Consider the following 72,089-nt stretch of genomic DNA (forward strand, 5'->3'; position numbering starts at 1 on the left):
CACCGGGACTTCCCGGGAGGTCACCCATCCCAGTACTACTCCAGCCTGAGCGCGCTTAACTACGGAGTTTCCTCCTTAGTTAAACCCAAAGCTTGCAACCCCATTTGCAAAACCTTCACCAAGTGTTGTGCCTTATGAACCATTCATTAGAAAGCCCCTTAAGCTCATCAATTGATAAGTAGGAGATAATTTCCACAGCTAGTCAAATTGTGATATGAATATCAGGATTTAACTGTGTGATTTTGAGTCAAACTCGATGACCCATATTTCATGAGTAGTGATTCAACATGAATCCATCTCTCATGAGAATAAATGGAACACTTAGCACTCATTGGATCTAGGTGATGCTCACAGGGGTGAAGCACCGGGACTTCCCGGGAGGTCACCCCTCCCAGTACTACTCCAGCCTGAGCGCGCTTAACTACGGAGTTTCCTCCTTAGTTAAACCCAAAGCTTGCAACCCCATTTGCAAAACCTTCACCAAGTGTTGTGCCTTATGAACCATTCATTAGAAAGCCCCTTAAGCTCATCAATTGATAAGTAGGAGATAATTTCCACAGCTAGTCAAATTGTGATATGAATATCAGGATTTAACTGTGTGATTTTGAGTCAAACTCGATGACCCATATTTCATGAGTAGTGATTCAACATGAATCCATCTCTCATGAGAATAAATGGAACACTTAGCACTCATTGGATCTAGGTGATGCTCACAGGGGTGAAGCACCGGGACTTCCTAATGAATGGTTCATAAGGCACAACACTTGGTGAAGGTTTTGCAAATGGGGTTGCAAGCTTTGGGTTTAACTAAGGAGGAAACTCCGTAGTTAAGCGCGCTCAGGCTGGAGTAGTACTGGGATGGGTGACCTCCCGGGAAGTCCCGGTGCTTCACCCCTGTGAGCATCACCTAGATCCAATGAGTGCTAAGTGTTCCATTTATTCTCATGAGAGATGGATTCATGTTGAATCACTACTCATGAAATATGGGTCATCGAGTTTGACTCAAAATCACACAGTTAAATCCTGATATTCATATCACAATTTGACTAGCTGTGGAAATTATCTCCTACTTATCAATTGATGAGCTTAAGGGGCTTTCTAATGAATGGTTCATAAGGCACAACACTTGGTGAAGGTTTTGCAAATGGGGTTGCAAGCTTTGGGTTTAACTAAGGAGGAAACTCCGTAGTTAAGCGCGCTCAGGCTGGAGTAGTACTGGGATGGGTGACCTCCCGGGAAGTCCCGGTGCTTCACCCCTGTGAGCATCACCTAGATCCAATGAGTGCTAAGTGTTCCATTTATTCTCATGAGAGATGGATTCATGTTGAATCACTACTCATGAAATATGGGTCATCGAGTTTGACTCAAAATCACACAGTTAAATCCTGATATTCATATCACAATTTGACTAGCTGTGGAAATTATCTCCTACTTATCAATTGATGAGCTTAAGGGGCTTTCTAATGAATGGTTCATAAGGCACAACACTTGGTGAAGGTTTTGCAAATGGGGTTGCAAGCTTTGGGTTTAACTAAGGAGGAAACTCCGTAGTTAAGCGCGCTCAGGCTGGAGTAGTACTGGGATGGGTGACCTCCCGGGAAGTCCCGGTGCTTCACCCCTGTGAGCATCACCTAGATCCAATGAGTGCTAAGTGTTCCATTTATTCTCATGAGAGATGGATTCATGTTGAATCACTACTCATGAAATATGGGTCATCGAGTTTGACTCAAAATCACACAGTTAAATCCTGATATTCATATCACAATTTGACTAGCTGTGGAAATTATCTCCTACTTATCAATCTCTAAACTTATTTTCCTATATTATTCAAAATATTTTGTTTTTCAAAAGTGGCGAACCATTTATTATTATTCAAAGTATAGTTGAAATAATTTTTTTATGAAAAGGTACAACGTTGAGAAAACCTTATAAATTCAACACACCTTTAAACTACTAATTTAATACTGTTAAATAAAAATTATATTTGATTGAGAATTTAAACTATTATAGAGAAATTATAATTAGTTGAATTTATTTCTTTTCGTAAACTATAAAATGTGTTATTAAAATATCAGTAGAAGCAGGCATACAGAAAGAAGCATGTGGACGGGGCTGATCTACCTATGTGACCGACCTCTCAAGTCACAGAAGCAAAACTCAATTTCAATTCGAAAATAAAAAACCCTCTGAAATATCCGGGCATCTTATACGAGTGACGTATATTGTGCTATGTGTTACAGCAGATCAATCTCCGTCACGGCTATATTGCGTCGGTGTATCGGAGGAAGGAAATAGTTTTAAACAGTCAATTGATGGCCAAGGAAAACATGGTCGATTCCAGCCGATCGGTACTGTAATGAGCGCAATAATAATAAGATAAAATAATGGCGATACGGCGAACCGTGTCCCTGGCAAGGGCCGTAGCAGAAAGGGTTGTAGAGGCCCCAGTCGTAAGAGCAAGGCGAGAGGCATTGACATTGACGGACACGGCAGCTAAAAGAATTCGTGAACTGCTCGAATTGCGACAGAAACCCTTCTTGAGATTGGGGGTCAAGGCTCGCGGATGCAATGGACTCTCCTATACCCTTAATTATGCAGGTAACCTGATAAAAATACGTTCCATTCATTTTAATTTTCTTTTTCTTTCATATAATTTTATGTTTTCCATGTAAATTTTGAGTTTTTCTATTGTTGTAAACAAACATGGGGTTGGGAATGCATTCTGTCAAGTTATATTGGTTTCTACCTGTGTACTTATGTACCCCATATTAGAGTTCAGCTCTCAAAAATCCCCCTGGCCTGTCAGTTTGATTACTACTCTGATTGGATGTTTTAATGAGAATTGTGCATGACCTTTTTTTTTATTGTCAACTTAATTTCGAAAGAAGACTCTGTAAGGCATCGGTCTGCAGTGCAGAGGTTGCTGCTTCTATTTGTAGCAGAGAGATCTTGTGTTCAGTTCCAGAAATGGGAGGTTAAATAAACTTAATATCATAAAAAGACTCTGTAACTGACTGAGTATGGTGGTTTTTAAAAAAAAGTACAGACTAGCCTATACCTTCTCCCGTGACAAATTTCTACCATTAAGCCTTTTAACAAACAAATTAGCAGGCAACCTGGGGAGCTACTGTCCTTTGGGTGATTTCCCAACTCTCTTCTAGGATCAAGTGATAGGCTTGCGGGGCGTCTCCATCTTGTTTGATGGTTGTCCATCTGCGCACGACCAGGGGCACAAGTCTGCACACCAGCGGCAACAAGATTGCCCAACAAGGTGGATCCTCCAATTTCCTATGAGCTTGTTAGAGGCTATATAGTCTACATACCACATGCAATTCAGATGATAAATGGTCACTATTTATTGCTGATACTTGACCTCATGGCATAAGAGGCAAAAAGCTTGCAATGCCTGTGCCGCTGCGTAGCCTGAAATATGTTTCTGTTGTTCACTCCATTTGTTTAGGATTCAGTAGTTGCAAGAAAATTTAGTACTTGATCATAGTTTCTAGAATAAATTGCTTATGGAGAATATAAAGGAGGTGGATGGATGGATCACCAAACTGTACAATACATTATGCAGAGAATTAAACACTACAAAAACATTATTTCCATTGATCACAAGACAAAATACGTTGATTTAGGGAGCTCTGCAGAGTTATCCTAATTTCTTACATATGAGATTAGACCGCACACCTTTTAGTAGTTGAGGTAAGGTAGTTTTGAGAGTTTCTAGAATAAATTGCTCATGGAAAATATAAAGGAGCTGGATGGATGGATCGCCAAACTGTACAATACATTATGCAGAGAATTAAACACTACAAAACATTATTTCCATTGATCACAAGACAAAATACGTTGATTTAGGGAGCTATGCAGAGTTATCCTGATTTCTTACATATGAGATTAGACCACACACCTTTTAGTAGTTGAGGTAAGGTAGTTTTGAGACGAATTTAATAGTCTAGATTGAAATTGTTATGAACATAATAAATGGATTGATTATTGCATTAACAATGAACTCTTAAATATTGTTTACCAGATGCTAATTATAACTTAGTCTAAAAATAGACTTTATGGAGAAAAATTAAAAAGAAAGACTATATGACCATTTACTGGAACTAGCTAAATATATTGAGATATTAAAAATATTTTAATACCCTCCCTTAATGGTAATTCTATCAGCTACCCTGCAAAACACATTACATGTCTTTCAGTCACAAATACTTCAGAACAATCTTATGTTGCTGAGACCCTCCCTAGATCTATAGAATGTTAATGACCAAGTGTAGCCAAAAAAACAGAGAAGGCTGTCACCTTCATCATAATGATTTGTTGGTGCAAGAGTAGAGCCTTCTATTGACACTTTCCACTGACCCTCCTAGAATCGGCAAAATTGCCGACCAAACATTATCACAGAAACATCCAACATCATGTTGAGTAATGAAACTGCCCTACCTTGGAAACAAAGATACATTGAGAACAATTGCATAACCCTCCAAACCAGTGTAGATGAGTAGAGTGACCCAAAATGGATTGTGCAAATTCCCATAATTTGATGAGTACAAATTATCATTTTTTGAAGAAAAGCAGTAAAAACCTTGAATGAACATCCCATGTGATCTTTGCTTATTACAGGAACCAGAAATGATTTTTGAGAAGAAAAATCGACCAAAACCAAACATGGTTTTAGGGGTGAAAAATTAATCAAAACCAAACAAAAGAAGATATACGGATCAAAGAATACAAAACTCCATTTTTGAGTAAAAGCAGTAAAACCCAACTGAATTCCTTCCCATAATATGAGCTGATCAGAAGGCATAGGAGTCAAACTTCTCATCTGAATGAGGAGTAGCTGGGTTCTTCTATTGAGACCAATCCTGTGAAGACTGCATGACTGCCAACTGCTTCCTGCAATCTTTCTTCATGTGACCCACTTGTGACAATTATTGCATTGGACACTGTTCTTCATGGAAAATGTCAAAGGTTCACCTGATTCTTTTTGCTGAGAGAACCAAGAGGTACCTGTGTTCTTAGTTGAGGTTTGCACTGGAAAGGTCACGTGCTCAGAAGTGGTCAACCTAGTGAGACACAAAAATTGAGGTAGATAGAATACTGGAAAAAAGATGTGGATGTACCTTACCTGCAAAAAAATCTTTGAGAACCCCTACAACAAGGAGTCCGCGTTGTTTACCACCAACAATTTTTAGGAGGATGCAATCCAGGTTTTTGGTGTTTCTTGATACCTCAACAGACTAGGACAAAATAGTTTTGTCTATTCTGACACTTTCTCAGGTACATTTTTTTGGCGGACAACAAAGATAGGCCTCTATCATGATGATGGACCATGGGGTGTGATCTGAAATGTTGATACTAAACCTCAAACACGGTCTAATCTAGAAACAAAAGCTATTAAAGATAAGGCTAATGGATGTATGAGTGAGGGATTGCATAAATGGCTTTATGATGGGTTGAGCTTCTAACCAATCCTTGTTTCCCCAAACTAACTAGGCATAGGAGGGTGCTATCCTCTATGGATGCATGAATGATTTTCATATTGTCAATGCTCATCCAAATACCCTATGAAGGCACAATCTAAATGAACATCTCCAACAGAAGTTAAAACTTTTCATTTAGGCCTAAACTGACCCTACACCTTTTCTTACAATCAACAAGTAACAAAAGCTATGAACATAGCTTCACCATTGATCACCATTCAACCATATCATCCATTCAATCTGATTTTACTGAGACATGAAATGAAATCTAAGTGAGGATTTTGAAGAAACCATGCAACACTTCAAAGCAACATTAAGTAATTCACCTTGAAGACCGACAATGAATCATCATTTACTTTGATAGCATTGTAGCAACAATTTGATCAAGTTTCTTGCTACTTTAGTACTAGCTAGCTAACTTCTCTCTAGTCTCCCAATCTCTTGAATTTAACTGTTACAAATGAGAAGGCCTTGGCCTTTTATAGCTGTTCAATTACAATGAAGAGCCAAGATCGATTCAAGATTAAGGGCCAAGATTATTCCCTGCAAACTCTAATTAGGGTTGCTAAACTGCCAGCCTTCACCTTGTGGGTCAATAAGAAAATTAAAATGCTTTTGCTAGGAAATGAGAGAATTTCACACTTGGCATGCTGTGATTGAATTTACTTGTAGCTGGAATTATTTTGATTGGAGAAGACAACTAGGTGCCACCTCATCATCTTCATCTTGTAGACCTCATCAATTCTTGGTGAAGAGAAAATATCTCTTGATACTCAAAATTGCCAAGTCTTTAATTGTGATGGATATTCCCAAATTGCGTCATCTTCTTGAATCTTCTTCCTTTTCATTCCTGGAAATTTTCTCATGGCTATGACATGAATCACCTTTATCTCGTACTTGTAAACTTGGTTTGAATTTTTCTTTTGATAGCCCTGCTGTTGAATTTTCTTCTCATTTGAAGCCTTTGAGCCTTGTGCCTGCCTTCTTGTGGCTTGCTCGGAGTTCTTGAGTTTGGTCTTCGCTACTTGAAGTTTTGAGCATCTCCTGGCCCCTTCTGAACGATCCACCTTGCAAAACAAAAGAGGGAAAACATTAATCTTATGGAATGATAAGCAAATGTAGAAGATATGTGAAATTTTAATGGAAATAACATTGAGTCATTATCAAAACAATAGACTATGGTAGCTCAAGATTAAATTCCTTTTGATTGATTTTCTTCAAGCTCTAGATTGATAAAACTTGGAATAAATTGGCTTTCAAAATCTGGAAAATGAATAATTTTCAGTTGATGTTTTGCCCGGATTCGCCCTCTTTGCAAGTTTTAAGTTATGATTTTTATAAAATGGCTTCACTATTTTGATTTGAAATGCATTTTCTTCAGGATTTTGGGATTTGGATGAGTTTGAGACACATTTATATGCCCAGATCCAACTTTCTTTCTGTACTTCATCTCAGATTTTAGAGAAAATCAGTGATACATTGTCTCCCCCAAAAATTCCCTCCTATGTCTTAAAATCTCAGCTAAAGATGAAAATACTGTCTTTTGGAAGAGGTAAGTCTGAGATTTTAGCCAATTCGCTGTAATTAGAGGAATTCATTTTTATCATCAAACCAGACCAATTACAGCTCTTCCTGTAATCAGATCAATTAATTTGGGCTGCCTAACCCTCTCTTTCACACAATTTAACTCCCTTTTACTTCCTGCACTGACTGACTTGATAAAGGGGCAAAATGCATCATTTTGGTTTATTTAAATTTTCATATTTGCATCCCCTATTGACTTGTTCTCTGCAGTCCAATTCTGGCCAGATATTTGAACTGTCAAGGGATTAAAATCCCAAGCAGAGGCTCGAATCTGCCCTCTCCTTAGGTTAAGTTCTATGTCTCCTATCAAACTTTAATCACTCCTTGGCCCTCTCCACTTCATTTCCCTTTGTTTCCTTCTTCGTTCTTGGATTCAAACTTGGATTTTTAAGGTCAGTTTGCTTCATTTTCCACTCTGATCTGGTTCACAATTTGACCTTTGCTTGTAAATTGCTGCCTCCATTTGCATTTATCACCGTTTTCACCCTTCTCTTTACACATTAGGAGCAAAAGATATGCTTCTAACACTCTCAGTTCATGATGAAAATTAGGGCTTGGTTGGGATTTTTCTCAAGAGACAGGTGGATTCCCCTTGTCATACTCCAAACTTCACTTTGCTTTGTAAATTGACCCACGTTCTTCCTGCTTAATTTGCCTTAGTTCTTGGACTCGAGCGCATCTTATGTGACATTTGATCTTGATTATACCCTTGCTTTGGGAGCCTTGATGGAGAAGGGGGAAATTAGATGGTTGTTGGGACTGAAATCCCAAGAAGAGGGTAGAATCTTTTCCTTGGGAATTTTTCCACTTCATTATTATGCCCTTACTTTGCCTTGAGCTCATTTGCCTTATTCGATACCCTCAATTTGGTTTGAAATGCAAGCTCCATCCTTGATCTGATCTGAATCACACATTTTGAAATCTGATTCCCCCATGTCCGCTTTCATTCTCCCAATCTGATTTTGAGTCTTTCACTTAGGATTCGATCTTCAAACCATACCAAGTTGCACCTCTATCATGCTAAAACATCTACACCTTGGCGGATTTTGAGGATGAGTTGGGATTTTGCATTAATTGAGGGGGTGAAAATCAAGGCCCTGCTGGGATTTCTTAAGAGGTGGATTCTGCCTTGCCCTTGGAATTCTACCCTGTGGTCTTCATCCCCAAATTTAGTCTTTTTTTTTTCTTCAAACCCCTCCTCAAGCTTGCCCAAATGGATTTGCTAGGAATATTTATTGTGTTCTCTCTCAACCAATTGGCCCAAGGGTCCAATCCAAATGTTGACACTACTTGCCTATCTCGCTTTCTCAACTTGCTTGAGAACTTATCCTTTTATCATAGAGACCTGACTGACTTCATGCTTTTTCTTACCCTTACCAACCTGGAAACTTGAAAAATGTTGCCAAATAAAACCACCTAAGACCACTACTCCTACTGCTAAAGCAAAGAGAGGGGGTTGCAATCGGACGATGGTGTGAAAACCCGACAAAAATGCTGTTGTCTTAATTTTACTATATTACTATATGCTCACTTTCATATGGATTGGTTAATTTTCTAATGGTTATCACTGTTCCATATATTTGTTTTCTGTTGTTCAGTCAATCTCAAGAGTTTTCCTGAAAATATTTCCTGGAAATATTTTACATAAGATGAAAAAGTAGCAAAACAAACTATTCCGTTTCTCCTTTCAAGACAATGTATCTTGTTTTTGCATTTTTGAGAGAAATTTACAGAAAATAATGAGATTTGTACCATATACAACATTCTAAATATATATATATATATATATATATATATATATATATATATATATATATATATATTTGCAAAAGGTTAGGAGCTTCTTGAAACCTGGCACAATTACTGTGGTTAAGACATTACACAAATTTTCCAAAAATAGGGAAAATTTCACAGGAAGAAAGAAAGAGATTATATGCATTAAAGTGTATTTGGTTTTGAATATATTAATTTTGGGTTTATCTCTTCTTCGGTCAAAGATGCTCTGTCACTAAGTTTGGCAAATCGCATTTGGGAGACTACCTTCACATTCTGGGTACAACTGTATCACACACAGGTATATTTTGGTGATGCAACATTTCAGTTTGTCAAACTTTTGCAAACTGAATTGGCCACTCAAACTTAATTATTTCTTTGTTGGAGGACGGTTACATTTTTATTAAAAAAACTTTCACATCTGTTTGCATTATGGGGAATATAAACATGAAGGAAAGATCAAGGAGTTTTAAGAATGGACACATAACAAAAGGAATTGAAAAAGAGAAATCAGTCAAGAGAAATATAGCATTGCAAAAAACTGAATACTTGAAATAAGAAGATTTAATTCTTCAGTGTAAGAATGATAGAACATCATCACTATTAGAGCACAACTTAAAACCTAACAAAGATTCATCTTGTCTATTTGCAAGGTCCAGTAAAAAGATAGATGAATTCTTTGATAATGCTAATGTTATTAAAACAGAAATGAAGATAAACAGCAAAGCACAAACAACAATGGACACAACAAATTATCCAGGGAAAACCCTTCTCCTCAAGAGAGAAAACCCAGGCACAAATTTATCATGTGTATTAATGAAAGATCAGAAAATCTGAACTACAATATTGCCAAAAAGTAGAGTGAACTGAAACAAAAATCAGCCCATCATGCGAATACCATCAAGACATATATATACTTGTCTTGACCCTTAATCATCTTGACAATGAAGGGTCAGGCACTTACAACAAAGAATGACCTTTTAGATATACAAGTCAAATGAAGAGACACCCACAAAAAGATAACGATGCTAAAACATCAACACTCCCTCTTAAGTAGGGAGCTATCTTTTCAGATATCCATGGCATGGAATCTCTCAACACGACACCCACAATGACTACACCCATTTTTAAGGAAAACAAAATTTATCGCGGAGTCTCTCAATGTGATAATGTCACAGAGTCACTCAACACGACGTTCACCATGGCTGCTTCCATGTGTGAAAAGGTTGAATGTGTACAAATGCTCATCGTGGAGTCACTCAATGTGCTGTCATCATGGAGTCTCTCAACATGATGTCCACCATGGCTATGCCCATGTATGGAAAGAAACACATTCAGTCTCAGAGATGAATGGGGGTTTGCACCTCATATTTCTCCATCTTAAAGAAATAGACACTACAAGGGCTTTCACCGTACATTTCTGTCACAGAGAAATATACATTACAAGGGATTTCACCTCATATTTCTGTGTCTCAAGGAAATATACATTACAAGGGATTTCACCTCATATTTTTGTGTCTCAAAGAAATATACACTACAAGTGCTTTCACCTCATATTTCTCTATCACAAAGAAATATACATTTCAAGGGCTTTCACCTTATATTTCTCTGTCTTAGAGAAACATACACTATAAGAGCTTTCACCTCATATTTCTCTATCATAACAAGAGATTTCACCTCATATTTCTTTGTCACAGAGAACTGAGAAATATACATTACAAGGGATTTCACCTTATATTTCTCCATCTCGGAAAAATATACATTGCAACAAATCTTCATGATGGTGTGACTCCCTCTAAAGATCCAAGTACTTGCATCAACCACTTGATCCCCTAGTCCAAGATTTCCTGTACTACTTGCCTTAGAGGAACGGTTTCCTACACATCTCTGAAACTTCTGACATGCTAGAGTTCAGAATTGTCCTCCACAACCTCATTCTAGATCACCCTATTCTAAATAGGTTTGGAGAGCTACCGATGTCATATCCAGATTGACTGCAATTCTGTTCTTTGCAACTAAAGAGGTTTTCCAAGGACTGTAGCACCTAGCCTTGCGAGACTGCAATCCACTTAGATGACACCTTCATTTCTTCACAAAACTCCCTCTTGATCCTTGCCTCAATATAGAAATTTTTGGAACCCTCCAATGCTGAAATTGACACAAGATTTCTTTTGATTTCTCCATTTAACTAGTAATCCAGTTTCCTCACTATCAGGCAATCTCCCAGTTACACTTTCTAGCACGAGAAAGCCAAAAGATTATACATTACTTGCATGACCAAAACACCCTTGTGCACAACCTCTAGATCTACATAGACACCCAATCTTCTCACTAGTTTCAGCTATGTCTTGCTATAACCGATTCCTTCCAAATACCCTTTATCTTTGCGGTACAATCTTCAATCCTCATCAAACACCATCAGCTTGATTATGATTAACATCTGCCAGTGACAAGTTCATCTCCTTGATCTATAAACTGAAGAGATCGTTTCAACAACGAGGGAACCAATGCAAAACCTTCTTTATGGAAAGATTGTTCAACTCAATTATCACCTCCAAAGTTTGAATCTGTATTCTCTATAGCTCCACAACACTATTAGTGATAAAGCTAGTAATTGACTAAGGTTATAATAATGGCTGCACATAATAATTTTCATTTTATTCGTCTAATGCCCCTTTCTCTGCTCAGACTATCAATGGTTTCATTCTTGTCCTACAGATAGAGACACAGCTTTCGGGTATTGAACAATCTCCAATGTTAAGCTGACTCCACAATGTTTTTCCTTGTTTTTGTCTAACGCCGCTCTCCCCGCTCAGACATTACTTAATGGTTTCATTCTCATCCTACAGTTAGAGACATATAGCTTTCGGGTATTGAACAATCTCCAATGTTAAGCTAACTCCACGACATTCTCTATGCTCCACGAATATGCTTTTGGCTTTTGTATATGACTCATAAGACCCTGTCTCCAATCCTGTTAGAAGCTGATGCGAAATCATGAAAAGATCCCTGTGGCATATCAAAGACTTACTCATGGTAAAATGGATATCTCAGCCATGAGCAAGATACACACAGTGTCTTCAAAAATCACTAATTACCTGAAACACCTCCCTTCCACTATGGCAAATCACAGTAGAAGTCGCTTAATGAACAAGAAAACTACCATATCATCTATAACAACACTAGAATAGCTACTCTTCTGGTCTTCAAACTTCACTCGGTAATATGTATGAGTATATTGGAATGACCAAGAAATATATCTGAATTACACTATGACTAATGAAACTTAACTTTACTCCTTTGACAACCATAGGATATTCAGACGATAAAATTGGTAACTGTCACTTTCCCTGCAAATATATTTTCGTTCCCAATGAATTTAAAATGGTAGTCGCAATTTTGAAAGATTTGAAAGTATTAAAAATAGAATGGTAATTATATTAACAATGAATTTTAAATAGAAATTAGAGATGCTTATAATAGTGTGAACAAAAAAAGAAAAGTTGTCTAAACAAAGACAACATCTAAACAAAGAATTTAATTAAGGCAACTAAAGAGAAAGTGTAAATGGCCATTAACTAAGATTCTAAGAGAGCTAGCTAAATATAGTGTTAGCTTTTAAAGCTCTACAATCATCACTTTATTTCATCAAAGTTGAGTGTGTGTATTGTGGCCTTGAGTCCTTTTTCATACAAAATCTTCAGCGAGTTTCAGAAAGTGACCGATATCTCAACTACACCTTAGAGAAGTTGCAAGTTTCTGAAAGTGGCTGATATCTCGACTACACGCTAGAGTCAATCGCTTGGTCGTAGGTATTAATAAATTTAGAAGTCACGACTACTAATTGTTAGTTTGTGTTTGTCAACGACTGAGTGATTAGTGCGTCCCATCCTAGTGCAACTTCGCTAGGGCAGTTGTATGAACTAATCTTGTTTCTTGTAAACAGATTTTGCGCGAGCTTTTCTCTATTTCCTAGGAGCTAATGAAGGCAACATTAGATGCACGCCTTGTCAAGTAAATATATAAGTGGAGTGGCAAATGTTTCACACATTGTTTTTTAGTTTCTTGCACACACTATCTATTTTGTTCTCTCCATCTTGAATTCATGCAGATGGTAATCTAAAATCAGTTGTTAGGGGTGAAAGACACCAAATTGAGTAGTGTGATTCTGGGGATTTCTTGGAGAACTTTGAGAAGACTAGCAGAACTCCTTGGCAAGAATTACTCTTTCAAAGCGGCCTAGTGCATGTAGGAGGTTTCCCATCCACCATTCATTGTCCAAAGTTAATATTTGCATGTTCACTCAGGTACAATTCTCAAGTGGGAGAGATTCAGATAGTTATTGGTAAAGTGATGACATGAATTGACTTGGAGAGCATTTCTCAAGCTCTGTGCATTCCAAGAAAAGTAGTGACGACAAAATTGTTTGTGAGTGCTGGAGAAGAATATTTCAAAACGCGTGAGGACTAGTGTAGAAATGCCATAGTCAAATCTTGTCAAAAATCTAAAATGCGTGGTAAGTCTCAATTACTCACCCAGCTCAAGAAAGTACATTTTAAAGACTAGATTGCACAGATAATCACCTTGTTGCACTGGGTAGTTGGTAATGCTCATTCCGAATCCTTCGAATTCTGAATGTGTAGGTTCATTTTAATGGTATGTGGTGAACAAGATATTATTGACTAGGCCAACATAATTAGTTTCCACATTATCAAGCATTTGAGGGATTTTTCAAAAACCATGGTGCTCAATTTGTACTCAGTTGTTTATATTTTAGCCAATCAAGAGAACTCATGGTATGGCTTGGTAACTCAAGAATTTCAAATCTCCCATGTACCTATCTATAAGAAGTTCCCTAGGTAACTGCAAGAAGAGGAATGCAAAATTATTTTCGCATCTATGTTTATTTCTAGATGAAAATTGTTAGAGAATTAAAGAGAAACTCCAACTTGAGAATTTCTCATGAAGCCGCTGACATGGTTAAAGATTTTGGTAGTTTTAACACTGAATTTGATAAATTTACTACTTGAGGATAGGAGGTTTTGAGAAGGGCCCTCTCAAGCTCCCTCGTTTGCCAATTGATTTATAGATATTTTTGGAGGTATGTCCTCAAATGGCCATGGTTAATGTTAAATATTTGAATATGGGTAAGAGAGGGTACTCTTTTCCCTTGTCTATGTCTTTCTTCACTTGCAAAACCCCCGCTGTTGTGAAGGGAATTGATAAGCTTTTGAGTAGCTTCCATTTTCAAAGTCTGTCTGAGAGAGTGAATTTTGATAGTAAGGGATATGCAAGGCAGAATTTATACGAGGCCAGAAACTATGTGCATGAACCTAATATTGTAGACTTATAGGAAGATTGTTCAGAGTAGATTGAGGTGTTTAAGAGAATCTACACGAGACTTACCCTGCAACAAATTGAGGCTTTCAGAGTCTCTTTCTACATCCCTAGTGATGCAGTAGAAGACAAAATTCTCATAGATTTTAATTATCACCATCTTCTGGACAAGACTCAGCCTAGGATTGATAGATCTGAGAAAGAAAGATTTGATTTGATGGCTTGTACAAACACCTGTGCTCATAAGAGCATTAGATTGGTTAAATGGGAAATGGAAACAAAGGGGTGATTCTGCTGGGAACTAGAAATCTTCAGGGACAGAAAGACAAGAAATAGGTTCTGCTACTACTAATACGCCTGTTAGCTTAGTGATTGATCAAATTGGTTAGAATTTACAAGCCCAGGGAGATGGAGATGAACTAGACAAGAGTAAGGCCAAACAAGATGACATGGCTACTCTTGTTAAAGAGAAAGAAACCCTGCCTGATTTTGCAACCATATATCAACATATAATGGTTGACACTCCATTTCCCTCATTTTTTGAAGATTATCTCTTCCCTTGTGCGAGACAGCCTTGTGTTAATAGTAAGAGGTGATGAAGATGCTGGTGAAAGTGCAAAGCCTGAGATAACCTCTTTTGCATAGCTGAAGTAGTAAATGGAAACGAAGAGAAGAAAATTCACCCCTTCAACTGGAGAAGTCGATACTGTTACTCTGATGTTCTAGAGTTCTCGTAAACCCAATAGGGCTAAGCGAATGTCAAGAATTATCATTGATCCCACTTTAGGGCACAATCTATTGGAGATAGGAGATTCCCAAAAGAGGTCAGCAAAAATGAAATAATTGAGGTTGACTATAAAATCAGTCACATCAACATGGGCCCATCCAATCTATAGAAGCATAACATGCTAACTTGTTTTCTAATGCATTAATTGAGAGAGCCAAAGAGACAAAGTAAAAGAACCATGATATGCGAGCCCAAATGCAGCCCCTCAGGGAGTTTGCCTCCACAATTGTCAGCTTTGCTACGGGGGAAGCTTTGAGTTTTAGTTAACCTAAGATTAATTCTGACATTCTCAAAAAGGTCAAAGGAAGCATAGAAAGCGCCAGACTGTCCACAAATGGGTGGATAAATTGTATCAAAGTGGCCTTGCTTACATTGCTAGGTTTAGTCAACTCTACATTGATATAGCTAGTAAAAGAAAATAGCTGGTTGAAAAACTGCAACAAATAAGGAAAGAACAAGAAAACACATAACTCTCGAAGGAAATTGCAAACCTACTAGCTATGCGCCCTATGGTGCTGGCAGTAGAAAAGATAGTGGAAGACAACAGGGAACTTGATGTGGCATGGCAGGACTCTGTAGATTGGAAGTTGTTCATCTACGATGATTACATAGGCTACATCAAAAAAATCTTGGAAAAGTATATTAGAAACCTGGTGGATATCAAGCATAATATCGATATTCTAGAGGTAGATTTAACAGACAGATTTGATGAAAACATTACAGTTTTCAGAGATAAAGAAACAGTTTGAAGTTTTTTCACGATGAAATAGGCAATCTGCAAGATTACCTCATACTTTTATAGGTTGAGTAATTTGCAGGTCCTCATGAAGACATTTAGGATGAATTTAGAAATATCACTCGAGATTTAAATGAAGTTGATTGAGAATTTGCTAAATGGAGGACTAGGTTATAAATCACCACAATACCAAGGAGTAAGGGCATCACTGCGGTGGTTACAAAGTACAAGGAGTATTACAAAAAAGCTCAAAGAGATGGAGGCTGCGAAGGATCAGGAAGTGGAGGAAGTTAAAGGACAAAAGGAAGCGATGAGATAAACTCGTTATGAGTTTGTTTTGTTTTTATTTAATTTTTCTCTAAGTTCATTTTAAAGACTCGGTTATAAAATGGTTGTTATCAAGAAACCATTTCTTTATTATTGTTTAAATAGTTGGACATGAGCTAGTTTTAGGATCATTTGGGTAAACTTCGATTTTCTCTCAAGTGTAAAAGTTTTTTGTTATTTTGTTTTGGAAAAAAAATTCAGTTTCAATAGAATATTTTTGCTGGCGGTTTCAGATATGCATCATCTTTGAATTGTATATGAATTCCTCCTTTACTTGGTGAAAAGTTGACAGTGAGTGTTGTCTATTGGAATGTTATATGTTTGGTTATCTCTTTGCTGTAAAAGAATTATTTGTGAATAAAGCTCTTGTGGCGATGATTCAAATTATAATGGTTTATCAATCCTTCTTCAGTTTTTTGACATTTCGTTGGTGCCTTCATAAGCTTTCTAGTTAAAAGACATCCTTATTTCGCTTTCTGGTTAAAAGAAATCATAAGTTGTTAGTAGTTTATAAAGAATCTAACGAAGGTATCTACCACCTTTTAAAATAAGTAGAGAATTGATCATGAAATGGTTGTCTTAAGATTGATTGAATAGTGGCTACATTTATCATCTCCATGGGTGTAAGATTATAGAGTTAGGTGACAAATTTGTTAACCAACATATAACAAGAACTTGAGATACTAAAATAATTTTAGTACCCTCCCTTAATGGTCATTCTCTACCTTGCAAAAAACAATACATGTCTTGTACTCACAAATACTTCAGAACATGTTTCTGCTGCTGAGACCCTCCCTGGATCTGCAGAATGTCAAGACCAAGAGTGGACTAGAAAAAAACAGAGGTGGTCCCTTCTACAAAATGATTTGCTAGAGTGGGAGTAGAGTTTGTTGTTGACTCTTCTATTGACTCTCTTGGAATTTGCAAAACCACTGACTATAAATCATCACAAAATCAGGGTAGGCTTTTCGACGTGATCACTACCATATCTTCTTCCTCTATCTTGGTAAGGCCACCTGTTCAAAAGATGAGGAACTTATGACTTTTAAATTGTTGTTTCCATCTATCTTACTACAAAAGATTAGTGTAGAGATCAGAGAATGTCAGAGCAACACTAGTAGAAGTGATATTGGGTCTATATGAACTGCTTGTAGGATCAAGGTAGGCTTCTTGACATGATCACTACTATATCTTCTTCCTCTATCTTGCAACCAATAGCTTCAAGTTGGTCATGCATGTCCTTCATTTTCATAAGATGTGCCTAGAAAGACAACATCTCATCCATCATGATAGAAAACAACATTTTTTTTCAGAAAGAAATCTTGATGTCTCAAGATTAGTGTAGAGATCAAAGATCGTTAGAGCAACACTAGTAGCAGCGATATTGGATCTCTATGAATTGCTCGTAGGATCAAGATAGGCCTTTCAACATGATCACTACCATATCTTCTTCCTCTATCTTGCAACCAATAGCCTCAAGTTGGTAATGTATGTCCTTGATTTTCATGAGATGTGCCTAGAGAGACAACTTCTCATCCATAATGATAGAAAACAACTTTTTTCAGAAAGAAAGCTTGACTTTTGTTGGATGTCTCATGAAGATCCTTTAAAATATCCTCGATTTCTTTAGTTTTTGTGCCGAAAGGCACCTGAGGTAGCTAATTGTTCGGAACTGAGATATTGATCAACTTGACATCTTCTCAATTACATTCATCCCATTTATGTTGATTTGTTTGAACTATCGTAGGATGTGGTTCCATATACCCAAAACAATCTGAGCAAGAAACAATATTCAAATATTGTCATCATCTGCCCTTCTATGTGTTGTAATTGTGGCCATTAAACCGTTAACTTCCTTCCAACATAATGTTGGTCAAAGATGCCATCACTGAAACAGAGGTTGCTGATCAACTTAGTGAAGACACAAAGATTGAAGAAAAGAACACATTAAAAAAATTGAAACTTGATAAGGAAATAAACTCGATGAACTTGTAAAAAAATTGTTACAAAATAGAACTTTGATTTTTTTTAAATACGAAAAAACCAGATTCCAAAAATATTAACACGAATCCCAAATATAGAACTCTGTAAAAATTCAGATTAGGGTTTGATCAAAAAATTTCCAAAAAATCCTCAAACAGTAACTCAAAAAGGCTCAAAATAAAAAATCCTGAATATTCCATTAGAAGAAAAAAACCAAAAATGCAGCCTTGGTAAGTTGCGCAAGTTTGATTGCTGCTGAAAATTCCCACAAGAATGCGTGCAGACCAGGGATATAAAAAGCATTGAAAAAAACCCAAAACCGGCATGGACTGACAAAAAATCCAAAATGCTGCTCATTACTGACAGAAGCTGGACCTGCTAAAAAAATCTCAAAAATTCTTGTTATTAGTGGTAGACAAGGCCCACAAAAATCACAGTATCAAAACCCATAACCGCATTAGATTATATACTGTAGGTCAAATGTTGTGTTGATTGGGCATAGGAATCGTGAGCCTTGGATGCTAAAAGAGTTCGAAACAGAAAATGCTTGTTGATATAGGACATGCGAGGTGCTTCTTTGTTGGTATTGGTGGAGATGTGGACAAAGTCCCTATTGTAGATGGGATTGAATTTTGAGCATGGGTGAATAAAACACTAACGAAAATCGTGAGCTGTAGACTGCTGAAAAATCCACAAAGCACTTGGTGTTTTAGATTGTCAAAAAACAAGGAAGACCAGACACTAAGATTGTAAGTTGGGAAAAATTTTCTGTGAAATCCTCATTTATCTGGACAAATAGGTGTGCTTTTGGCCAACAAAGAAATCCACAACTTTGCAGTAACTTTAGCTGGGTTTGAAAGAGAATGCAAAAGAAAAAATTCAAAATTTCACCACAGAAGTTTTTGCTAAAAAATTCTAACCATATTGATAGAGAAGTTTTAATTTATTTTTCCTCATGTGTTTTCCAAATACGAATTATAGGAAAAATATTCTCCCGGAAAACGTACTCTGATACCATGAAATTATTAAAAATAGAATGATAATTGTATTAACAATCAACTCTTAAATAGAGTTTACAAATGTGAATGATAGCATAAAGGAAAAAGAAAAGTTGTCTAAATAAAGACAACATCTAAATAAAGAACTGAATAAGGAAACTAAAAAAGAAAGCCTATACGGCCGTTAACTAAGGTTCTAGAAGAACTGGCTAAAAATAGCAAGAACCTAAAATACTCAAATAATCTTAATAAGATTAAAGGAGAAAAAAAGAAGTCTAGAAAATGACTGCAAATAATTTGATATACTACTCTTGAGCAACTATCCGCTCCTGTGCTGAGTAATGGACCCATTGTTGATTCCCATTATTAAAGTCAAACTTAGATTATTCCCTTGTGAATTATAATGTTACAATGATAATGTATATTCAATGCCCAACTTGAATTAATCTTAGGCACCAAGATTATAGTGTAGAGATTAATTAAATCATAGAAATATTAAGGGCTCCTCCAGCCAGTGGGTCATAATTATCTCCAGAATATATAAAGTCGCGGCAAAAGAAAGCACACCAATACATTGGAAATATTCATCCGAATAAGTGTGTTCAGCTTCACCCATGAAACACTAAATATTTTCTGAACAAAATTACAATATTTGAATCAAATATTAATGAAAAGCTGGAGTAATGTTTTCAACAAAAAAGAAATTGTGGCATTGTTCTTCCAGTCATATATAGATTCGTCAAACCTTAGATTATGGATAACCAAATCAACAGAATTAATATTGAGCTGTAACCAAATTCCGAGAGAAGAGTTGAATCCGAAAGCTTCAACAATCAGGCACTGTAATATTCATAAAATATTCTTATAGATACCAATTACCTCAAATCAGTAAATATCTAGTAATTTATCTTCGGAGAATTCCAATTGACCAAATCAACAAGGATTCCTCTTAACTAAGCATGTGAGTAGATTCTCCTCTGGATCCCTTGTCTTTGCACGATTATAATATTCCAGCAATTGCTCTCTAAAAGGAACACAAAAGTAGAGAGCCTGCCTGAAGAACTCTGCTTGGATGTATTTCTTGAGCTTGCCTAAACCCACTCTGATACCATGTTAACGTTTTAATACTAGAAATGAAGATGAGCAGAAAAACACATACAACAATGGACACAAGAAATTATTCTGGGAAAACCCTCCTTGAGGAAGAAAAACCCAGCCACAAATATATCACTTGTATTAAAGAAAGATCAGAAAATCTGATTTACAATATTGTGAAACACTTGACTGAACTGAAACAATAAGCAGCCCACCATGCAAATACCATCAAGACATATATACGACTGTCTTGACCTTTCATCATCTTGATAATGAAGGGTCAGGCAGTTACAACAAAGAATGACCTTTTAGATTTACAATCAAAATGAAGAGACAAGCAAATAGATAATATCAATAAATAATACTAACAAGAATCAACATCCAAATATTGGGTGACTAGAAAATTTTGTGGAAATTGACAAAATACTAAGCATTATTAAAATGTGATAGAGCCATAGACCTTGACAAATGTGATGCAGCACTACATGACAAAATGAAGTGTGTCGTGCAAAATTTGTGACAGGTACAATTTCTGAGGCTGATATTTGTGTACAACATGTTTACAATTGTGGTTTGAGTTTGCTGAAGAAAATGGCTTCTATAGTTGGTAACTTGGTAGATTAGGTGAAAAACAACAAGGTAGTTTTTAACTTTTGATTTGCATAATCAAGGATAACAAGGCACATGTTGGATGATATTGATAATAACTAAAGAGAAGTTGTCGTGATGAACAAGTGATTTCAAATGCCATATGGACAATGTTTATCACAAGTTCACAGGAAAAATCATTGGTATAATGAAGAAAAATGCTTTTATGATTTATCCTTGGGAATGTTGAAAGTACCACAAAAGATGTCAAAACTGATTCATTGCATGACAGACAACTATCAATCAAGAAACTATGAGACGCCCTCTTTGGGATTTAGTATGACTTAAAACACTAGTGAGGTTAGGTCTTATTGGTGGTTGCATACATGTGAATCATGAGTCAAGATATGATGCATTGGGATGTTCTATAATGGGTTTCTTTAATAATCCTGACTTAATATGATCAAAAGTTAAACCTTGGCTAGTGGTATTTTTGTCAAACAGTTGGTATGTAATCCTGGTATTAAGCTCTGATGTTGCTGTAAATAGTTCAACTCTAGAATGTATAACAATATAACCGTATGTTGCAGTTGCTAGCGGACTGTATTGCTCAACTACGACATGCTCCTCCAAATCTCCTTCAGAAGCCGTCAATGCCATACACTCCTCTGTCAGCACTGACTGGTGAAACCTACTGTGGCGTGAATGTCTTGAACCACGGTCTTTCTGATGCAATGTTTTTCCAGTTATGTGTGGTCGTCGGTTAGAAGAGAGGATACCTGTGTAGCTATGCCATGACCCCCTGTTAGGATATTAGACGTCTTAACTATCACCTCTAATCCCTGCATGCATACCCTGCTATTGTTTCCTACCATCACTACTGGAGTGAGGATATATAAGTGCAATGTTCACTGTGGAGGAAAGCTGAGCCGTCGTCCAACTATCCTCATTAATCTCGTGCTCTGCTACTGTTGTTTTGAAGCTAGTAAAATACCGAATGTATAACCGACACCAAAGGAAATGCAACTGACACAAGGTGTTCCTTTCTGCTGCGGTATGAATGAACTCACTGCCTTCTGTCCAAGTCTGTATCATGCCAACTGGTGTTCTGTGCGTTCAAGCACTCTGTACTTATTTTTCTGCCTAAAACTCCAGCTTTCTATCAGCCTTCCAAATCCTCAATTCAAACCTTAGCTCTGCAAATGCAATGTGAGATACTAGGTTTACGTTTAGTCTCTCTATTCCTCCTTAAGGGGTTTCATCCTTAGGAAGTATCCAGTCACAATAACTAACCTTTAGGACTCTTTTAATAACATATATTCATGGTGACAATCCCAAAACAACTGCCTTCTATTACAACCTCGAAATGAGGGGAGATGCGAATAACTTAGCAATGTGGAGATAAAAGCCTATTTCGTCTTTTAGTCACTTAAGTCCTTTTATTATAAAGTGACTTTAAATAATAAAGTACTTTATAAATCAACTTAATGAGAAAATGTCTCTTTAACTTTAGAAAACTCCCACTTAAAATCTCCTCTACTGAAACCTAAACTCCTTTGAGCAGCTGACATCCTAAGACAAATGCCGTTAGCATATCTAGATGGAAAGATACACCAACCAAGCGCCAATAGGTCTAGCGCAGAGAAGGGGACATTACATTTTCAGGACATCATAAATTCATCTCGTGAGTGTCAATGAGTGGGACACTACTATGCATCATAGCACCATTGAAAAGCATTCGAAGGATATGTCACCATGACCAGGATAGCTAGACTAGTATAATACCATGACTGTGAGATTCAAGTCCATTCTCAGTTAAGGAAATAGTTGTAGGCTCTAGAGATGCAAAGTCCTTGGGTTTATTGTATGTTTTTACCCACCAAATAAGCATTACGGTGAGATATATCATTTACTCAAGATACATGGATGTCATTTGCTTTATTTGAACTTACTAGAAAATATTATGGGTCATGTAGTAATGTTATTTTGCATATTTTAAAGCTAAACAATTATGAGATATGGGTTACTCTATCCAAATTGACTTATTGGGTGTAGGGGGTACATTAGCATGAGGACATATATGTCACTTTGCATCATACAATAAATTTGTTATGAAGGGATGTTAGCATGTACAAAATGAGTATTGGTGATCTTATGGTAGGTAGGAGTCTCATTATTTTGAAATGTATCAAAGATAGAATTTTTCCAACTTTGGTCTTGTATAGGAGCAACTAGAGTTTAGTAATTACATTTGTATTTACAAAGATGTATGAATACTCCAAGGTCTACAGTGAAACATTGAAATGGAACTTTAGTTCAAAACCCTATCCATATATTATGAGCATCTATTGATTATTCTGTGTGAAATAATGTGTAATGCTTAGATGGGAAATGTTTTAATTTTGATAGAAATCACTTTCTAATCTTTTGCTCAATGTAGCTTTAAAGAAATCAAACTTCACGATTTTGTCTATTTTGTCAACAACATTGAATTTCTACAGTCCATGTTATTTGCAAGTGCTGCTTTTGGCTTCAATAGTTTGAAAGATCTATCAACGTCTTAATTGCAAGTATGCTTTTTAGCATCAACGTTTTGGAACCCCCTCCATGATCCATCATCGGGATGATATAAGAGCGCTAAGAAGAAGAATGAAAGATAGAAGACCACAAGGATATAAAGAAAGTGAGGGAGGAAAGCTAGCAAGACAAAAGAAAAAGAACAAAAATGAGTAAAAGAAAGGGAAAAAAAGAAAAAAAGAAAAAAAGAAAAACAAAAAAATATCTGTTACCCCAGGTTTCCGGGACGGGGGGACGTGGGGACGGGGAAACGGGTTTTCAGGATGGTTTTTTTTTTCTCGGAGCAGGGGACGGTAGGGGACGGCAGTGGGAACAGCTATATAAAAAGTAGGGAAAATTTAAAATATACAGGGAAATTTTAAATATTCATATAAAAACATGGATAACGCATGCTTATATAAATTATAGAACCTTAACATACAATGCTTGTGTTAAATAAGTTAACTTTAGGATTCACATGAGAGTGGAAATCAAACAAATTATCAAAACTGAAACATTAATTTTATGGGACAGCCAGGGGAAAGGTTTTCAGAAGTTTCTGAGTTTCCGGGACGGGCGGACGGAGTCAATTTTTGCTAGAAACGCATCCCCGGTAACATATATATATATATATATATATATAGTGTATGAGTGTATAAGTATACATTTAAATATTTAGAAATATATAAAAAAGAATTATAAATATTTTATATAATAAAAATAAAAGGAAAATTAAGATAGAAAATAAATAAAAAGAAAACAAGTAAATAACTACATAAATAGTTATATATTTACATTTATATGTTAAAATTAACTATAAACAAAATTATAAATATTTAAAAGAAATACAAATACATACACCTTAGTTACCTGGGTTCGCTAGTTTGCCCTCAGAACCACATTTGAGTTTGAATCAGTTCAAAATATTGGTCCGGTTTGACCCAAATTTGAGCAGGGTTCCATTTGGAAGGGGGTGGTTTGAACCCACAATTTGGGAATTTGAACTTGGGCAAATTTTTGCCAACGAACGACTTTTTAAGTCATTTTTTATAACATATTTGATATTGTTTTGAGTTCCGCACCCCTAAAAAGTGAATGTAAATAGGTTATTTTGGCTTCTAACATTTTGATTCATAGATCATGATTTAATTTTAATGTTTTGAATCTTTGATTTTTAACTTGAAAATTGAACAATATGATGTTATGATCTTGATTCATGATGCTATGATTACAACTTACATGTTTAAAGTTTATGCCTATGGTGTTTTTGTTGTTTAAATGATTAAATCATATCATTTTTTTGATACTTTATGTTTCATAAATATTTATATATATAATTTTTACATGTTTTTGTATGAATGAACCCAAATCCCTTTCCAAACTTCTGCCGTACTAGTGAACCGGTTCTTCGATCCCGTATTTTGGAATCGAACTCGAACTAGTAACTAAGATATATACCATATACATGTACATACATACATGTAAATGATTACCAACAAAAATTGTACATTCACAAAGATATACACAAACATAAATACAAGAAAATAAAAATAAAAGTAAGTATAAGCATATAAATACTAAATACTAGAGATGGAAGCGTAGCTGAGGTCCGTCTTAGTTTTAGGCCTTAATTATATCGAGCTTAAATGTCCAGCTGTAATATGTTTCTTCCTTATTTTTATCTTGGGGCCTTGTGTAGCAGGAGTTTTAAAATGATCTTGTTCCTTAAGTTTGTTTTTTAATTTTCATAATATCTTTTATCATAATTGTTAAATCATCGATTAAGGACAATTATTTTGGACCTCTCTCAGGTATTTGTATCAATTCCATATCACATTTTTAGGGAAGTTAGTTCCTTAATTAGATCAGTTCATCATTCTCACCTTATTGCCACTTTTAGCAAGTTACCATTCAACACAGATCCTGGTAGATCTATTTTAAGGGTTGTTAGTAAAACCCTACTTTGCATTGTAGGAGTAATAATATAAAATACAGTGTATGGGAAGCTGCTATGGTATTGTATATTAATTTGCAGGAATGCTGTAGTTCATTTTTTATGTTGGATACTGTATAATACTTCTGTTATGTGTAATTTCTGTTGCAGACGAGAAAGGAAAATTTGATGAACTAGTGGAGGATAAAGGAGTCAAAGTTTTGATTGATCCAAGAGCACTTATGCATGTCATTGGGACTAAGATGGATTTCGTGGAGGATAGGCTGAAGTAAGAAAATGTTTCCGCCTAAATTGACTTTCAAAATGTCCATACAAGTCTATTTGTTTAGTAATAATGTTGAAGGATGTACCATATTGATTATCCTTGAAAGCAACAAAGTAAACTTCCTTTCAGAAAGAAATCCATGTTTATATAAATGATTTATTATTTATTTTCTTTACAGGTCAGAATTCATATTCATCAATCCAAATTCTAAAGGAGAATGTGGCTGTGGAGAATCATTTAAAACTTAAGCATGCATAAAGGGCTTAGATATCTTTCTTAACTATTATTTTGATGTACCCAAAAAGTTTTTGGGTGCCCAAACACAATATTTGTGAAAGTTGCTCTCATGAGAGGAAAGGAAAGATTTTATTCAGCAGGTTATTGTTTAGAGAGATATGTTACCTTCCCGAGCAGGTTTTGGCACGGTTTGAAGACTTTCTTAAATATCAAGATGAAAATTTGTCCAAATTCTGAAGAAAAGGTTATCTCATCTTCCCCCACAATAAATATAGATCTAATGTTTGTTTCTTCAATTCTGGACTTATGAACTAGACTTCTGAAATTGAGTTTGAAGAAATTCCCTAAACTTGATGGGCTTTTGTACAAAATTCTTTGAGAGGATTTGGAACAGGTAAAACAGACACACAGAGAGGCCCGTCTCTCTTGGCAATATTATGTAAAACAAAAATTTGAAGTGACAATTCTCAATTCAAAGCAAAATGAATGAAATGTAAGGTTAATTTTTTAAAATCATAATGATATATCTATAGAAGCTGTTATTATCATATCAATCTATATAGATGGTATCATTAATTGTATTATGTCTAGCTATGTAATCTAATGCTGTTGGTATCAAGTTTTAGGAACTTTCTTAATGTCGTTTTTGGTATTTTATGCCTAAAGGTTCACTTCATAAAACTAGTAGCCTGCTTTCATTTGGAAACGTGGAAATGGTTGTTCACATTACGAGCTGCATAAAACTAGTAGCTTGCTTTCACGTGGAAATGTTTGTTCACACTACGAGCTGTATAGAAGCGTAGCAGTTCAGTGATAAGATTCTCCTTTGTGCCTTGGGAGGTCCTTGGTTCAAAGTCCTAGCTGCAATAATATTCATTATGGTGCAAGCGCTAGACTAGCAGTATTGAACATAGATGTGACTTGATGGGAGTTGGATCTATTGACAGGTTTCCGTACTTATGGTTAATTGCTTATGGTTCACATGGAATTGTAGATTGATCTAGTTCGTAGTTTCTCTAATTGATGTCAGATAGTAGATAACGAGCCCAAACTTTTTTAATCATTCCGATTGTGCAAAATATTTCACTCATTTGCATAGTTACACCGCCCTAGGGGACAATAGAACATGTGGACAAGTTTTTGAGATAGGGGACAAAGGGGTCTTAATTTGGGGACGGTGAGTGGACAGTGGTGGGGGATTGGGGGTTGTATATACTATACATGCGATGTTGAGAGATTGTTGGAAGCATGAATGTTGATGATATTTCTATGGGGGAGTATTGTAGATATGTCACTATGATGATATATTACATTTATGATTGAGTTTGTCATTGATGTCAACATAACAGTCTTCTGTGGTATCTGACAAAAGAACATCGAAAAGGTCAAGTTGGTACGGATGGCTAGTTGAGTATTCTTACTATCGAAGGTTATGGGAGATACTTCTAAGTATCTAGTATATGCAGTTAACGTCGGAAGAAGAAATGTAGTTTTGGTGATGTTTGTTCTAAGATAGATTTTATAGAGGCATGTTCTGATAAACTTGTTATATCTCTTAGCAGAGTTGTTATTCTGAGAATCGAGGTTGAGGATGTGAAGAGGACATGTTGGTGATGACATGGCTAAGTTCGCTCGTCATAATATTACGTGTACAGAAAGTTATTCAGGTTGCAAGGCAGAAGATTAATGTTATCGCTAAGTGTAACGTGTTAATGTGGTCCTATAATGATTAAGTGAGAAGGTCTAATAGTTGACTCAAGGGATTATTTTATGGACTCGGTATAAAGGAAGGACATTTTCCTTTATCATGGAGTATGATATTGTATAGAATTGTAAGCAACAGAGAGAGTGGAGTGCGAAGTTGAGTAGAGCAGAGCGGAAGTGAAGGAAACTTCATTGTCGAGGTTTTCTTGAGTGATCCAAGTTTTGATATTTGGATCCAAGGTTTGTGACCTAGTCTACAAGGTTTGACAATGATTGGTTCGTTTGATAGAACAATGAAAGAATAACATAACAGTAAATTATTTGTTTGAGCAGTGATATCTTCTTGTAGTTGTATTGCATGTTTGGGAAGTGGACTCATCTTACTACAACTCCTAACAGGGATTCAAAGTCTCATAATAGGGACTCATATGAACTAAATGTTGTAATAGACTCCTAACAGGGTCCATCCTTTAACAAGAAATATTTATATTAGTACATTATCTTGTGGGCATCATTCCTACTAGGGTTTTCCTTCTGACCAAGGGTTTCCCTAGTCAACAAATTTGGTGTAATTGTTTATGTACATCTTTGTATGATTGTTGTTTACTTTGGTTGAATGGTTAAGTTTGTTTAAATAAGATAAATGTTTTAATTGTTGGATGACTGATTCACCCTCCACCCACCTCAGTTATTTTGGTGGACTATTGTTTCTAACAATTGCTATCAGAGCATCAGGGCCTTGAAGATAAAGTTTAACAACTTTGGGAGTCCATTGCGAGCTTGTTTAGGAAAGATAGTCCGAAGTTTGATGGAACAAATTATGATAGCTAGAAGGAAAAGATGAAGACAAATCTGTTGTGTATGGGTATGGGATATTGGATATTGATAAAAACAACGAAGACAATCATTGTTGAAAATGATTTGGAAACTTGTACTGAGGCAGAAAGAGATATTTTTATGTGCGACATGAGAGCTAGAGAAGCATTATTGATCGTATTTCCTAAAATTGAATAGAATCAGGTAAAGTCGCTACTTCTCATTTGAATTGGAAAGCTTTGGAAGCTAGTTTTGAAGGTGATGAACGTTCTAGGAAATTGAGGCTACAAAGTTGGATTTGTGCATTTCAAGATGCTAAAATGATGAAAGATGAATAAGTAAGAATACATGTAGGCAGGATATCAAAAATCACTACAGGTATTAGATCTCAAGGAGGAACCAAAGAAGATGATGAGGTTATATGGAAGATATTGAAGAGCTTAACACCATCATTTAAGCCACCAATTCAAATGATACAGTTGTTGATATCTTGTACTAAAGATGTCACAAAGGAGATATTGCTTGGAATACTTGAAGCAGTTGAGAATGAGCTTAGAGAGATTGGATAATTGACCAGAACAAAGAAAACTTTTAGTGCCTTGTATATTTGACCTAGTTAATGAAGAAGCACAAGTGCTAGAGGAGATTTTGCTAGCAACAATAGATCTAAAGGAAAAAGATTAAAGGAGTAGCCCTTCTTCTAAGAAGAGAAAAAGGAGGTAAGAAAATCTTTAAATGTTGGCCTTGTGATGACTATGGTCATTATGTATCCACGTGTCCTAAAAGAGAGAAAAAATATAAGGAAATTACAAACGTAGAAAAGATAGAGTGTTTGTATACAAATGAAGAAAATGATTTTAATGAACAAGCAATGAGTGCTAGTGATGATGAAATAGGATTTGTGGCAATTAAAGAAGAAAGTTCAGAAAGAGTAGCATTGGTGTCATAGGTTGAAAAGAAATGTGATTGGATAATTGATAGTGGATGTTCACATCATATGACTGGTGATATGAACAAGTTTGTTGACTTCAAAAGTCGGGATGAGGCATTGTCAGAGTTGGAAACAATGTAGCATGTCAAGTTAATGGTATTGGATCTATAACTCTTGATGGTAAAAGTAACATTGAGGATGTATATTTTGTTGATGGTTTGAAGCACAATATTTTGAGTGTTGGACAACTAGTGGACAAAGGTTATCAATTGCAGTTCACAAAAAAGACATGCATGATCAAAGACAAAGATGGAAAGGTAATTGCAATAGGAACTAGATCTAGAGGTAATGTATTTCAGTTGAATCCTACTGAAATTACATATTTGGTTGCAAAGGTACATGGTAGTTGGTTATGGCATAAAAGATTTTGTCATATAAACTTTGATAGTATTGTGAAGACTAGTAGTATGTTTGGAGTTAGAGATTTGCTTAAGATTGTAAAGCCTACTAACACAATTTGCAAAGAATGTGTGTTGGCAAAGCATAACATACCTTCTTTTCCCTGCAAGAAGTTTACCACTACAACAAAGTTGGAGATTGTACACACAGATTTCAGCAGTCCTACAGAGATTAAATGATTCTATGGTGAAAGATATTTTATGATTCTAGTTGACTTTTCTAGAATGATGTGGGTTGCATTTCTTAAAAAGAAATCAGAGACATTTGATAAGTTCAAGATATTCAAAATTAATGTTGAGAATGAATTTGGTATGAAGATTAAATGTTAAGATCAGATAGAGGAGGAGAATTTACTTCAAATGAGTTTAACATGTTTTGTGAAGAAAATGGAATCAAAAGATAGTTATTAGCTTTGAGAATCCCTGAACATAATGACATTGTAGAAAGAGGGAACAAGTCAGTTACAAAAATAGCAAGAGCTATGTTGGCTGACAATGATGTATCCAAGATGTTTTTGAGAGAAGCTATAAATAAAACAGTCTACACTATGAACAAAGTGCAAGTCAGAAAAGACACAAATAAGACCCCTTCTGAACCATGGTTTGGTCACTCACCTATAGTTAAGTATTTCTAAATTTTTGGGAGTAAGTGTTATATCAAAAGAGATGATGATGTTGGTAATTTTGATGCTAAAACTGATGAATGTGTGCTTATTGGTTATTCATTGAAAAGCAAGGCTTATAGATGTTATAATCCGAAAACTAAGACTATTATGGAAAGTGCAAATGTGAGAATTGATGAGAAATTCAGGATACAAGAGAGAATAGTTGATTATAATTCAGATGATGATGATGTTACTAAGCCAATGAATGATGAAGTATTTCTTGAGACTAACAATGATTTGTAGACTGAAGGAGAGCCAAGGCAGGAACAAAGCTCAGAACCTTTAGTAGAGCCAAGAGTTGAGATAACAACTCTTACTTCGGAAAAGAATATGTTAAAGAATCACCCATCCGAACAGATCATCACAAGTAGAGATAAAGGTGTGATGACAAGAAGCAGAGTCAATGAAGAACTATGTTTGATATCTCAAGTTGAACCTAAGAATGCAGATGAAGCATGTAGAGATGATTATTGGAAACAAGCTATGAAAGAAAAAATGGATTAGATAGTAAAGAATGAGACATGGGAATTGGTTCCCAGACCAACAGACAAGAATGTGGTAGGAACTAAATGGGTATTTAGGAACAAGATGAATGAATAAGGCGAAGTTGTAAGGAACAAGGCAAGATTGGTATGTAAAGGTTACTCACAACAAGAAGGAATAGACTAGGATGAGACTTCTGCTCCAATGGCTAGAATAGAAGCAGTAAGATTATTCTTAGCCTTAGCCTATGCAGCACTAAAGAAATTCAAAGTGTATCAGATGGATGTCAAGTTAGCATTTCTGAATGGAGAACTTGAAGAAGAAGTGTACATTGAACAGTGTGAAGATTGTCCTTTGATAGATGATAAGGACATAGTGTACAAACTAAAGAAAACATTGTATGACTTCAAGCAAGCACCTAGAACCTGGTATACACGATTAGACAAGCATTTGACAAAGCTTGGATATAGCAAAAGTATGCCAGATAGTAATCTGTATTGGAAAAAAATTGATAATGGTTTGATGATTTTGGTAATATTTGTTGATGACATTATATTTGGAAGAAATGATGAGGAAAGTGACAAATTTGCTAAAGAGATGAAGAAAGAATTTGAGATGATATGATAGGAGAAATAAAATATTTTCTAGGATTACAGATTGTACAAAATAAAGAAGAAATCTTTATTTCTCAGACTAAGTACTTGAAGGATTTAATGAAAAGGTTTGGTTTGGAAACATGCAAACCCATTGAAACACCTATGGTATTTGGACACAAGTTATCTACAAAGGATGAGATAAGTACTGTTGAGTAGAAAAAAGTACATATATATAATCAGAGGATTGCAATGTCTGACTCACACAAGGCTGGATATAGCAAATGCAGTTGGAACTGTTGCAAGATTCCAGGCTGATCCCAGAGAAGCACATTATGCAGCAGTCAAAAAATTATTTAGATATATGAAAGGAACATCTGAGTTTGGATTGTGGTATGAAAGATCTAATGATTTTAATCTAAGTGCTTATACTGATGTTGATTGGGCAAACAATATGGATGGAAAAAAGAGCACTGGCGGTGGAGCCTTCTTTCTTGGAGGAAGATTGGTTTCTTGACTAAGCAAGAAGCATGATTGTACATCACAAAGTACAGTGGAAGCATAATATGTTATAGCAGAAATCATTTGCAATCAAGTTATTTGGATGAAACAGGTGTTGAAGGATATAAGGATAGATATCAATGAACTTGTTGTCATACATTGTGACAACACAAGTACAGTAAATATGTCTAAGAATCTAGTGTTGCATTCAAAGACCAAGCACATTTCTATTAAGTATCACATGTTGAGAGAGTTGCAGAAAAAGAAATTAGATTGGAGTATGTGAGCACTAAAGAGAACATTGGAGATATATTCACTAAGCCTCTTCCCAAAGAGAATTTTGAGTATTTGCAAGGTATTCTAGGGGTTATGTCCCTTCCTACATCAAAGTAGATGCAAGAGTGCATTAGTCCAGTATAACAGAGCACCATTATTGTCTGGACTGAATGTTGATGCTTCCCGTATGAGGGAGTATCTGTGATGGACAGAGTCATCTAGAACTCTTGTTGGATGTTGTTTTGAACAGTGTCTTTGAACACTTGAGCTAGTAAGAATCAGTTGTGGCAAAGTTTGATGATTGTTGAAACCTTTGACATTGATGTCAATAGGGGAGAAGTTCGGTATGAAAAACATCATGAGAAGATCATGAGGAAGAATAGCATGTTCGGAAGATGTACAACATAGAATGACAGTTTGATAGAAAGCACATTGAGGTATATCAATGGGGGAGAATGATTGATGAAGAGGATTTGAAAAGAATATGAATAGTCTTTTGTTGGTATTCTTGGAACTAGAGGTTTTTCATCTATGTTGCCATCAATGCCAAAGGGGGAGATTGTTGGAAGAATGAATGCTCATGATATTCCTATGGGAGAGTATTGTAGATATGTTACTATGATGATATGTTACATTCATGATTGAGTTTGTCATTGATGTCAACATAACAGTTTTCTCTAGTATCTAACAGAAGAACAACGAAAAGATCAAGTTGGTACTAACAGCTAGTTTAGTATTCTCACTATCTGAGATTATGAGAGAGACTTATATCTAGTATATGCAGTTAATGTCGGAAGAAGAAATGATAAGTTTGGAAGAAGTTATGTAAGTTTTGGTGATGTTTGTTCTGATATAGAGTTTATAGAGGCATGCTCTGGTAAACTTGTTATATCTCTTAGTAGAGTTGTTATTTTGAGAATCGAGTTTGATGATGTGAAGAAGACATCTTGGTGATGACATGGCTAAGTTTGTGCATCATAATAGTGTGTGTACGAAAAGTTAAGAGTTGCAAGGTGGAAGATTAATGTTATCGCTGACTGTATCATATTCTTAGTGTGGTTCTATAATGATTAATTGAGGTCTAACAACCGACTCAGCGAATTGTTTTATGGACTCGATATAAAGGAAGAACATTTTTCTTTATCATAAAGTAGTGGTATTGTATGGAATTGTAAGCAGTAGAGAGAGCAGAATGAAAAGTTGAGCATAGTAGAGCAGAAGTGAATGAATCTTCTTTGACTAGGTTTTCCTGAGTGATCCGAGATTTGATATTTGGATCCGAGGTTCGTGACTTGGTCTACAAGGTTTAACAGTGATTGGTTCGGTTGATAGAACAAAGGAAAGAAGAACATAATAGTAAATTACTTATTTGAGCAGTGAGCTCTTCTTGTAGTTGAAATTGCATGTTAGGGTAGTGGGCTCATCTTACATACATTATACTACAACTCCTAACATGGTTGGAATCTCCTAATAGGGATTCAAAGTCTCCTAATAGGGACTCATATGTACTAAATGTTGTAATAGACTCCCTAACAAGGTCCATCCTTTAACAAGAAATATTTATATTAATATATCATTTTGTGGGCATCATTCCCACTAGGGTTTTTCCTCTGATCAAGGGTTCCCCTAGTCAAAAAATCTGGTATAATTGTCTATGTGCATCTTTGTATGGTGGTTGTTTACTTTGGTTGATTGGTTAAGTTTGTTTAAAGAAAAATGTTTTAATTATTGGATAATTGATTCAACCCGCCCCCCCCTCCCATCCCCCTCTCATTTATCTTGGTGGACTATTGTTTTTAACATACAACACTTAAAATGCTAGTTATGAAAAGATGTATTGCAATATAAGATATAAAGATGTAAAAGAGTAAATACATGAACATTGTATTGAATTGGAACACCGAACACCGAACATTGAATATAAATAGTTGAATAAGAAAATAGTCAACAACAAGACATCCACTAACTTTGATGGAGGTGGCAGAATCTAGTGGCACCACTAGGGACGGGAGAATGGAATCCCCAAGTCCCCGATGTGTCCTTGTCGTCGGGACGTGGGGCAAAAAGGGGGAGGGGATGTGTTCCCATGTTACTATGCTTATTTGCAACAAGGTGCACAGTTTATGGTAGTTGAGATGTGAACAATATTTAGTTACTATGTTCATAGAGGCGATAATGATTAATGCACTAGAAAAATTGGAAAATATTCAAATACCTAAAAGGGCTAGCTATAGTAGAATGATTATGCTAGAGTTAAGTCATATAGCTTCTCATTTGTTATTGTAATATCCCCATCATTAAACAAAATAAATTAATAACTTTATTTGGGGTCCTGGTTGATTTTTGTATATCTCGGTCCCATCTTTAATTTTCTGTAGGTGTAGGTGTTTGTCATGTCATGTGTCAGCACTTTGTTTCACCCTTGGGAGTTTTCCTCCGACAGGGTATATATGTTTGTCAAATTAGTTGTTGTAGGGATATGATTTGGGATTATTTCTTTGTATTTGTGAATTTTTGTTGGAGTTCTGGATTGTTTGCTAGTACAAAAGTGGAAGATCTTCCCTACTTGGTTTTCCAGTATCGATGGGATTCAACCTTCACCCTATTCCAATACTTATAATACTTTGCTCAGCAAATTGGAGCACCATCTTTTTCTGTATTCAATATCTATTCATGCTCGACATTTATTTGAAGAATTTGGGATTCTAATATTATTTGCATTTAAGTTTGTATTCTCTTTCCAATCTCTCTGCAACACCCTTTGTGCATCTTCAACCTTCCACTTCACCATCCTTAGTATGCCAACCTTCGTACCCCATCCCCAATACGCCAACCTTAGTATTCTATTTTTAGTACGCCAACCTTAGTACGCCAATTTCCCACCTGGATGGGAGCATTACAATTATGACCACTCATTTGCAACAAGATGCACAGTTTACAATTCATGCAAAGCTGAAACCTAAATATTCACTCCAGCATAAGGCCTTTGAGAGAAAAGCATGCAACTATCAAATGACTGAGTGCAAATCTTGGCCGTACACCATCTAATTTTATGTTGCGTTGCAAATGCAGATTCTCGAGGTGACATAGGATATTACTGAAGGATTTGACCATAAGCCTACCAAAATCCTTTAACAATAGCAAAGTAATTACTATTTGGCGACTCCAATTTACAAAATTATAAACCTATGTATAATACTTCTTGTGGAAGATTGTACAGAGCATCACATTAAAGTGTTAAAATATTTAATGCGTAGGTAGTTGCTCCTAGAGCCAAACACCCAACTACCACCCTGACGGCCTGCACAACAGTCAAAAACATTGAATGTGGGTAGGTGAGTTCAAATTCAAAATGAGAGGGAACACATTTTTTAAGGAAAACAAAAGGAAGGAATCCGATTCATTCAATCAGTAGAAGAGAGCAGAGTAGAAGGATTGGATCAATTGTAGAGCAAAGAAGGAAATTGATCAGTAGATCAAGTCAGAGTTCAGAAGACAGAAGGGTTTCAGTTTCGTGTTTGCACTTGCACGTGTTAGATCTTTTTTCATTCTGTAAGTTTTATTGATTCAACCTATGAAGTAGTGATTGCTCTAGGCATTGTTGTATGCAGCCATTAGAGCTATAAGTTTAAAGTTTAAAGTTTTATTAGTTTGAATATTTTTGAGTTTTTTTGGTTAAAGCTCAATGCTTCCAGATTTTGTAATAGTTTTGTTGAATAGAAAGCAAGCAAGCAAGCATACTAAATTGTGTTGTTCCCTTCTTCTATTCATCTTTGCATGATATTTTGCATTTAAGAACTTCATAGTTGAAAGCTTCATCATTCAACTCTCTGCATTTTAATGGTAGAAATATTCAAGTTATAAGTTTGGTCTACCGCTTACTTGGTTCAAGCTTTGATCGGGCTCTCTCTTTGTTGTTATTGCTGAGCTCACTTGGCATCCTCTTTTGCTAAGCATCACCTTGCAGTGGTGACCAAGCTCACGCAACATCCCTTGATGCCGAGCACACTTAGCATATATTGTGTTGAGCTGCCCTGAGTGTTGGGTTACTCGGCTCCTTCATGTGTCGAGCTTACTCGGCACCATCCTCCTATCACTTGGTACCCCCCTATGACGAGAAAGTTTGACACTCGACATTGGTTCTTGCCGAGAAAAATTATTTTAGTCTATGATCTATTTTTCACATGGTAGCTAAGCTTTGAGGCCCCACATCCACAATGAGTTAGGGCATTTGTTTTTCCTGGGATATTTGACATAGTAGGAAATGTAGGAAAGATATGGCAGTAGCCACCATCCTTTAATGGGCAAAATTATGATACATGGGAAAAGAAGATAAAAACTATAATGGTTTCAAATGATTTATGGGAGTTTATGGTTAATGAGTTCAATGATGTGACAGACCCAGCTCAGTATGTTTCCCTCAACAACAATCAAAAGACTCAGTTGAAAGAGTCAAGGAGAAAGGATGCTAAGTCATTAAGTCTAATTGAGGTAGCAATGACAGAGACTATTTTTCCCAAGATTGTAGCAACAAATTATGCAAAGGAAGCATGGCTCATCCTTGAGACGAATTTCAAGAGGACCGATAAGGTTAGATTAGTGAAGCTACAAATGATCAGAAGAGAGTTTGAGAACCTTCAGATGAAAGAAAATGAACCTATTACATAGTTCAACTCATGAATCTCCACTTTGATAAACCAACTCAAATCAAATGGAGAAGATTATGAAGAGTAGAGGATTGTAGAGAAGACACTGAGGAGTTTACCTAGAAATATGACAACCTTGTAATGACCATTGATGAAGCAAAGGACCTCACCATATTGACTATGGATGAGTTGATGGAAAATCTTCAAACCCATGAGCACCGGATAAAGAGATCAGCAAAAAATTCTCAAGAGTAGTCTTTCAAGGCTCAAGAGAATTCAAGAGGCAGGGGGAGAGGTAGAAATGGCTCCGGTAGAGGCTCAAGAAGTAGAGGTTGTAGAAGGAATGGTCAAAGAATGCTGGTGCAAAAAGCTCAGGAAGAGCAAGCAACCAAAACGGAGCAAACACCTTTCAAAACAACTCTAGAGGAGGTAAGAAAAATTATAGCTCCAACAAGAGCAATGTTGAATGCTACTATTGTCATAAGTATGGGCATTATGCAAATGAATGTTGAAAGAAACAGGGTGATTAGTCAAAGCATAATGCTAATGTGGCTAATGTGAACATGGGAAATGCAAACAATCCCACAACCTTCATCATGTGTAACATTGGTGAAGAAGGAAGCCCCAAGGTATGGCACCTGGACAGTAGTTGTAGCAACCTCATAAGTGGTAATGAAAATTTATTTTCTTTCAATGATAAGACTGTTAAGTCTGAAATTAAGATGAGAATAATGGAACCATTCCCATAGTGGGCAAAGGATCTATCATGGTCCGCACCAAACAAGGTGAGAAAGAGATACAAAATTGTATTTTGCCCCGGTATGAAGCACAATTTGATGAGTGTTGAACAACTCATTCAAAACGGATACAATGTGCTGATGGAAAATGACAAGTGTGTCATTCATGAGAAGGATGAGAGTAATAGATTACTTGTAGTAGTCTAAATGACAAAGAACAAGATGTTCCCATTGAGGATAGAGACACATTTCTCTTCTCAAGTCAGTGTTGCACCTCCCAAGCATGCATGTACAACAGTACATCAACAGTCAGCTCTTAGGAGCATGATTGAAGACCCCTATAAGATTTGATATCTTAGGTATGGACATCTTGACCTTACTGGTTTAAATTTGTTGTCTAAGAAAAGAATGGTCGATGGTTTGCCAAGTATAATAGATTCTTATGACAAGTGTGAGGCTTGCATTTTGGGTAAGCAACATAGGCTTCTTTTTAATTTTAGAAATTCTAGAAAGGTTAGAGCACTGTTAGAATTAGTGCATTCTGATTTGGTAGGCCTTATGCAAACTACTTCTATTGTGGGCAGTACTTATTTTATGACATTCATAGATGATTTCAATCGTAGGACATGTGTGTATTTTTTTAAGAACAAATATGAAGCATTTGATAAATTTGTTGAATTTAAAGCCCTCGTTGAAAAAGAATGTGGACACTATGTTAAGGTCCTTGGATCAGATAGAGAAGAGGAGTATACCTCCAATATGTTTGTAAATTTTTGCAAGAAAAATGACATAAGAAAAGAACTTACAACTAGTTACACTCTACAGCAAAATGGAGTGGCTGAGAGAAAGAACCAAACCATTGTTGAAATGGCTAGAAGCATGATGAAAGCAAAAGGGCACCCAACTGAATATTGGGAAGAAGCTATAGCAATAACAATATATCTGATTAACAGGTGTCCTACAAAATTAGTTCATGAAAAGATTCCTCTTGAGGCTTGGTCAAGGAACAAATGGACAGTTGACACTTGATAGTGTTAAGATGTGTAGCATATGCACATGTGCCTAAGGAACAAAGGCAAAACCTGAATGACAAAGGTGTGAATTGCATTTTCATAGGGTACAACTTGGAATCAAAGGCTTATAGACTATATGATACAATTGACAAGAAGATCATCATTTCAAGAGATGTGGAGTTTCTTTAAATTAGTCATGGGATGGATCAGTAGATGAATCCTCAAGCACTTCAAGTAAAGTGCCTACTATTGAAGAGGAAGAATATGACATTGGTGATCAACAAGAAGATGGAGTAGCAAACATATATTGCAGACAAAGGCAAAAAGACAAGTAACCCTTTATGTGCCAAGCAACAGCTCCAAGCACATCAAGACAGCCCGAGGTAGTATGCAAAACAGTAGCAACAACAATACTGAGAACTCAGATTCCACTCTTGCCTCTCTACTACCAAGAAAGACTAAAAGTCTAAGGGAGATATACAAAGATGTAAGGTATGAGGAAGATTATGATGAGAGTGTAAATTTTGCATTATTTTCTCATAGTGATTCAATTTATTTTGAGGAAACTATAAATGAAGAGAAATGGTGTAATGTCATGGATGAGGAGATAGATGCTATTGAAAGGAATGAGACATGAGAGCTAACTACTTTGCCTCCCAAGAAACAAGTAATTGGAGTGATGGGTTTACAAGACCAAGTGCAATGCTAGAGGAAATATATATAGGCATAAGACACTATTAGTGGTCAAGGGGTACAAGCAGCAATATGACAGAGATTATGATAAGACATATGCCCCGGTTGCAAGAATGGAAACCATGCGTGTTGTCATAGCAATTGCAGCCAACACAAATAAAAGGTATATCAAATGGATGTGAAGTCTACCTTCTTGAAATGGTGTATTGAAAGAAGTTTATGTGGAGCAGCCACTTGGTTATAAAATTGCAGGTGAAGAACACAAGGTGTATGGATTGAAGAGAGCTCTTTATGGGCTCAAACAAGCTCCAAGAGCATGGTATAGCAGGATTGGCTCATATTTAATGAGCAATGGCTTTAGTAAAAGAGATGGTGAGCCCACTATCCACATCAAGGCAGTAAGTGGTAATGTGTTGATTGTTGTCTTGTATGTAGATGATTTAATCTTCACTGGAAATGATAATTTCCTAATTGGTGAGTCCAAAGAGGCTATGAAAAATGAATGTGAAATGACAGACCTAAGTCTCTTGAAGTACTTTCTAGGCATACAAGTAAAACAAATGCATGATGACATCTTTATCTCTCAAGAAAATATGCAAGGTAGATCTTGGAGAGATTCAAAATGTAGAATAGTAAAGCAGCCCCAACACCAACAGTAGTAGGTCTGAAGTTGAGCAAGGAAGATTACAACAAAAGTGAATCCAACACTATACAAGAGCATGGTTGGAAGTTTGATGTATTTGACTGCAACTCAGCCAGACATAATGCATGTAGTAAGTTTAATTTCTAGATTTATGGAAACACTAAAGGATTTCTATTGGCAAGTGGGAAAGAGGATCCTAAGGTATGTGAATGGTACCGAGGGATTTGAGATTTTGTATACTATAGTAAATAATTTCAAGTTAGTTGGTTACATAGATAGTGATTGGGCTAGAAGCTTAGATGATAGAAAGAGCACTTCCAGATACATATTTCATATGGGATTGAGTGCAATTTGATGGGTATCCAATAAGTAACCTATTGTTGCTCAATCTATAAAAGAGGTTGAATACATAGCAGCGAATGCAGTAGCATGTCAAGCTACTTAGTTAAGGAAGATCTTGACAAATTTGAATGAAAGGAAAAAGGATGGAACCACAATTTACTGTGATGACATCTTTTCAATTGCATTGTCTAAGAATCCAGTCTTCCATGGGAGAAGAAACCATATAGAGATTAGATATCACTTTATTAGAGAGTTGGTGGAGAATGGAGATATCAAAATAGAATTTTGCAAGTCTGAGTAGCAGCTAGCAGACATTTTTACTAAGCCTTTAGGCATTGGAACTTTTGTACACCTAAGATGTAGTTGATTTAGATTAGGAGTAATCTTTATTTGATTTGGCTCGGGACAAAGGGGGAGTGTTGAAACATTTAATGCGTAGGTAGTTGTCGCTAGAGCCAACACCCACCTACCACCCTAACAGCCTGCATAACAATCAGAAACATTGAATGCGGGTAGGTGAGTTCAAATTCAAAATGAGAGAGAAAACATTTTTGAAGGAAGACAAAAGGAATGAATCTGATTCATTCGATCAGCAGAAGGATTGGATTAGTTGTAGAGCACAGAAGAAAATCGATCAGCAGATCAAGACAGAAGGGTTTTAGTTTCATGTTTGCAGTTGCACGTGTTGGATCTTTTGTCATTCTATAAGTTTTATTGATTCAACCTGTAAAGTAGTGATTGCTCTATGCATTGTTGTATGCAAGCATTAGAGCTGTAAGTTTAAAGTTTAATGTTTTATCAGTTTGAAGTTTGTAAGATTTTTCTGATTAAAGTTGAATGCTCCCAAATTTTGTAGCAGTTTTGTTGAATAGAAAGCAAGCAAACAAGCAAGCATACTAAACTGTGTTGTTCCCTTCTTCTATTCATGTTTGCATGATATTTTGTATCTAACAAGTTAATAGTTGAAAGCTTCATCCTTTAGCTCTGCATTTTAATTGTAGAAATATTCAAGTTATAAGTTTGGTCTACAACTCACTTGGTTCAGCCTCTTTTGTCAAACATCAGCTTGCAATGGTGAGCGAGATCACTCGACATCCCTTGCTGCCAAGCACACTTGGCATACACTACGTTGAGTTGCCCTAAGTGTCGAGTTACTTGGCTCCTTCATGTGTTGAGCTTACTTGGCACCGTACTATCACTCGGCACCCTCTTGTGCCGAGCAAGTCTGCCACTCAACATTAGTTCTTGCCAAGCAAAATTATTAAAGTCTATGATTTATTTTTCACATAAAGAATGTGTGTAATTGAAGTTTTAGCGAGTATTTCTCCAAATTCAGCTACAAAATATGAAGGTTAGTAAGCATATCAATTAATTGTGAAAGTTGCAGCATATATGCAAGCATATATGCAAGCTATATCAATTTTATTCATGCTCATAATGGGTTTTAGTAGTGATCCTAGAAGGATTTGTTCCCACTTCTACTCCCTGACTCGATTATTTATTTTTGAAAAGGTTCAATTCACAACAGTTACTAATTTAAACAACCAAACATCCTAAATCTAGGCTTTAGAAGTTCTAAACTTAATAACTTCGCCACTTACCATGGTGTTGACAACTCAATATCACCACTAACATGTTTAATATGTTTACAATTGTAAGTGAGCAGCTACCAATGACGTTCACGTCTGAACTTTGAGGATTCATTTGTGATAACGCTGTGTACGAATCCCTTTTGAAAAAAATAATAAGCTTTTCAGTTCATAGAGCTAGTTTTTATTTAAATGAATATTATTAAAGTCAATTGTGTGCTTTAGATTAGTTGAATTATGTTAAAATGATAACATATTCCGTGTAGGTTCCATAGCAATCGTTAGTATACAAACACACATACAGATAGACACTATACAGTTCCATAATTTTCAATTCACAAAATGGTTGACTGAAGTACACAATGAGTACTATACAGATGGACAGTGTACAATCCCATAATTTTCAATTCACAAAATGGTTGACTCAAGTACACAACGACTAATTAATATATACATAGCGCCTGTTTGAGACTTGCCCTTTTTGGATGTCATAGCTTGGAAAGGAATGCCAATGCGTTCCATACTACACCATCTTTCCCAACATTTTTCTTAGATCTTCTAAGCTAGTCGTGATGATGGCAACTATCTCATACTACGTGTAATTATTAACAAATTCATGAAAAGATGCTATTAAGATTTTCGCAAACCACCAAACCCACTAATTCATTGAGGGCCCGTTTGGTTGCTGGAATATGGATGGAATTAGCATATGGAATTCCTGGAAATTTTTAATTCGCTATTTGGGTCGGCTAAATCGGAATGGGAATTGAAAAAAACAAGAATCCGGTATGCCCATTAACCCCCCAAAATCTGGATTTGGTATTCCACCTAAATAGGTGGAATTGGTCTTATGCTCGTTTTAATTCCAATTTGTACAAAAATGAGCATTGTATATTATTGGAAATGAATTTTTTTTGAGGTCCACTTGACCTAGGATTTTCCCGCTTGTTCTATCCTATTTTTACTTGTGTGTGGTTCTCCTCAATTATTTTGCCGCTTCTATTTTTTTTGTCTCTCACATAGGTATCCATTTTGGATTTTTGTTTGTTTCATTTTGTCTATGGCTTCTATCCATCAAATCTTATTTCTGCTCTAATAAAATGTTGATTCGAGGGCTCTTGTCTTTTGCAAATACTATTGTTTTTCTTCAGTGACATCAACGGTGAAGGGTTTTGTGTTTCACAATCTAGGCAGTTTGTGAAGGGTTTTGCATTTTGCGTTTGGCATTTGAACATTTAGGAGTTTTGATTCAAATATTTCCACCAAACATTTGCACAGACGAATTCCCAAGTTTTTCAAGAAGCAAAAATTGTACACATTAAAGATTGAAGTGCAATATAAGATCCCCATCCGACTTCACCAAACATTTTAGTTCCACCTTCATTGAATAAGTAGTTTGATATATGTTATTTTATGCATGTAGCAGTAAGAGTTTTCTGATTTGAAAGTTTAATAATGTCGAGCTTTCAATTATCTGATATAACAATCATCATTATGCTTGGGTATATGATTTGATTAACAAATAAGACCATATTCTCAATCCATAATCTACTGTCATAATAGAGATATATTCATTTATTTCAAAGCATCGATACAAATAATAGAAAGGCAAAACGATTTTACAGTCCACCATTTTTGTGCAGGGGGATTAGCAAGTCAACCTCAGTAAATTAATGGTTTATATTCAAAGGTTTGTATCATTTCTTTTCTGGCAGCACCAATTTTATAGGTGAGCATAGTATGTAGCAGCTAAGTGCAATGCTTTTGTTAAAATATTAAAAATACATTTCATTCATGTTAAAAAATTGAATAAAAAAGACAATGCTTATTTTGGCTAGTATTCCAATTCTACAATGTGTAACCAAATGGAGGAAATCTATTTTTTCACAATAAATTCTTGGTCAACCAAAGCGTCCCAAATTGAATTCCATAATCATAATTTGGACTCCGGATTCTAGAATCCCAAAGCCAGTATTTCGAATGCCAATGCTTAATTTATATTCCAATAACCAAACGGACCTTGACTTCGTGGAGTTTGATTTCTATCCCTTGAAAGTCACCATAACAAGTCTATTGATGAGCAATTCTAATTCATACCATTTATTCACCTTGACAATATTGTCAACTAATCTATGCACAATATGGATAGCAACTAGCATTTATTGCCTCCATGCTATAGATGATTCTTAGTCAAACCTCCCAATACAATACGCGGCTTTGATTTATGCTACTGAATAGGGATAACAAGTAGCTTAATCTATCCAATATCACCTCTACCATAGTCCCTAACATTATTTCACGTTGTGATATTGCTATTAGGATTTAACTGTGTGATTTCGAGTCAAACACATTGACCCATGTTTCATGAGTAGTGATTCAATATGAATCCATCTCTTATGAGAATAAGTGGAACACTTAGCACTCATTGGATCTAGGTGATGCTTACAGGGTGAATATCAATGAATCCATAAGGTACAATAGTAGCTCTAGGCATCAATCATTGGCACGCTCTAATGATAATTTGCGAGCTAGTTTACTTTCATGTTGAGTTCTAACATATGGGGATCTTATAGTATCATATTGCTTTCTAACATATGGGGTTCTTATAGCCATGTACAAATAGCCTACACATCACAAGGATTCACATGCATTAGTTAAGACCATCCATTATAGTTACTATCCAGTATATTGACGGCCCCCGGAAGCGCGAGCGACATCGGAAGAAAAATGGTTCGGTAGATGTTAATTTTTGTATGGGTGTTCAGCAGCAGTGTAACGAGAGAGGACGTTCATGTTTGGGTGTTCAGTCGTTTCCAGGTATGTAGAAAATGATTTGAGTCGAGGAATAAGAAACAGTGGGACCAGGGTAGCAGACACAATACCAGACAGGGTTTAGATCCTAGGTAGGCCCGTTTCCAAGGGTAAAACGAAGACTGGGGCCCAGTCCACAGCAAGATAGTGGCAGGCCTTAAGCCAGGGGTTTCAAGGTGCACTTTCCGGTTTTGTTTTATATATTTGCTCTTGTTAGCTTTTGTTTCGCCGTTCTTTCTTTTGATCAATGGAAAAACAAATTGAGGATACACAAATGAGAAAACAAACGGTGGATATGCAAACCATGGAAAAACAAACCATCTCATTGGTAAAAAACGGTCAAGAAATTATGGTACACTTTGAAACTAACCATTTAGGGCAAGTCAAAATGGCATCACTTGGCAAGACAGGAAAATATATCTAGGTCAATGTTAAACAGTTCAAGGGCATTTTAAAACGTAGACTTGCTTGTATGAAAGGGTCACATGAAAAGCAGAAACACGGGCAGAGATTGCATAAACAAGTCAAAATGTGCCCTCCTCCACACTTAAGTGGTGACAGTCATCTGTATGGTAGCAATAACTTCGGTGAGTCTGTCAGTTACAGCCCTACCTCCACACCTCTCGCTTGGTGCCCAGATCTTTATGTGCAAGAACTTTTGAGGGCCAAGAGGAGGTTGGAGCTCCTAGAGGCTAAGGAGCAAGAAAATTACTGCAATATACAGGTGCTAATTGCAGCAAATAAAACTCTTGCAGACGATAACAACACTTTAAAAGCTCAAATCTCAACACTGCAAGAAACACTTTTAGCCGAGAAACTTGAATGGTAGAATATGAAGGATGAATGGAAAAACCTGAATGTGACATTGGAAACAAACAAGGTCACAACAGATACCGAGTCATCTCATAATAAGGAGAAAATGATTCTTCACACTAGTTTGCCAGGAAAGGCAGATGGTGAAGAGAAGAGAAGGAGTTTTGCAGAAGTCACCAAAACTTGGGACAAAAATAGCAAACACTCTGATATGGCAAGAGAAGAGGCAAAGATTTGTGTGAACACGCAAGACAAAGAGGTCAAGGAAAGGCAGCTTAAGGCATCCAATATAATTATCAAGGGGATAAAAGACTATGGGGAAGGCGAACATACCCTTGACCTAACGAGGGATTTCCTACAAGATGTGCTGTTGTGGCAAGGACAAATCTGCCAAGCTTGGAGGGTTGGCAAACCACACGCTGAGAGAAATAGGCCAATCAAGGTAGCCATGCTCAGCATTAGCGACAAACAAAATCTACTTAACAAAAAATAGCTCTTGTGGGGTTCTCGCTTTGTTTTAGAGGAGGATTTAACTATGAGACATCAAGTAGAAAGAAGGATGGAAATGGAAAAAATCAGAATAGCTAGAAATGAAGGCAAAAGAGCTTGGATGTTCAAGGGAAAAGCAGTTATTGCTCATTTTGGCCACCGCTACAATGAAGGGCAGCAAGAAGGCAACAAAGGTGCAACAACAAACACCTTAACAGGCAGCGATACAACAAGATCCATGATCACACCTAGCGATAATAACTCAACTTTGAGTCTTTCACATCAAAATAAATAGCAATCAAGCTTAACCCAAGCGTCCTTAAGTTTAGTTTGTTGGAATTACAGAGGTTATCCGTGGAGACGTGGGCCTGGGTTAGGGCCTATTGCGGAAGGCAAAGACATTATTTGTCTTATAGAGACACATGAGCATGAGGGATGTAAGACCCCATTGTTTGAAGGCTACTGGAAGATGGCAGTGTGGAATGAGGCAGCGGGAAATGGTAAAGGTTATGGAGGTATAATGGTTCTAGTAAAAGAAAAAGAAGGTCGTGTCATTCAGTTGGAAAAGACTGATTCTAATAAACAATTTATATGGCTCAAAATCGTGGAAAATAACACTCTTCTCAGGATTGCAGCTTGTTACTTTGCTCCACAAGTATCTAAAATTTATAAAAAGTGTGGTTTAGATCACAATGACCCTTATGCTACATTAAAGAAAGATGTTGCTATTTTTTCACAAAGTCGGGATGTCCTTCTCGTTGGAGATTTCAATGCTAGGACAGCAAATTGGCAAGCAAGTATTTTCAGCTCCGAAGTAAATGATAACCCTATTTGGCTCACAGAAGAGAGAAATCATCCATGGGATAGAATATCCGAAGATGCTAAAGGCTGCAATCATTTTGGGGAAGAATTGATCACTTTGTGTGGCACATTTGATCTAATAATCTGTAATGGTTTGGCTAGATGGGCTAAGTCGGGCAATTTCACTTGCAACACATACAACGGGGCAAGTGTGGTAGATTATGTAATTTGTTCATAGCATTTGTATAACAATATTGAAGAATTTGAAATTGGAGAGCACATTTGGGATCTCAAATCAGATCATAGACCACTGTACGTAAATTTGTATTGGGCAAAGGATAGACGGATTGGGGCAAAAATCCAAGGCCCTCAACACCCACCTTCTCAGGAAAAAATTTTGTTAACTTCAGAAAATAGTAACACTTTCAGGGCTACTCTTGAGGAACTTTGTATGGGACACCCTATGTATAAGCATGGTGTTAATAGTCATGATTTATCAAATCTAATTCACAAGGCTCTTTCAAAATGCAAGAGAGCAAAAAATAGAAAATCTAAAACTAATTGTTTTCCAGCCAATGCATGGTTTGATAAGGAATGCAAGAGGGCTAGGAGAAATCTAAGGGAGTCAAATAAAACTAACCTTGACATTAAGACCTACAAACAGATCCTAAAGAAGAAAAAAATTGATTTTATGTCCACAAGGAGAGAGGAGCTAATTTTCTTGGGTAGAAATAACCCCAAACGTTTTTGGAAAGAACTCCAACCAAGGAGGAAGCAAACTGAAAATAATATTACTGCCACCCAATGGTTTGATTATGCTAAGAAACTTTATGAACAAGAGGGTGGAGTGGGACAGCCACCTTTGGTCAATGATACCACAAATATTTTTACTGTGCAAGAGATAGAGATAGGGATTAAGAAGTTGGGTGGAGGCAAAGCAAAAGACCTTGTTGCGCTTCGAGTTGAATATTTGAAGTGGGGTATGAAAACTCTTGCACCGCACATCACTGAAATCTTCAACAAAATCTGCCAAGAAGGGTTTTTGAAAGATTGGACAATCAGCCTTGCAATACCACTTTTTAAGAGTGGTGATGTTAACAATCCCTCCAACTACAGGACTATGATGATCAATCCCCTCTTTGCTAAACTTTTTGGTAGTATGATAGAAACTAGGATCAGCAAATGGGCAGAAGAAAATCATAAACGTGCTAAAGGGCAAGCTGGTTTTAGGCCAAAGCACTCGACAGTGGATCACTGTGTCACTCTGAGACACATTATTGAAAAAGAGTGGGAGAAAAAGGAAGAGGTTTTTTGTTGCTTTGTTGACTTCAAAAAGGCTTTTGATACCGTTCCGAGAGACAAGCTTAGGTTGAGGATGGAAGAATTGGGGATTCCTAGGCATCTCAGAGCTGCTGCTCATAGGATGTACGAAGAGGTGAAAGTCAAAATCAGAACTTCAGATGGCATTTCAGAATGTTTTAGGAGCGATATTGGGGTCAAACAGGGTTGCCCTTTATCCCCTACTTTATTTGGTTTATATATTGACAAACTGGAAGAGTGGTTAAACACGCAAGAGCGTGAAGGCATTCAGCTAGGGGAATTTGTTATAAAGCTACTCCTATATGTGGACGACCTCATTTTAATTGCCAAATCTGCTTGTGGTTTGCCAGACCATCTATCTTCTCTTGAGCGCTTTTGTAGAATGGTGGGGATGTAGGTCAATATCAGCAAAACCAAGGTTATGATTTTCTCTAATAATAAAAAACAGCATCAACATGAATTTTATTACAATGGAAGTGTTCTCGAAGAAGTTGCGGAATATAAATACCTTGGCATCGATTTCAACAAAAAACTAAGCTGGTCTAGCTGCAGGTATAAAAGGACATTAGGTGGATGGAAGGCTTTCTACGCTCTTCAGAATAGGTGTCGTGAAGCGGAGTTGTGGGATTGGAAAACTATTCAAACCTTGTTTGGTCTTCTTGTGCTGCCAGTTGTTCTTTATGGGTGTGAATTATGGGCCAGCAGCACTACTATAGCACAATGGAAACAAATCAAAGGAATCCAAAAGCGCTTGATTACAAGCAAGTTTAAAATTAAAAGCACTGTTCCATATGACATCATGCTTAGTGAAATGGGGGCTGCACCTATCAAGGCACTTGCTATGGTTCGCCTTTTAAGCTATCTAAAAAGAATCAAAAAAATGGAAGAGGATAGATGGCCGAAAGTTGTCTTTAGGGACACACTATGTAAGCGAAAAAGGACATGGATGCAACAAAACATCAAGTGGATGAGTAAATGGAATATTCATTTCAATATGTGCCCCACAAATAATAAAGAAATAAAGGGCTTTGTTATGGAGAAATTCTACAAGAGAAATTGGGGAAGCGAGATTGGGAGGAAGAAACTATATTATATAAATGAGTTCAACCCCACTTGTGATCAACTTGAAAAAGTGTACATAGGAGCCAACATTTCTTGTAGAGCTAAAATTCTTATTGCTCAGCTGAGAACCAACTCTCACCAACTTCGTTGTGAGACCGGGCGTTGGAAGAGGCCAAAGGAGGCTTGGGAAGAGAGAATTTGCAGATTTTGCAATTCTAGGAAAGTGGAAACTGAACAACACATTATTCTAGAATGTGAGGCCTACAAGGATAGTAGAGATAAGTTTGCGGATACTATATGTGACAGTTCTTGGCATAACCTGTTCAACGAAGAGTACATTGAGCAATTGGGGAGGCTCATCATTAGTCTACAGAAGAGGCAAACAATGCTACTTAAGTCTGCTTGAGTTGTCTTGCTGTCCCATAGGCTATTTTTAGCCTCGTGGACGTTAAAATTTTATCTATCTATCTATCTATATATTCAAGAGCTTGTACATGTACATAGAGTCTTAAAAGTTTGGAGTTAAATTTACTTATGAGAATCACATTAAACCTACATGAAATGCTTTATATTTAATAGTTATACATAAAGAAATACTAACTTCTAGAATAGTCAAACTCTTTCATGTCGTTCAAATTGTTCAACATACTTTCGAAACATGTTCTTCTTAGGAAGATGTAACAAAAAACTCAAAATCAGACATGATTCTTGCCTACTAATATCATGAACATTTTAATGAATGTCATTTGAGATTTGCTCTAAATTAAGCACATAACACAATAGTAATATCCACAACAAATAAGAGTACTTGTTGTTCACCTCATTAGATCCTATAAATCTAATTCTACATCATTATTAGATATGAATTATCTACTTAACACATTCATAACCATATAATATAAATTTCATCTTTAAATGGAAGTTTGCCAAAGATAAAAGGTAGAAAAAGATTCAGAATAAGTCCAAATGAGATAGAAATCACATATAGTATATCTTACAAGGCCCCTCTCAAGAAATATACACTTCAAATTTTTACCCCCAAAAAGCCCTCACCTAATTAAATTAATAGTGGTGACATGATTTCCCATCTAAGAATATATACAAATTGTAGTAAATAAACATTAATTATCTTTCAAGCACACTAGTAGACAATTTTGTAAGTACAATTGTCATAACTCAATTCTCATGATCTGCCCTCTTCACATAGATGATATGTTGCCATAAATGACAACATCAAATAACCTAAACTAGCCAAATTGGCAACAACTTCATCACCAAAGAAGGACACAGGTGAGAAGGGGAAATCACTTGAATTGATACAGGTACCAGATGAAGAACCCCCAAAAGAAAAGTTCCAAAGATGGGGCAAGATGAGGGAAAACAACAATAGGAAGAAGAGCAACAAGAAGATGAAAGAGGTATGGTAGTAGGGCCAACATCCTCAAAGATCGAGAGTGTCCAAGAGTAGAACACATGGACAAATAGCCAAAAGAGAGCACCAAGTGTGTCTAGAACGATTGGTGGTGAGTACTCTAGGAAAAAGAGAAGGCCAATCATGTATATGATGTCATCTTTGTCATCCTTATCACCATCTTCAAGCTTAAAAGATGGGGGAGAATTATTTGAGAAGGACGTTGACATAATAGAAGAGAAGGAGAAACTAGATGTCATCATTGTTGAAAATAAGCCAATAATCAAAGATATGGATCTAGATGAAATTAATGAGTACTGACAATAGTTGAAGAAACAAGGACAACTCAAGAAGAAACACAGAGAAAACACATTGGTAATCACTAGAAACATATTTGCAAAGTTTTCTTGAGATACTATTATCCTTGGCAACAATTGAATTAATTATGTGAGGACAAAAATTAGCTAGGTTTTGATAATAATAATATTATCAGTAAGATAATGTCTCATAAGCATGGAGATTTGAAAATACCAAGGTGCAAGTCATGTAATCTGAACTCAATTGGAGAAAATAACTACTTAAAAGTGTACACCTTTAGATACTTATTAAACTATCACTATGGTGCAACAACAATGCAAAAGCATCGATACGGCTCCCAATAAGAGTATCATAATCATGTTATATCAATGACAACCTTCTAGATGGAACAGAACATTCATCGTTAGAGCTCCACAAAGACCATGTAAACTTTATAAGTACGATAATAATTATAACCTTTCTTTAACCATGATCAATAATCTTCAAAGGGATATCTTCATTGTCATTTTCTACTTTCCCTAACCACCCATACCTCCATTCTCTACGATATATTTGGCCAACCTCCTCTCCACCTTGTTGTGCCTCCCATCTGTCACCTTTTTACCTTGTCTAGCATTTGGAAGGCCATTAGATTCATGAGCTTCAATCGGGCGACAAATGAGGAGGATTTTAGGTTGAGTTCCTCAAGCTCGACATCCTAGTTTTGGTGTCCTTTCATCCTATGTTCTTCAATAGAGCAGTTTGCATTGGTTTCCTGATTCTTGGTCGAGGCACATGATATATCCAATCCATATGACCAGCCTAGCTTCTAACCCTGAAAACTACATAACCATCATGATTGGGCACACCTTTTGCTATACTCTATGCTACAACTTTGAACATTATTCTTTTAGATGAGCTTGATAGGAGAGCTTGTAGAGCTAGAGGCTTGGCTGGTTTTTGAGTAGACTACCACAATACAGACCACATTTTGACATTGTGGGCTATCATTAGGAGGCTCGTCAACACTCTACCAAAGTCTACTATTGTTTCGTAGACCTTTGTAAGGCTTTTGATACTATCCTGAGGGTGACCCTCTTCGAGAGATTGTGAGACTTTAGATTTTAGAGATCTTATTGATAACTATTATGAGATTATATGAGAGCATGAATGGTAGATTTAGGACCCTTGAGGGTTTCTCAGCTCGTATACAGAGCATTAATGGCATGAATAAGGGTTTCCCCCTTTCCCCAACCTTGTTTGGCATTTATATTGACGAGCTTGAGACCTACCTTAGAGACTCTTCGCTCCCTACTGATAGTTGTTACCTACATTAGGTCTTGATTTCCATTCTCTTGTTTGCTAATGATGTGGTCCTTCTAGCCTCTTCTTTGGAGAGTCTCTAGAGGCTTCTAGATGGCTTGGCATCCTTTTGTGACCTTCAATAGCTTTGCGTGAACCTAAGAAAGACTTGAGTTCTAGTCTTTAATTGTTTGAAGACCTCACATCTACATTTTTACTTTCGGGGTTAGGAAATAGAGATTACCTCCTCATATGTTTACCTCAGGGGCAATTTCTTTGGACCTTGTCTTAGTTTCAGGCTTGCCATCCAGCTTAGAGTTAGCAAGGGGATGGTCTCCCTTGCTATGCTCAAGAGACAGTTCTTTAGGCATCACTTCTAGGACACTTTGTCCAAGTTGTCCCTCTCAGACTCATTGGTCAAACCAACAGTTCTTCATGGTTCAGTGATTTGGGGGCCCTCTCTTCTTAACTCTGATTAGGCCTCCATTGACTGTGTCCAGAATTTGTTGCTTCAACATATTATTAGATGTCATCAGTTCACCCACCATAGCATTATTTTGGCTAAGTTTGGGGCTCATCCCTTTAGGTTGGCTGCTATTTTTTATTTGATTTGGTTTCTTCAACGTCTTCATGGCTTTGCAAATTCTGTGGGTTACTAGCATAGATATTCTTACTTGGCTTACTATTCCTCAATCGCAATTGCAAATTTTGATCTAGCCTCTCATACTTGTTTCTAGTTTGCATAGGCTACTTCCCTATTGAGCTCTATCAAGATTGATATTGATTGACTCCCTCCCTTCCAGTTCTCGCTTGATGTTCCCACTCACCTCCTTTCCTCATAGCAGGATCTGAACAAGCATGTCAGACTTGACATTTATAAACAATACATCACCACGACATGGAGTAACCCTGCTAGGGGGTTACACCCACAGATGGCCTTCTATGTTGAGCAGTTCCTTGATATTCAGGATGTTATTATTGTGAGCCCTATCTACTTGTCTTGACATTGGTACCATGCCTTACACATCTCTCTTGGGTCCTTTAGAGTTGGATCCCACTAGCTTTGGATTCAGATAGATCATCACATTGATCAAGAGGACCAAACTTGTCATTTGTGTACCTTGGTTGCGACTGAGAAGGAGATCTATTTCATTTTTCACTGCCCCACTTACTACGAGATGAGGAAGATTCTACTACTTATTTATAGAGTGCAGTTCCCTCACAACCTTTTTCAGTTACATAGACTAGAAGTACCTAACACTATATCTCAGAGAGACTATGTAGTTCTGCTACCACATTTTGTAGCTCATATTCCCCTAGAGAGTGGCCCTAGCTCACTTCATCACCACTTTCTTCTCTCCCTCATCCTCAACATGAGCGACAAAGTAACCTTCCTGTACCTATGCCACTAGTCAACCTAGATTTGTGAGGCCTCACAATGGTTATATTTGTCAGCGACACCCTCAATAGCTTTAGGCGATGAATAGCAACCCTTTCACACCCTAGACCGTACCCTTCAACACTTGATTTCTTTCTGTTGAGGAAAGACCCCTAGTCCTTGTCTCGTGGTTTTCTCTTTGTTTCTTTTATTTCTTGTTTACTCTTTCCTAGACACCATTTGGTGTTATTGCAGCCAATTCTCTCTCTTCTTGTACATTTTTTGATCCCATAGACCCTTGGGTGGTCTTTTGTTGGACATTAATAAATTTATCTTATCTCAAAATAATTATCAACATTGTATTTGCAGGATCATCATGATGTTGTACACTCAATAATGTTGATTAAGTTGATAGGCTTATGTAAGGTGTGACTTACATTATAATGTTTAGATTTTTTTGTGGTTGTCTTATACCATGAAAAGCGAAGATAGTGTCAAGAAAACACTACAAAAAATAAACTAGCTTCTTTTTTAGCACAAGGAAAATGGCTGGTGGCACTAAAACAAATGCAATTGAATTAAGTTTGAGGGAGAGAAGGAAAATACAGTTATAAATAGTAAAGAGACCCTTATCTAGCAACAATGTGAACCCTTGTGTTTTAGTCAGCTTGGATGGTACTAAAGGTTTCTTGGAAGGGACACTTGAGGACTTCTCCAAATCAGTCATTTCTTAACCACTTACAAAAACAATACTATGGAAGAAGATGAAGATCAAATTTTATACATTCACCAACTTCTTGAGATGGTATTTATAGTTAACTATTTGATTAATAAGGGATTATTAAATATTAAAATGATCAAATTAATACTGATGTTAAGGTTTTTTTGGTTCATTTGTTAGGAATCAATTCCTCTAGGGCCTTACATTGAGGTCCTTGGGGATTTTCTTAGATTTTCTAAATTTATCTTTTTAAAAAATTTAACCCATACATGGAACTAGATTTGAAAGATGAAAAACACTCCTTTGCTTGCAATGGCCATGTGGAGAAACATGTAAAGTTGACCAAAATGATTTTTTTAAAGAAAGCTACTTAAAAGGTACCAAGAAGTGTAATTTTAAAAGTAGCACTTGTATGAGGTTTCCTTTTAGTTGTAGAGGTACAATTGAATAAGGAATAAATTTGAAATTGATAAATTCTTATGAACTTTTCTATATTTAGTCTTCAGTAATAAGAGATGGTATACTATAATTTTTAGATACATCATTGACATTCATATTGATCTTAATTGAAACTATTCTCCTAAAACCTAAACTTAAAGAGAATAAAATTTAATGTAGTTGGCAATGTGAGAGTTTATTATGTCAAACATGGCAATACTATGTACACATTTTACTGTGTGTTTCACTATAGAATTAGCACCACATTTTCTTTTATAGGGAAACATAAAACTAGCATCATCATAACACTATCAACCCCCTTCAAATTTTTACCTTTCTTATAATTTAAATCTTTCTATTTGACCATCTCTCTTACATACAATAGGTCTTTTTATTTCCCTTAGAAAAAAGTTGACATAAATTTATTTTAGCTCCTTATCATGAGAACATGAGGATATTACTTAAATCTCTAAACATGTGTAAAAATATTTAGTAGAGATAACATTATCAAAAATAATTTCTTTAATAGGATTAGGAAATTGAAGGAATTCTATAAATGGGAAATTATTCTTGTCAAGAAAGAGGTCTGGTGACAACCTTGTTTCGTTTGGGATTCTCTCATATACTTAGTCAAAGAAAGACTCTCTTATGTTCCTTGTATGCATATGTGTATGTGTACATGTACATGTATGTTCTTCAACATGTGGTTGAATCCCATAAATGTGATACTTTTACCATCTTGTCAAAACATTGTTTGTAGAGTAACAATTGTTGAGTGCGATGTGTAGATCAACTTGTTCACAATAGGTGGTAGTTGTGCTAGGTTGCCAGACAATATTGTTGATACTCCACCAAAGTATGCATGTTTCCAATGGGGAAAGGCCTCACATAGTTGGCTATCAATTTAAATGAGTATCTTTGGTACTATGATGCTCATTTCATTAGCAAGGATAATTTGATGTCCTTCAATTCTTCTTCGAATGTGGTTAAAACTTGATCATGTAATGGCTTCATTTTTTTTATAGGTATTCCAAGATTTGAGTATCATTAATGCATGTACATTGAATGCAACATCCTCTATCTTATCTATCCAATTTTATAGCAAAATTTTATAAATAGGATACCATTTTAAGCCATTGGCACATCTTGATATGTATTGCTATGTTATTGGTGAGAGCATTCACATACCATCAACTTCTATATAGGGTAAGACTAAGGTGATTTCCTTACTAGATGTCATTGACACATTGGAGCCCTCTCATGAAAATTTAGCTCATTGAGTATGGCTTGACTAATAGTTCTTACTTTGGCTCACTACTATGAGTTGATCTTTTTCTACCCTAAGAGTATACTAAAGATAACATGGTTTATATGTTTCTCTCACAACTATCTCTAAGCATCTTGAAAGCTAGAAGACAATAAGGTCACTACGTCTAAGGAAGAACTAGACAAAGTTTTCATCTCCTAAATATATCACAAATGTATCTCATGGTAGAGGTACTCATGTTCTTTGCTCAATGGATCTACCTTAAATAATATCTAGTCACAACTCACTTATGAGACAAATGTCTTCATGGGTATATTAGCATTTATTAATACAAAGGAATCCTTCCATAATTAAAGTTCATCTCATTGATGTTCAAAATTTTCTTGAGCTACAAACATCTCATTTAGAATGGAGTCATATATTTCCCACTCAGCTCACATTTTGAATCTACCTAATCCTCTATTTGCCCCCAGGATGGGAGCTTTGTTAAGGCCTCCTCTTCACTAGTTGTTTACTTTTCTAGGTCATTTGGGTATGCTCCCCTTGGATCTTATACCCCTCCTCTCTTTTTTTGGGGGTGGGAGTGCAAATCCCCCCCTCTTCTTATTGAAGGTATCTCCAAGACTCTTCTTGTTCCTAATACTAGTGGTGGAGGGGTCTCCACTTCTTGGGAGAAGGTTGGGGTTCCTCCCCCAAAATCTATTTTTTGTGGTAGATAAAGCTATGCATGTGCTTCCAAATCTATTGCCACTACTAAAAATCTAGGAAATTGTCCCATTTCCTATACCAAGACCTCCCCTATGGTAGTGTGGCCCAAATGTAAATTTATAACAAAAGTGTGGGTTAGTTTGTAGATTCATTAGTTTTGGGCCCTCTCTTCTGAATCATCATTATTGAGTGAAGGATTCTTGGAGATCCCTAGTCTCTGGTAACATTGAGATTTTTCCTTGTACAAAGGGATTTTGTAGTGTTTCTTTTTTGTAATTATGCCAAAGAATATGATTTTTTATTGAGAAAACTATGTGAGGAAATCATTTTCTCTAGCAAAACCTTGGATAGTCTAATTTAACCCTCTTACGAACCACTCATTGTGCATGCAATATCAACTTATCTCCTCAATCTTCCTCTTCATTTTTATGAGAACTATTTCTTTAAGGTCATTGACAACTCTATTGGTAGTTTCTTAAAGGTAGAAGATAGTACAACTTTGATTGACCCCTCTACCTTTGCTCAAGGTTAGGGATATGTCTTAGACCCAATTGCTACATTATGAGGACCTCCCCTTTTATGTAGAAGGTGTTTCTCTAGTGGTCCTCTCTCTCTCTCTCTCTCTCTCTCTCTCTCTCTCTCTCTCTCTCTCTCTCTCCATAGATGCATTGCCAGTTGGTGGAAGGACACCAATGATGATCATTTGATTTTCCTAGCCTTTGAATCCTCCACTAATGACTCTTTACATGTCAATCCTTCTGTGGCAATGTGGATCCTAAATCTTTGATTACTATTACGCCTAATCTACGCCTTCCTTCCACTATTAAAGTTCAAATTTGCCAACATTTTGATGTTAGTGTTTTTGTCCATTCTCTCTCTTTAGGGGTTCCTCTACCCTCCTCTTGTGTTCAAGACACCTCTAATAGTACCAACTATAGAGTTGTTTGACAATGAAGAAAAAACCACTCTACAAATATCATTGTTCTCCTCCCATGTTGGAGGTGAGTTGTGTACCAACTTTTGTTTTGGGTTACTATTTGTGTTGTCAATGGCCTCCTTTGACCTCTTTATAAATAATTGCTTTGGTATACTATTTAATGCCTTCAAGCTATAGTGGTGTAAGGGACAACACCCTTTTTTTTTTGCTTTTAAAATAAGAAATATTTACTAAAACTCAATGTATCACTATCACTAGATAAAATATGTGCATAAATTACCATGCATGTTCATAAAGTTTCCATCCCTAATCCATATAGTTGAGTCCACGATATACCAATTATAGTGACGTATTTTTTAGAGTCAGACAACACACAAACACACACACACACACACACACAAAATAGTAAAATGCATAATCAATTAATAAAATAAAGGAAGAAAACACACAAAAACATGAAACAAGAAGATAGAGAATTTAAGATAGTTCACCTAAACTTTGGCTACACCCACCAAACAAAGAGTCCAATATTATCATCCAACAAATTGCTAGAATTCTTTAGAGTAATTGGGGGGGGGGGGGGGGCGGGGGGCGGGTGGGTTGTAGGGGGGGGAGTGTGAATCAGTTACTCAAGGTCCAATAAAACTTTTCACTTATCCTAGTGAGCCCATTAAACATCCATTCATCCAAGCTTATCAATCTAAACTTACAGGTTACTGATTAATCAACATGCAACAATAAATCATGAAAGATCAACACATAACACAATGATTTATGTGGAAACCCAATTTAGGAAAAACCACCAGTAACATGCTACCTTGTTTCTCACTCTTTTGAAGTGATGCCCTATGAAAGGCCTACCCTATTAAAGGCTACAACACACACTGTTAAATGTGACCTAGTTAAGGGGTTTCAACCACCCTGTTAGGAGTGAGCTTAGTTAGAGGACTTTAGACCATTCACTTGGGATGCCACCCCGTTGAAGGATTTTCAAATGGTTATTAAACCAACCTTAGTCCAAAGGATTTTCCCTAACTGATAAAATTCCTAGAGAGTAATCAATAAGGGATTTTGACTTGAAAAAAATTACAACTTGACTTGCTAATATCAGATCACTATTCAGTTCACAAATCTGCTTGGCTTTCAGTCTCTGTAGTTCTAACAGCTCATTCCCTCTTCAAGCTCTTGTCTCCTTAAGCTTCTTGTTTTTTGTACCAATGCAGTCACTCTAGTGGTCCTTTGACAAAGCAGAGTATCTGTATTCTATTTTCTTAGGTTTTCTCTTAACCTTCTCAATGCCTTCTCCTTGGTACCACTCTTTAATCTACTTGACCACTTTCTCTCTATCTTTGTCTTATGACCTTGTATTCCTTAAATAGGAATTTTCAATTCTTTTCTCCCTCTAATTTCCCTCATCAAAATTAGGGTTTGAATGGATTAGGTAGGATATAATGTATTTGTCTCCTATATTGTTTCTTTCTAGAAACTTCTTGTGGAATCCACTTCTATTTGCCTAAAAATAGTTAGCCTAGAATTTTGTACCACCAACTCAACATTCTTATCTTCCATCTGGTTCACAAAATTTAAGGTAACAAACTTATCGGTTCAGATTTGGCGAATCTTTGACTTTTCAAATAATGTAGCAGCTTGACATTATTGACTTTATGATGCTTGATACATACTATGTTACTCCACACCTATTACATTTTCACTTAGCATCAACTAAGTTTTTTTGATGCTCGGCATGAACTAACTTTGCTAGGCACCCACTATAGACTTTGTTTAGGCTTTGCAAATAGTCTTTGTCATAACTTGTTCTTCTAAATTTTCTAAGTATAGCCAACCTTTATTTCTTCAAGTATATTATCAATACATCATTTCACCATTCTCTTAACTAATCCTTGCACTTCATTACAAAATCTTAACTCAACCTTTCCTTTAGGTACTGTTGTTACATCTTATTGATTAAATCCTCTTCATTAATCAACTAAGTGATAGTGCTTGGATCTTATAAGCAACTGTCTTGCTAGCAAATAGTAAGTTTGACATCAGTGAAAAAACAATGATTGAAACATACTTCTTCAACAATCTCACTAATTCATCAATGATCTTTTCAATCAGATTCCAACAATCTCCCTCTTTGGCATTGCTAGCAAACCAAACTAATCAACCAAGTTACTTGAATGAAAAGCATGACTAGGTTAAAACAATAAGATAATGCCAAAAAGAAATTTGTCATCATTTTAATTTTCATCAGCTTTCATATCTCCCTCTTTGTTGATACATTGTTTCCTTTAATCTACTCCCTCTTAGATCTATTATCCTGATTGATTTTTCTTGCTTCTCCCTCTTAGCTGTTGTATCCCTTTCTTTGTCTTTTTGTTGTAGTTCTCTCTTTTCTTCTACTATTTCTCCCTCTTTTCTTTTGCATCTTCAAACTTGATCAATTTTTTTATTTCTCCCTCTTTGACAACAATGCCAAAGACATAACAACTTAGCATTTTCAATTATGTAGATGTAGACTTTGCAGTTCCAGTTTCTCCCTCTGTCACCATGCTTGTGACTGATTTAGAATTTCAGCACTTTAAGTACTTCAGGAAAAACCTAAAGTATGATCCTTTGCATCAATTTTTTCATTCAACAATCAACCTATTTAATGTAGAGTAGTTCTGCTATTGCTTAAACAACCTTTGATAGGGGTATTACCCCTAGCTTGCCTCTAAGATATTCATATGCATCCTTAGGTAATGGCTTTGTAAAGATGTCAACAATTTGTTCCTTTGAACTCACATACTCTATTTTCACCTCATTTTCTTCCACTAATTCTCTTACATTATGATACTTGATTGCAACATGTTTTGTTTTAGCATGCATCACATGATTCTTTGATATGTTGATGGCACTGGTATTGTCACAATAAAGTATCACTGGTTCAGTTATCTCTTCCTTCATACCTTTGAGTAGATGCTTGATCCAAACAATGTTTGTGCAGTTTATGGCAGCAGCAACATACTCAGCTTCAGCTGTGGATTGTGAGGTACAATTTTTCTTTTTGCTAGTCCAAGTGACTACCCTTCTACCTAAAAAGAGTGCTCCTCCATTGGTGTTTTTTTTGTCATTTATATTACCTCACCAATCTGCATCAGTGTAGGCTTTCAACTCAAACTTTTCAATTCTCTTATAGTATAAGCCAAACTCATATGTTCCTTTTAGGTACCTCATTATTCTCTTTATTGCCATAAGATAATTTTCTCTTGTGTTTGCAAAAAATCTTGCTACTATTCCAATAGATAATGCAATGTTTGGTCTACTGTGTACAACATATTGTAGCTTTCCAATCATTGATGATAGACATTGTCTAATTCACTACAGTTGATTCATCATTTTTTGATAACTTATGTCTTGTTATCCTTGGTGTACTAACTAGTTTCAATCTTCTATGCCAAATGTTTTGAGTATCTCCTTGATGTATTTTGATTGGGTCACAAATATGTCATATTTGAGTTGATATACTTGCAATCCAACAAAGAATTTTATTTCCCCAATCATTGACATCTCAAACTCATGTTTCATCTCATCAACAAAATCTTTGAATAAGGCATCCTTTCCTCGAAATATTATATCATCAACAAAGATTTTAGATATAAGAATGTCCTTACCTTTTTCAGTGTTGATGTATAGATTGTTGTTGTCATCTGTTCTTTCAAATCCAACCTTTATAAGATATTTGTGAAGTCTCTCATACCATGCTCTAGGCGCTTGTTTCAAACCATAGAGTGCTTTATGCAATTTTCATACCATATCCTTCTTGTTGTCATCAACAAATCCCTTTGGTTGTTCTATGTAGACTTCCTCTTCTAGTATACCATTTAGAAAAGCAGACTTAACATCCATCTGGTAGACTTTAAAACCTTTATAAGCAACATATGCAAGTAAAGTTCTTACTGCTTCCATCCTTGCAATAGGGGAAAATATTTTCCCATAGTCTAGTCCTTCTTCTTGAGCATAACCTTTACAGATTAGTTTAGCTTTATTTCTTGTGATCTCACCATTCTCATCTAGCTTATTCCTGAATACCACTAGGTATTAATCACATTCTTATCAGCTGGTCTTGGAACTAAACTCCAAGTTTTGTTCTTCTCTATTTGTTCAATCTCCTCTTCCATAGCTTTGCACCAACCTTCATCTTCTAGTGCATCTCTTACCATCTTGGGTTCTATCTTTCTCAGCAGACATGATCGTTAACTTCATAATGGTTTTTGACACTTGAGTGCCAATAGACTTACCTAATTTCTATATTGGAGCCGAGTACACCATGCATGCTGAGCCACAACAAATGCCGAGTTAGGAAAGACTTCAAGTGCCGAGTGATCTTCATGCATCGAGTAGTTTTCAGATGCCGAGTGTTAACAAGTGTCGAGTAACATAAGATGCCGAGTGTTAACAAGTGCCGAGTAACATAAGATGCCAAGTGTTAACAAGTGTCGAGTAACATAAGATGCCGAGTGTTAACAAGTGTCGAGTAACATAAGATGTCGAGTGTTAACAAGTGCCGAGTAACATAAGATGCCAAGTGTTAACAAGTGTCAAGTAACATATGGTGCCGAGTGATACAGTTTTGTATAGGTGCCGAGCTGTCCAGGAAACAACATGTTTTGAGTATCAGCAATACTTCAGGAGCCGAGTAACTCAGAATATCAGCATAAGAGTTTGTAATTGCACAAACTATGATGCAAATAGTTTTTGCAGCCGACATAAGGTAAATCTCGAAGGATTTAATGATAAGATCGAATCTTTTATTTTTCCTATGCAATCTACATGTAGCCAATAAGAAAAATGATGAAGGCATGCAACCAATAGAAGAAGTGCAAATAATAAGCGAAAAATGAAGATTGAATATGGATCGTAGATCCATACCTAACCCTAAATTCTCAAATGTCTTTATAAGGAAGACGAAATTTCATTGTAAAAGAATGAGTGGACATACAAGGGTGCACAAGGAAATCTATTTTTAGAAGCGAGGGTTATCAGATCACAAAAGGATCAAGATCAGAAAAAGAGGAACAGGTGCCTGGATTCAGCAATCAAGGATTGTAATCTATCAAGTTCATTATACCTAATACTTTCTAGCAATTGTATTAGAATGAAAATCCTATGGTGATAGGTTAGCTTAATAGATACTTCATAGATCCTTTAATTAGGTGATTAAATCCTTTAACAGGGTGACACTTCATGTAAAGTGTTTGTAAAGCCTCTAACTAGGTCACTATTAATACAGTGTAAAGCCTTTAACAGGGTAGGCCTTTAATAGGGAAAACCATCAGAAGTGGTTGAACAATATTGCTACGGTAATTTTTGTGGGTATCATCCCCACCCCAGTTTTACCTTCTTATTCCTGGAAGGTTTCTGGGTTACCAAATTCTAGTGTTATGAGTTGTTGATGCATGTCTTAGTTTCATGTTTACTTGATGTATTTACATGCATGCAAATTAATTTCAATTAAAAGTTTTATTGGTTAAAGTGTAATACTTCTGATTCACACCCCCCCCCCCCCCCCTCTCTCATAAGTATTCTTTCCATATTTGAATATTCCAACAATTGGTATCAGAGCATCCAGATTCTCGCAAGGAAAAGCCTAATAGCTTGGAGGAAAAGATCTAAAGATGGAAGCTTTCAAACTTGGAAAGATCATTGAAAATCAGGTGATAGATGTGCAACTTGCTCTGCTTAGCCTGCAGGAATTTAGAAACAAGTTGAGAAACTCATTAAAAAAAAGGAAGGATCTAGCCATAGCTGAAAATGATATACACTACAAGGAGATTGATACCACCAACATATTTTCCAATGGAGATACTAAAGAGTTTGATGCAACAATAGCAGAGCTGATGGAAAAAAATAAAGTTCAAGCAGATGAGATAAGATCTCTCAAGATGGAACATGAGTCACAAGCCATAATGATATGTGAAATCACTGAACACAAGAAAAGAGTAGTTGAAGATAAAGTTATGATGGAAAATGACAAAAGAAACCTTGCAAACAGACTTGAAGAAAAAGGATACACTTGCCCAAATCATGAACCTTCATCATGAACTCAATATGAAAGATATTGAGATCTCTACTTTAAAGATGCAGAATGAACAAATGCAGAATGAATTAAACAGAGAAAAAGAGGTAGCAGAGAATCTCAACAAATCAAGTGAAGCTATCAAGTATTTTGAACAGTTGCTGAAATCCCCAAAATCTCCCCAAAATCTGCCCATGATACATCAGGACTAGGATACAATAGCACTAAAGTTGGGGAATCATCAAAGAGTGCTGAACAAAGAAGTGATAAAGGTAAAAATTCAAAACCCACTTGTCATCACTGTAATAAGAAGGGGCATACAACAAATGTGTGCAAGAGTAGAAGATTCAATCAATCAAACACACCCAAAAATAAGAGTTTCTGTCACAAGTGCAACATGCAAGGACATATGACACAAAATTGCAGATCCAATGTCACAAGGACTTAGAGATTTGATGGACATTGTTATAATTAAAAAAAGTATGGACATAGGGCATTTGAGTGCAGATCAAAACCTATGTGGACATCAAACAAACCAGCAAAAACAGAAGGGAATGAAAGTCATTATCATTGGGATTACAATACTAGGTATAGTTGTCATTATTGTCAAGAATATGGACATATACCACAGAACTGCATAAGAACACATTTCAGGGGGAACTACAAAAGATGGTTGAATCAAACTACATATTTCGGTTGTTTGAAAATTGGTCATATCAGCAGAAACTATCCTACAAGATCAAAGACACCCAAGACTGAAGAAAACAAGGGAAAAGGAAAAATTGATGTCGAAAAGATAAGAGGGAAAATGAATAAGACTTGGAAAAAGAAAGATGAGTGCGACACATCAAGTAGAGGGATCACTTCACCCAATGGGTCAAGTGATCACACCTCATCAAACTAGGCATAAGAAGTATAGTGGACTGATATACAAAGCTATATCTCACATTAGTCCCAAGACAAAGAAGCCATGCTAAGTATAAATCTGCATGAAATAAGATGTCAAGACAAAATCTAAATGTTGTTGCCAAAATATCTTTGGATGCTGAGTTAAATTCCAATACATGCTGAGCTCCTAACAGTGATCGAGCTGATAACTGATGCCGAGTTGGTTAATTCCAATGGAAGATGAGTAAAAGTGGAAATATAGTGCAAGCCGAGTTAGGTTAAAATTTCTTCAGAATTCGAGTTGGCAGTTGAGCATTTAATGCGATGGAAATAGGGTATATTATCGCGATTTCAATTAGTTTTACTCATCGCGATCAAAGAGCAAAGAAGAAGAAAGAGAGCTGAGCAACTTAATAGAAAGAATCCAATGTTTCAAGCAAATTTCAACCTCATTCAACACGTTTTACATCGATCTCAAGGTATTTTCATTTGTGCCAAGCTACGTAGTTTCGTATCTTTTTATTGTAAAAACCCTAGTTTGCATAAATGGCATCAAGTTCGAAGAAAACTGGGGATAAAGAAATGTTTGAAGTTCAATTAGTTTCAAATGAGATCAAGCAACACGATTTTTGACCAATTCTCGAAGTTGCCTACAAAAATGACCCAGCCGGTGCTCTCTCCCAAATTCTCCCAAAAGTTGTAATGGTCCAAGACGTGAGAAAATGTTACAACTGTAAGATAGGTGCCCTAGGAGACATGAAAATAAGACAAGCTTATGAGAAATTGTGTGTAGATGGAGTCTTAAAAGATGAATTCAAAATCGTTGAAAGAAAGGGTTTAACACGAGTTTTGAGCCTTCCCGTCGTATTCAAAACAGAATGGGTTAGACTTGTGCTGAGCAAAATTCATGGTGGAAATTTGTGGTTAGAAGATACTCCCATCAAATTAACAAAAGAAATCATACATAGAGTAACAGGGTACCCAACCCTAGATCGGTTCAAAATTTTGAGAAGTGAATCAAAGGAGGTTATTGAAAAGAACACTGGTGCCCAGTGGAACAAAAGAGGAATGGCAATTCACACCATACATGATCCTCTAGTTGAGTTTGCTATTAGAGTCATCGCTCATAAATTCTACCAATCTAGTAGAATCAACAGTGTAACATGTATTGCAATAGATGTAGGCTACAAATTGGTGAAAAAGGATCATACTTATGATCTTGCAGAACTATAACTACAACAGATCAATGAAAACCTAGCTACCATAAGAAGAACAAAGGGCACTCAATGCAAATTTGGAACAATCCTAGTTTGCATATTCTTTTATATTTAGAACGAGTTTCCTTCTTTTGGAAAAGTGGCATGGAAGAATGACAAAATCATCATTGCCCAAATTAATGAATATATAGAGCAAATGGGAGAAAATTTTGATACCTTGATGACAAGCTATTTTGAAGATTTCAAGAAATCCATGAAGTAAAGATCAAGGATACCCGTTTCCTTAGTGGAAAAACATACTAATGATATATGTTTCTTAGTTGACATTGATTTTACCTATATTCAAGCAGTAATACCAAGGGTAAGATGGCTAAGGCCATTTGGATATGAAATTAATATTGATGAGGCATCTGCAGCAATAACTGCATTATTGGCAGAAGAAACAGATAAAAGTGCTCCACATTTTGGCACTTATGATGTGGTAAGATCAAAGATAAATATGGAATTAAAAACTAATTCCACATCGAAGAAGAAAGACAAATTATTAAAGAAGATTAAGAAGAAATTTGGTAAAGAAATTGAGGCTAAAGCAGAAGAAGAAGATGACAGTGATGATGAAGATGAGCAAGAACAAGGGCCAATGGAATTAACTCAAGGTCTTGGAGAAGACAAGGAGGAAGGTGCAGAGGAAGAGGAAGCCAAGGAAGCACCAACTGAAGCTGAGCCAAAGAAAAGAAAGGCAACAGAACAGCCTCTAGCTAAGCCCAAATCAAAGAAAGTTGCCACACCATCACCTAAAAAACCAACAACATGAGCAAAAAAAAGGGCCTCCAATCAAAAGGCCAAAGAGGAAGTTACAAAGAAGAAAAAAATCAAGGAAAAACAGGAAGAGCCGAGGAAAAGAAGAAGATATGTGGCTCAACCTGACACTGATGAAGAAGACCAATCTGAAAAGGTAAGCCACTCTTCAGTTGATACCTTATGTAAAAAGATAGGAAATAGTGCCTTAAGTAATTTAAATAAAGTTGATTTCAATAAATTTACTAAAGAAGAACAGAATAAGATAGAAGAAACAGTTTATGGAATGATGGCACAATTCAAGTACACGCCACTTGAATTAGATGGACAATTGCCAAAAGAACTGTCAAAAATTGTAGAAGACAGATGGCATTTTTGTTTAAAAATGGAGAAGGAGATGAGGGAATCAACCCTAGCAAGTGTATTGCCGGATTTGACTAAGGAACAAGTAAAGAATGCAATCAAAAGACGCAATAATAGGTTTACACCTAAATACAGGGCATTCTTCATACTCCAAAATAGGATGGAAGAAATTGTTCGAAGAACAATGAAATCATGGAAAAACTTGTACAAAAAGATTGAAGATTTTCTTGAGGAAGAATACAAGGAAGAAGTTGCTATACCAATAGAGGAGAGGAGAAAAAGGAAAGAAGACGAAGAAAAGAAAAGAGAAGAAGAAAGGAAAGAAGAAGAACAAAAGAAAAGAGAAGAAGAAAGGAAAGAAGAAGAACAGAAGAAAATAGAAGAAGAGAAGAAGGAAGAAGAAAAGAAAGATGGAGAGGAGGAAGAGACACAAAAATAGGATATAATGGGAACAGTTGAGCAAGAGCAGCAACCAGATCAGAGTGTGCAAGACACACAATTGTCACATCCTAGCCCTCCTCAAGCATCCATCTCACCTGCAGACACTGTAACTATTACTGATGTTCTTGATACTTTTGGTCAGAATATCAATCCATTAACTGCAGAAGATCTTAAAAGAATTCTTGACCAATCTACCCAACAAGCAATATTATGTGCAGATCCAGTATTGGTCAGTATGGATAAATTGTAGAAACTAGTAGAAAGTACAGTCAAAGATAAGGTGAATCCACAAGAACCACCTTCTATCATCTCTACAACTACTAGTAGTCAATTTCAAATGCCAACAAGCATAGTTGATGCTGCAACACAGAAGCCAAGTGCAGTTGTAGAAAAATGAACAGAACAAATAGGACATACTATTACATCTAATCCTATAGCACAAACAGAAGGTGCACTTCCCAAGATTACAATAATTGATCATGGTAGACAGAAGGAGGGGGAAACAGTGAAAACCCTTAAAGAATAGGAGGCAATACAAATATTAATAGATTTTCCTACCTCGGGAACTCCTTCACACAAGCCATTGCAAATATCTGTATCAACGTCTAGTACTACCAGAGTTGCAAGGGCACTTCACTATGGAGATCTTGAATTAGATGAGGAGATAGTCATACCAGGCTATGACTCAAAAAAAAAAACCATTGATCAAATCAATGAGGTGCAGGAAGCACTGAATAGGAGGAAAAGACAGGAGATACTCAGGAAGGAGTATAAACAAAAGCAAACACTATATGAAATTAAGGACATCTTTATGGATGCCTTCAGCTTGCAATCACCAGATGAGTCAAAGAATATCACGGAGCAATTATCAGATATTATTGACTAGGTGACAAATGATGACCTAGAAACAAATGCAAAACTTATGGAATGGTCAGAGAGAAAATTCCAAGGAAAAGTAAATGAACAAATATCAAGTCAAATTGCACTTTCATAGGTTGAATTAGAAAAGCTCATTGACAAAGTGAAAAAGGTACTTGAGAATATATTCTCATTGTACAAAAAGCTATGTGATTTTTCGTACTTCACACAAGATACAAGCCAAAAGATACTAAGCCTGGAAAGAAATTTAAATATTTCAAGCATGCAACTACCAAATGATCCAGCTCAAAGTGAGAAGCATTTTTCTCAATCGCTTCACACTCACAAAGAAATAGCCGTATTAACAACAGATGAGGCTAATATCAAGGCCAAACTAATATAGCTCCAGTCCTCCATTACCCCTCATTTAGAATTACTCCATAAAGAGCAAGTTGTTAGGCTAAACCACGGACAGAAATAAAAACTACATGCAAATATAACCAATAACAAAAAATAATAGAACACACAGAAATGAACACAAGGCACCAAGATTTAACGTGGTTCACCCAATCCCTGGGCTACGTCCACCAAACAACAAGTCCGATCTTATTACAATCTAGTGATTACAACCTGATTACAATCCATAATCCCTTACAGCTCAATACCGCCGCAAGAACCAATTTCCTATCACCACATATATAAAAAATACCCAACCCTAAGCCCTTTTTATACAAGTATTAAACCGCTTTAGGGTTATAACATGTCGGCCATATGTCGGCTATAATATGTTGGCTACCATGTCGGCTACTTCCCAAATTTTTTTTTTTGAAGTATGTACAGTACTTTCCTGATCAGTCACCACAATCTAACAATCTCCCACTTGGGGACTGATCAGGCTCCACACTAAACAACAATCTCCCACTTGGAGACTGATCCTGTAGCAATACAACTACCGCATGGGGCTCCCACTAGATCAAACCACCCTGGACTCTGCTGTTCTTTTATTCACATTTAGTCTAAAAGACCAACTGAAGCTGAAGAGGAGTTCAACTTCTCCCTTGTTACAACCTTTGTCAACATATCTGCTAGATTTTCATTGGTATGTATCTTCTCCAGCTTTAATTGTCCATCCTCCAAAACTGACCGGATGAAATGGTACCGCAACTGTATGTGTTTGGTCTTAGAATGCAGAGCTGAATTCTTAGCAAGATGAATGGCACTCTGACTATCTGTGAACAAATAATTATCCTTCTGAGGATGTCCCAATTCTTTCAAGAAGAACTGAAGCCATATCATCTCTTTGGCTACCTCTGTAGCAGCAACATACTCTGCCTCTGTAGTGGAGAGAGCATTAATCTTCTGTAGCCTAAAAACCCAGCTCACGGCTGCCCCACCAACAGTAAAGACATAACCTGTAGTACTCCACCTGGTATCAATATCCCCAGCCAAATCTGAGTCAACATAGCCCTGTAAATCAGTAGTAGAGCCCCCAAAGTGTAAACACTTATTGGATGTTCCTCTCAAATATCTGAGAATCCACTTGACAACATTCCAATGCTCAAATCCCGGATGACTCATATACCTGCTAACGACTCCCACTGCATGTGCAATATCTGGCCTAGTGCATACCACAACATACATCAAACTTCCTACAACTGAAGCATAGGGTACCTTGGACATCTTATCCGCCTCTTCCTGTGTCTTGGGACACATCTCCTTAGTAAATTTCAAATGACCAGGTAAAGGTGTGCTAACAGCTTTAGCATTCTCCATAGAGAAACGTTGCAACACCTTCTCAACATAATCAACTTGAGATAGCGTCAATGTTCTGTTCTTCCTATCTCTGCAAATCTTCATACCAAGGATTTGTTTTGCTGCCCCCAAATCCTTCATAGCAAATGCATGTGCTAATTGGCATTTCAACCCCTTAATATGATCCATGTTAGACCCAGCTATAAGCACATTATCAACATATAAACATAAAATAATGTAGCTATCATCATCTAACCTCTTAAAATAAACACAGTAATCTGAATGACACCTATTATATCCATGCTCATGCATAAAACTATCAAATTTTAGATACCATTGCCGAGGTGCTTGCTTCAAGCCATATAAACTTTTTATTCAATTTGCACACTAAGTTCTCCTTACCTTTGACCTCAAAACCCTGTGGCTGAGCCTTATATATTTCTTCATCCAAATCACCATGAAGAAAGGCTGTTTTAACATCCATCTGCTCTAAATGCAAATCTTCAGTAGCCACAAGACTTAAAACAGTACGAATAGAAGTCATTTTAACAACAGGAGAAAGGATCTCATCAAAATCAATTCCCTTTTTCTTTGCAAATCCTTTTACAACTAACCTGGCCTTAAATCTTTTCTTACCTCCTTCCTCTTCTTTCAACCTGTAAACCCATTTATTCTATAAAGCCTTTTTACCTGCAAGCAACTTGCACAAATCCCATGTCTTATTTTTCAGCAAGGAGTCCATTTCATCTTTCATTGCAGACTCCCACTGAATCTTAGTATCCACCTGCACAACTTCATCATAACTTTCAGGTTCACCAGCATCAGTAAGTAAAATAGAATACAAAGAGGGAGAAAACCTTTGTGGAGGTCTAATTTTCCTTGTTGACCGTCTAACATTCACTGGTGTGTGTGGTATTTGTTGTTGCAGTTGTTGCACATCATGAGGAATGGCTGGAACATCAGCTTTTGGAGTATCATCCAACACTACATAATCATCTTCTTTCTTCTCATGTTGCTGCAACAGATCTTTGTACAACACTTTTTCATTGAATATGACATCCTGGCTTCTTATAATTTTATGATTTTCAAAATCCCAAAGCCTATAGCCAAATTCATTAATGCCATATCCAACAAAGACACATTTCTTTGATTTAGCTTCTAGCTTGGTTCTATTTTCAGAGTCTATATGAGCAAAAGCTTCACAACCGAAGGTCTTGAGAAAAGAATAACTCACCTTCTTACCAGTCCATGCTTCCTCTGGAATACCACAGCCCAAAGGAGTAGAGGGACCTCTATTAATCAAATATACTGCAGTATTGATAGCCTCCGCCCACATGTGTAAGGGCAACCCAGCATGCAACCTCATGCTCCTTGCGCGCTCCATTATAGTCCTGTTCATGCGTTCAGCCACTCCATTTTCCTGTGGAGTCCTTGGAACAGTTTTTTGTCTACGAATACCATTAGTGGAGCAATAATCTTCAAATTCATGACTGCAATACTCACCACCATTATCAGATCTGAGACATTTTAATTTCTTACTAGTCTCATTTTCAACCAAGCATTTCCATTTCTTAAAAGTTTGAAATACGTCAGATTTTTGTCTAAGGAAATAAACCCATACTTTTTTAGTTGTGTCATCAATAAATGTAACATAATAATGAGAGCCACCAAGGGAAGATACCTGAGCCGGTCCCCATACATCTGTATGCACAAGCTCTAATTTCTCCTTTTTGTTTTCCTTCACTGTCTTTACAAAACTCACTCTCTTTTGTTTTCCATACACACAACTTTCACAGAAATCCATATTCACACATTTTAGACCTGGTAAAAATTTTCTTGAATGAAGTACTTTCATACCTTTCTCACTCATGTGCCCAAGTCTATTGTGCCACAACGCTGTATCAGAATCTACAGCAGCTATTTGTTCTCCCTGCTCAACTGCAGTAATTGTTCTTGAATATTCATTTTTCTCTGAAACAATCAAAGTAGAAGGAACAATATGACCTGTACAAAGATATAAGGTGCCTACTTTCAAACCTTTTGCTACTACAAGGGAACCTTTTGAAACCTTCCAATTTTTATCATTAAAAGTAACTACACAACCCTCATCACCGAGTTGCCTTGCTGAAATTAAATTTCTACTTAGTTTTG

At 36.3% G+C, this 72,089-nt stretch overlaps 1 protein-coding gene across 1 annotated transcript; it reads left to right on the forward strand.

Moving 5' to 3' along the window:
- The first annotated feature begins 2,080 nt into the window (after positions 1 to 2,080).
- Positions 2,081 to 26,225, forward strand: LOC149559514 (iron-sulfur assembly protein IscA-like 3, mitochondrial). Its single transcript, XM_089833427.1, has 3 exons — positions 2,081 to 2,598; positions 25,361 to 25,478; positions 25,654 to 26,225. The coding sequence occupies exons 1-3, from the start codon at positions 2,385 to 2,387 to the stop codon at positions 25,721 to 25,723; spliced, it is 402 nt and encodes a 133-aa protein (XP_089689553.1). The 5' UTR covers positions 2,081 to 2,384; the 3' UTR covers positions 25,724 to 26,225.
- The last annotated feature ends 45,864 nt before the right edge of the window (positions 26,226 to 72,089 follow it).

The sequence above is a fragment of the Cupressus sempervirens genome, chromosome 5 (assembly GCF_028749045.1).
Source record: "Cupressus sempervirens isolate cs-2001-9-10 chromosome 5, ASM2874904v1, whole genome shotgun sequence".
In the NCBI taxonomy this organism is placed as follows: Eukaryota; Viridiplantae; Streptophyta; class Pinopsida; order Cupressales; family Cupressaceae; genus Cupressus; species Cupressus sempervirens.

Coding starts and splice junctions, on each gene's coding strand:
- LOC149559514 (XM_089833427.1), top strand. CDS start 2,385: ATGGCGATACGGCGAACCGTGTCCCTGGCAAGGGCCGTAGCAGAAAGG. Junction 2,599..25,360: donor CTATACCCTTAATTATGCAG/GTAACCTGATAA, acceptor TTTCTGTTGCAG/ACGAGAAAGGAAAATTTGAT. Junction 25,479..25,653: donor TTCGTGGAGGATAGGCTGAA/GTAAGAAAATGT, acceptor TTTTCTTTACAG/GTCAGAATTCATATTCATCA.